The sequence below is a fragment of the Silene latifolia genome, chromosome X (assembly GCF_048544455.1).
Source record: "Silene latifolia isolate original U9 population chromosome X, ASM4854445v1, whole genome shotgun sequence".
In the NCBI taxonomy this organism is placed as follows: domain Eukaryota; kingdom Viridiplantae; phylum Streptophyta; class Magnoliopsida; order Caryophyllales; family Caryophyllaceae; genus Silene; species Silene latifolia.
In genome coordinates this window covers 259,025,696-259,097,784 of record NC_133537.1, presented here as the reverse complement: position 1 = coordinate 259,097,784, position 72,089 = coordinate 259,025,696, and the positions used below count along the sequence as shown (strand labels likewise).

The 72,089-nt window shown below is 37.0% G+C and overlaps 4 protein-coding genes and 1 long non-coding RNA gene across 5 annotated transcripts in view; 2 read left to right on the top strand and 3 right to left on the bottom strand.

The window, feature by feature from the left end:
• The window catches only part of LOC141619999 (uncharacterized), a 1,094-nt gene extending 652 nt beyond the window's left edge, over nucleotides 1-442 (top strand). The window contains exon 2 of the mRNA XM_074436986.1: nucleotides 1-442. This exon is cut by the window's left edge and continues 210 nt beyond it. Within this exon, the coding sequence (XP_074293087.1) occupies nucleotides 1-442 (442 nt within the window).
• Nucleotides 443-24,004: 23,562 nt separating this feature from the next.
• LOC141623932 (putative serine/threonine-protein kinase PBL7) lies at nucleotides 24,005-29,043 on the top strand. Its single transcript, XM_074440088.1, has 5 exons — nucleotides 24,005-24,566; nucleotides 25,372-25,565; nucleotides 26,157-26,346; nucleotides 27,171-27,562; nucleotides 28,347-29,043. Exons 1-5 carry the CDS (start codon nucleotides 24,461-24,463, stop codon nucleotides 28,611-28,613), a joined length of 1,149 nt encoding a protein of 382 aa, XP_074296189.1. The 5' UTR covers nucleotides 24,005-24,460; the 3' UTR covers nucleotides 28,614-29,043.
• An 825-nt stretch (nucleotides 29,044-29,868) lies between these two features.
• On the bottom strand, nucleotides 29,869-36,467 carry LOC141623931 (CDP-diacylglycerol--glycerol-3-phosphate 3-phosphatidyltransferase 2-like). Its single transcript, XM_074440087.1, has 7 exons — nucleotides 35,852-36,467; nucleotides 34,828-34,925; nucleotides 34,695-34,745; nucleotides 34,450-34,563; nucleotides 31,324-31,380; nucleotides 31,136-31,221; nucleotides 29,869-30,509 (listed from the first exon to the last, which is right to left on the bottom strand). Exons 1-7 carry the CDS (start codon nucleotides 36,333-36,335, stop codon nucleotides 30,389-30,391), a joined length of 1,011 nt encoding a protein of 336 aa, XP_074296188.1. The 5' UTR covers nucleotides 36,336-36,467; the 3' UTR covers nucleotides 29,869-30,388.
• A 1,844-nt stretch (nucleotides 36,468-38,311) lies between these two features.
• Nucleotides 38,312-40,650, bottom strand: LOC141621782 (uncharacterized). Its single transcript, XM_074438012.1, has 3 exons — nucleotides 40,552-40,650; nucleotides 39,132-39,432; nucleotides 38,312-39,040 (listed from the first exon to the last, which is right to left on the bottom strand). The coding sequence occupies exons 2-3, from the start codon at nucleotides 39,423-39,425 to the stop codon at nucleotides 38,432-38,434; spliced, it is 903 nt and encodes a 300-aa protein (XP_074294113.1). The 5' UTR covers nucleotides 39,426-39,432; nucleotides 40,552-40,650; the 3' UTR covers nucleotides 38,312-38,431.
• Nucleotides 40,651-56,216: 15,566 nt separating this feature from the next.
• Nucleotides 56,217-62,202, bottom strand: LOC141623930 (uncharacterized). Its single transcript, XR_012533734.1, has 2 exons — nucleotides 61,876-62,202; nucleotides 56,217-56,588 (listed from the first exon to the last, which is right to left on the bottom strand). It is a non-coding gene; the product is annotated as an uncharacterized LOC141623930 (long non-coding RNA).
• Nucleotides 62,203-72,089: the final 9,887 nt, after the last annotated feature.

Genomic DNA, 72,089 nt, shown 5'->3' with positions numbered 1-72,089 from the left:
TCATAAATATTGGGGCCCCACCAGAAATGATGGCCCTAGACGTGGACGAGGACGAGGAAATTATCGAGGTGGTAGAGGTGGAAAATTTAAAAAGTCATATTCTCACCAAAAGGATGGTCCATATGAGAAAAATGAAAAAGGCGTTGAAAATTTATGTCACCGTTGTGGTAGTATAGGTCATTGGGCTCGTACCTGTCATACGCCTAAACATCTTGTGGATCTCTACCAACAGTCTCAAGAAAATAATAAAGGGAAGAATATAGAAGCAAATTTTACTGATAAGCATGACAATTTTGAGACAAATTATGCCGATGGTGATAATTATCTATCTCCCAAATCTGGTGAATATTTGGATTTGGACGATTCAGATTTCTTAACTTATGACACTAGTGGAGAAATTGGCCCTGTGATTGGAGATGAAAGTGTCCATAAGTTGGACTAAATTTTATTCGTATTAATGATTAAGTTATTAGTTTTTCATTCAATTTAGCTATTAGTTTGTTTTCGGATTTTATTACGTATGTTTGTTAAGTTTATTTTATGGATATTATTAATAATTTTATTTATGATGGATTGAATTTTATGTTTAAAGAGAATGTTACAGCTTCCACGCTTGGTCTAACCTAATAAACATGCTAGTCTCATTGCACATGGGTAATTTATAGTCGTAGATTCCGTATGATATACCAATGGTTAGCATTTGATTTGACAATCTTGTTACAATTTATTCACGTGTAAGAATTTAGCTTGCCTTACTAGTTCCATTATTTTTAATTTGGTACGAAACAACTAGTTACGTACATTCACCATGCATTTTAAGTTAATAACGGATTATAGCTATTTACATTCTTACGTCCATTATTTATATCATATATACGTATACAAATTTGTTTAATGATAAACTTAGTTCATACATGTATTTTACGTACACAAATTTGTTTAGTTTAATGGTAACTTATCTATTAATGTTGTTAATTAGCAGTAATATATTTAGTGTTTGATTTATGAATGTACGAAATTATTTTTATATCGTTGTATGCATATATCTTATTACATGTAATTTATTTTATGCACTAGTAAACCAGAAGTTTACAATAAATGAACTTTATTGTTTGGCATGACCGGTGTAGCCATCCCGGATCATTAATGATGCGAAAAATCATTGAAAATTAATTTGGGCATTTAATGGAGAACCAGAAGATTCTTCAAACTAATGGTTTTTCATGTGCTACTTGTTATGAAGGCAAGTTAATTATTAGACCATCACTTACAAAGATAGGGAATGAATCCCTTACATTTGTGAAAAGGATACAAGGTATATATCCGCAGTGGACCGTTCAGATATTTTATGATTTTAATTGATGCATCACTAAATGATCACATATTTCTTTGTTGATAACTCGCAACCTGGCGTTTGCGAGAATACAAGGTCTAAATTGCCTATTTGAGCATGGGGCATGTAATCTATATCTATATATAAAAAAAGAGTTTTTTCAAGCGATTCTAGAGCGTCCACATCATCAAAAATTAATTTAGGAAAGTTTCATAAATAATATTTTTTCACATAAAAAATAAAGTGGAGAATCTTTTAATTATTATAATATCTATATTTCCTATTTTATATTCATGATAAGTTTCTAATACATTGACATTTCATTTGGCAAAAAAAATATCGTTATAAAAATTATGAAGATAATATAATTAGATTCGTGGTAAAAAAATATTTTCATTAGAGTATAGATGGTGTACTTCTTAATATGTTATATGTCCCACATTGAAAAATAATGTTAGTGTGGTGATTATAATACGTATAAATTATAAAATTGTCCCACATCGAAAGATTAACATAAGGTGGGTGATCCTATGATTATAAATAGGAGTCATCGTTGGAACCTATATAGTATATACCAATTAAAAACCTTTTGAGTCTCTTAAATATTGTTTTGGAGAGCTCTTAAGAGTTTATATCATTATCTTCAGAGTATGATATGTATATATATTTTTTCTATATTATGTATTATATTCAAGTGATGTTTATAATCTTTATATAAAAACTTATACGTCTCATTTGCCAAAAAATTATTATGAAAAAAATTATGAAAATTATGTTATAATTGATTCTTGGTAAAAGAAATGCTAGCGTTAAAATATAGTATCATATTATTTGCATATATTTTTAATTATGATAAAAAATTAAAAACAAACGTACGAATATTAATAAATAGTATAGTATTTGCTTATTATTATTAAACTGAGTTAGATGTCGAATTAGGTGCGAAAAAGATGGTGTTTTTCTAAGTATATTGTTTGTCCCACATTGAAAAATAATATAGATGTGGTAAATGTAACACCCCCTCATACCAAGGTACCTTACCAAGGACTACTCTAGCATGAAAGGCTGTTACCATCTCGGTTTCCCGAGGTTAGTATATCAAAAGCAACAATCCAAAACGCATTTATTAAAGTACGAAAGATTTAAAGTTTACATAATCTCAAAATCCGACATCAAAGTACTATCATAAATCCAACAACTACAAAAGACAACTAAGACTCTTGATAGTGGAAGCTAAGCTTGCGTGATGACTTCCCATGACTGCCCCAAAGCTAAAAGACTGCATCACCTGTCACAATCTGCTCACCATCCCCGAATGGATCACCACAGATTTAACAAAACAACAACGGGGTCAGTTACTAAATAATTAAAATAAGACAGGTACAATAAGCAACCAGCTGATCATCCTCCTCCTTCGGTCTCCCGATCTCACATAGTAACCGACTACACACCGAAGTGTGTAGCCCTGCCAGATTACCCATCGCAACAGGTAATCCTCGCCGCCAGTGGGGGACCGCAGCCAATCCCCACCTAAATCCCGCTCATCAACGAGCGATATTCCTGTCCCTTAATGTGCACATCCCCTCCCGTGACGGGTTCCACGGAGGGCGAACTAGGGTGTGAAGCCACTCCCGCAAGTGACTCCACCACAATCATCCCAACACCAACACTATCACCACACCAACACCGCACCAACACTCCAACGATGATCAACAGACAAACAATCGTACGCAAAACAACATAATCTCAAATCAATTAAACAGGAACTGAGTAGGGAAACCCTACCTTAGCACAACTGCAAGAAACACAAGCAAGCGATCTAGAATGACTCCTCTACGAAGTCTCCGCCTAACAACAATCACATAACAACAATCACCAAATGTAAAACCCCATTTTCCCCAAATCATAATTAAAGCCAAACCCTAAACGATTAACCAACGAATTATAGAAACGAGGACTTACCGTCGACGAAACAAAGGAGGAATGCACTTGCTAACGATCACACACACACTAGGGAGAGATTTGGAGAGGATTAGAGCGTCGTTGAGTGATTAGGTTTTGTAAAAGTGTAATTAGAAACTGATTTACGTTTATATATAACTCTAATCATTTCCAAATCAAAACGCGGAAATAACACTCGACGGACCGGGTACTCGGTCGAGTATCCCACAGACTCGGCCGAGTGTTCCTGGGCAGTAGCCAAACAGGATACACGACACACTTTACTCGACCGAGTAGGCCATACTCGCCGAGTACCAACCTAGGAAAACCGTAGTATTACAGTAAACATACTACATATAAATAGTTGAATTGTCCCACATTAGAAGATTATCATGAGGTGAGATATAATATGATTATAAATAGGAGTCATATTTGAAACTTAGGGGTATCAACCCAAAATCTTTTGAATCGCTTAAATATTATCTTAGAGAGTTCTTATAAGAGTTTTTATTAACGGTAAACCTTAGTTACAACAATACCATACAAATATTAATCACATAGATATATATAAAAGCGATTATATATTACTATATTAGTGATATTATAATGTTTATTTTAAGACAATCGATAGTATAATAACTTTATTTAAGACAAAATCATAATTAAAAAATAAAATGGGTGCTAAATATACATAAATTGGTTATTAATGTGTCATATATAATAATAATCTTTGCACTAAAATAGAAAATTTATGAATTATAATACAATCAAGTGTTGCATAAAAAGATCTTGAATCCACAAATAAATCATTAATTAGCTTTTTTAATTGATAAATAGTATAATTAAATCTTTTTTGTAACACCCCCTCATACCAAGGTACCTTACCAGGACTACCCTAGCATCAAAGACTGTTACCATCTCGGTTGCCCGAGGTTAGTACATATCAAAAGCAACTGTCCCAAACACATTTATTAAAGTACGGTAAATGTAAAAGGTTACAATGTTTCCAAAATCCAATAAATGAATATCCAAATGTTAAAGACTACGAAACATAAGCTAAGACTTGCGATGGTGATACTAATCCAGTGTGACGACACTCCCATGAACGCGCCAAAGCTCACCAAAAGCATCACCTATCACAATCTGCTCACCATCCTCGAATGGATCACCACGGATTTTACAAAACAACAACGGGGTCATTACTGCTCAATCAATAAGACAAGTGCACAAAGTAACCAGCTGATCATCCTCCATCCCCGGTCTCCCGATCTCACACAGTAACCGACTACACACCGAAGTGTGTAGCCCTGCCAGACTACCCATTGCAACAGGTAGTCCACGCCGCCAGTGGGGGACCGCAGCCAATCCCCACCAAAATCCCGCTCATCAACGAGCGATAACCATGTCCCTTAATGTGCACATCCCCTCCCGTGGCGGGTTCCACGGAGGGCGAACTAGGGTGTGAAGCCACTCCCGCAAGTGACTCCACCACAATCATCACAACGCCATCATAACCACCACACCACCACAACATCAACACTCCAATGATGATCAGTAGACAACAATCATACACAGTACAACAATATATCTCAAATCAATTAAACAGGAACTGAGTAGGGAAACCCTACCTTAGCACAACAGTAGTGAAAAGAATCAAGCAACTAGAACGGCTCCTCTACGAAGTCTTCGCCTAAACAATAATCACATAACACAATTACTAATTGCAAAACCCCATTTCCCCCAATTCATGATTAAAGACAAACCCAAGAAATAATCACCAACAAACATAGGGATAAAGACTTACCGACGAAGGAATAAAGGATTGAATGCGATTTCTATGATTGTCCACACACACAGAGGAGAGATTCGGAGTGATTAGAGCGTCGTACGATGTTTAGGTTTTGTAAATAGTGTTTAGAAACTGATTAACGAAAATATATAACACCCTAATTACTCCCGAATCAAACCGCTGAAATATTACTCGCCAGACCGGATACTCGGTCGAGTATAGAATATACTCGGCCGAGTATTCTCTACTCGGTCGAGTATTCAGTATACTCGACCGAGTGTTCCTCGGCAGTAGCCAAACAGACTACACAACACACACTACTCGACCGAGTAGGCCATACTCGGTCGAGTACCAGCCTATAAAATCCGTAGTATTATAGTCTTCCCTCCTTAAAAAGAACTTCGTCCCCGAAGTTCACACTCTACCCAAAATAAAACACAACAAAACGACCTCCCGACATAACATACCAACAATGTACTAACATAAAACATCACAAAACCCAACTAACCCGACTCAAACTACCCAAAAACACACATGCGACCATCTCCTACCCCCCTAAAAAGACAATGGTTACGTCCCCGTAACCAGCCATACCTGATAAAAAAGGTTAGGAAAACGCTCTCGCATAGCCTCCTCTGGTTCCCATGTGGCCTCTTCCACATTGTGATTTGACCAAAGTACCTTGAGTAAGACGGTCTCACCATTCCTTGTCTTGCGTACTTTGTGGTCTAGAATCTCCTTAGGGACCTCAGCATAGGACAAGGAATCATCAAGCTCGATATTCTCAACCTCAAGTACATATGACGGGTCACTCATATACTTCCGAAGCTGTGAAACATGAAAGACATTGTGGACTCTATCCAAAGCTGGTGGCAAAGCTAACCTGTAGACTACCTCGCCTATGCGATCCAAAATCTCATAAGGACCTATAAACTTCTGTCTCAACTTGCTGTTCTTTCCAAATCTCATCACTCCTCGCATAGGTGACACTTTCAAAAGGACCTTGTCACCTACTGCAAACTTTATGTCTCTGACGTGCAAGTCGGCATAACTCTTCTGACGATCTTGAGCTGCTTTCATCTTTTGACGAATTAACTGAACCTGCTCAACCATATAATGCACCAGTTGTGGTCCTAAAACCACTGCCTCTGAACTGTCGTCCCGATAAACTGGACTTCGGCACTTTCGACCATACAAAGCCTCAAAAGGTGCCATCCCGATACTAGTATGGTAACTGTTGTTATACGGAAACTCGATCAAATCAAGCCTGTCCTCCCAGCTTCCCCCAAACTCTATGGCACATGCTCTCAACATGTCCTCCAAGGTCTTGATAGTCCTCTCAGTCTGACCATCAGTTGCAGGATGAAAAGCGGTGCTCATCTTTAAGGTAGTACCCATCAAATCCTGCAGTTCTTGCCAAAACTTGGATATAAACCTCGCATCACGATCAGACACTATATCCTTAGGTATACCATGTAACCGAACCACATGTCTCCTATAACCCAAGGCCAGCTGCATCTTGGACCAGGTATCCTTCATAGGAATAAAATGAGCTGACTTTGTCAACCGATCAACAATTACCCAGATCATGTTATTACCTTGCTGTGACCTAGGTAACCCAACAACAAAGTCCATAGAGGTCGACTCCCACTTCCACTCAGGTACCTCCAAGGATTGAATCTTACCTTGTGGTCTCTGCTGCTCAACCTTGACCCTCTAACAGGTCAAACACCTAGCCATGAGTTCAGCTACATCCCTCTTTATGTTTGGCCACCAGAAATTCTTCTTAAGGTCTTTATACAGCTTATCACCACCTGGGTGAACCGAATAAGGAGTGCAATGAGCCTCTGTCAGGATCATTCTCCTCAAATCTGAATCATCAGGAACACACCATCTCCTATCAAAACGAACACTCCCATCTGTGTGGATAGAAAACCTGGAAACTATGCCACTCTCCACTCTAGACTTCCACTCTTGGATATTAGGATCAAGCTCTTGCTTACCCTTGATGTTCTCATACAAATCCAGCTCGATCGTCAAATCCCCGATGGCATCCCCTTTCCTTATCATAAAGATCCCCATCTTGGACATCTCAACCCTCGGCTTTAGCAAAGACATAGCTGTACTTAGCGAATGAACGCTCTTCCTACTCAGAGCATCTGCAACAACATTAGCCTTACCCTTGTGATAGATGATATCCATGTCGTAGTCCCCGATCAACTCCATCCATCGTCTATGTCGCATATTAAGCTCCTTCTGAGTGTAGATATACTTCAGACTCTTATGATCTGAAAAAACCTTAAAGGTTGCCCCGTAAAGTTAGTGCCTCCAAATCTTAAGAGCAAAAACCACTGCACCTAGTTCTAGATCATGAGTAGGTTAGTTCTCCTCATATGGCTTCAACTGCCTCAAAGCATAAGCTATAACCTTTCCTTCCTGCATCAACACACAACCTAGACCATTCTTTGAAGTATCGGTATATACTTCAAAGTTCTCACATCCTTCTGGCAAAGCTCGAATAGGAGTTGTGGCCAAACGCTCCTTTAAGGTCTGGAACGCCGACTCACAACTCTAATCCCAAACAAATCTGGTCTCTTTCTGTTAGGTTCATATACCTATTATTAGACTCTTCTAATAGTGAACTAATTAACTTCTTAATTTGTGTTCTTTAGATCTAGTGCATGCATAACAAAATAAGATATTTATAAAAAAAAAAAAAACAATGTCCCTTACATTGTTGGTTGGTTCGAAAATATGGGCACAAGTAAGGTCACCTTCCTTCACTTGTTCTTGAGCTTAATATGTTGGATGATCCTTCAAAAATCCCAAAGTAGAGATCCTCCTTTGATTGCACCCAAGACTTATCCATTAAACTAGTATACTAATTAACTAGATTAATACACTAGTATCCTTAAAATGTATTCTAATATTTTTATTATTACTACACTAGCAACCTTGTTGATATTAGAATTTATGAACAATTTATAAGGTTTCTAAAAGCTTGTTTTAGAGAGATATGAGAGAATAGAGCTAGCTTTGCATGTAGTGTTGTATGAATGAATGATAGATGAAAAATGAGAACAAAAGTTTTCATAAGAGGAGCATGCAACCGGTGGAGGCAAGGAGAACAAGCCAAAAATGGAATCTCCTTTATGCTTTTACTCTTATCAACATATTAGGTATGTAAGGCTAGTGTGTGTAGGAATGATTATATACTAGTTTATCTCATAAAATAATTAACCACACACACCACCATGACTCCCTCCATTTCGGTCCAACCTTAAAATGGACTACCATTTTATTTTGTCAATTTGTCATTTGTCACACAATATGTCACATATAGTATTTTACATGTTATTAATTAATTTAATGCATATTTATCACATAAATATCATTTTACAAATTAATTAAATTACATACAACAAATTGACTAGTGATACTTGATCACATAAATAAAATGGGTCATATAATTATAATTCCCAACATCTTGTAATTATAATTAACCATTCATTCTTATCTCTATTGTTTCTCAAACAATAAACAATTTTAGTAATAAAGTATTTCAATTACTAAAATTAATCTTATTTAATCTCATTACAATAAGATATCAATATCCTCTCTCACAAATGAATTGTTCAATTTTAAGGAATTGATCACCATGTATCATCATACAATTAATCAATTTATCTATTAAGGGATTTGTCCTTTAGGTGTGACCTTAAGGGATCAACTGATCACCACCGTCATACGACAGTAATGTCAAACTTTACTTAGCCAATCATTACCAATTAATGACGATCAGTTGACTATATAATGAATCATCCCTTACGTATTCTTAATATGAGATTTAAACATGTGATCGCACTATTGTTGAGGACACATACTCCAACAATCTCCCACTTGTCCGAGACAAGTGTGCGTCACCAATTCTCTTGTCCTATTACAATCTCCCACTCAATGCAAGGTGTCTCACATGTCGTACTTGCACTTGATCATATCTTGAGTGGTCTCCTCGATCTGGAGAGTAACTGTCTGACCGGAATTATCTACCGTAGATACCTTCCGAGCGTGGCCACGCATTTCCAGTTCATTACTCCTCGAGTGGCCTTGAGATTTCAAATAACCCTGACAAGGGGGTGGACAATTCCTATCGTACTATTCCCTTCATTCAGCCACAGTTCATCATAACCCAAAATATACCCATTTGACCTCATTTACGACAGTCGTAGAGCATAAATCAAAGCTAATCAGAAATTTGTGCCAACTTGGGCGAATAGTCTCAAGTCAAAAGAATTGACTCATAAGAATACTATAGCAGCTCTTGCCACGACCAGGCTTCATGAATTACCAGAACTCTATAAGCGGTCACTGCCCGACAGAGTGTCCCATACAGTCTGCCTATCTGATCGACTAGTCATCCTATATGACTCTATGGCACTTGAACTTGCCATCAATCGCATCACACTCTAGTCACTTCGAGACGTCACCTCATATAAGTAACTAGGGGCGAATACCATGTCAATCCAGTTCACTTTAATGGGGTTCAATTTGTCTCTACAACCCATTTGGATATAACAAGGTAACGGGTGAGTTTAATAAAACTCAAACGATAAATGCGATTATCACATATGAATAGTCAATATACTATTACTACTTCATATCTTATAATCTTTAGTGTACCTTTTACACTAGTCGAAATGCAATAAAAGCTTGGCAAGTGGATATACCCTATATCCATATATTCCAACTTTGTCAATTGCTTCCCTTCATTTCAATGTTATTTCTAATAACTTGAATTTATCTCCAAGTATTTGTCTAGTCTTCTTACCAGACTTGGGCTCTTTAACTTGAAAGATGCTCCCACTGCTATCGCATAACATGTGACAAAGCCATTTGTAGATGGATTCACCCTTAATTCCTACGTTGACCATTTTATCACAATTTACTTAGATTCCTTTTGTAGAATTTGCAATGCACGAAACTAAAACACTTTTCTAGTCTCTTACTCCTAAGTCAATAAGACATCCTAGGATTTCATCAAATCCTTTTCAGTTTGGAAAATAAAGTTTGTGCAACCCTTCAACACTTAACTTAGTTTATCATCCAAACATATGAACGAATCCTTAATTCTTCTCAAAAATCTCCAGGATGTCTTTAAGGCTTTCACAAATCATATCACGGGAATTATCTTATTATTGACTTATCTTGCCCTAGGCATATATCACATCATGGCATGTGCGTCTGTTGGCATACATGATCATTCTAATGGCGGAAACATTAGAAATCGATTTCTTGTAATCAACAACTTAATAGGTTCAGTGAGCGACTATGACTCCATCATAGTAATTCCACTTCCATCAACATGAATAACCTATTCAACCTTGTTGATGTTTAAACAGATACGAAAGATCTTATCCTCATAAGACTCTCAACTCTATGCCAATATTCTCTCACATAGATTCAAAATCTAGAATACTTTGCATCCTTTTCCAAGTCTCTAATCACTCTTTCACAGAAGAGAGCATTGATACATTATTCTCAATAAGTAATATGTCATCAACATATAAGACATAGAAAAACAATTCTAGCTCCCACTTAACTTCATGTATAATCATGATTCTTCAATCATGTGAATGAAATCATTCACTATTATCACATAAACGAAAAGTATAATCCTTTGATGCTTGCTTAAGACCATTCTAGGATCACTTAAGAAAGCCACGCTTAAGATGTTAGGATTCTTAGATCTTTATCTAAGGTTTTGTGTTCAAAACACATCCTTCTCTAAATTCCCATTTTAGAAAAGCGAATTTTTAATATCAGTTGCCATCCTTCATCAAAATGAAATGTGGCGATTCCTAACATAATTTATCTTGACCAACATCTTTATGTCAATCTTATGCATTTGAGTACTCTAAAGCTCTACTTACTTTTAAAGAGACCCTCGCTTTAAAGTAAATCTACTCTTGAGTAATAATTTTCGGATTGTAATGCTATGGCTCGTATGTAACAAGGTCATAATACTATCACTTTCACAAAGTAATATTTTAACCAATAATACATGTGCGATAAACTCCCACTGAACTATGCTCCTACTCTATCTTTATAGATTATAGTTCAACTATACTCCCACTCTATAGTTCCATTACTTTCACAAAGTAACACTATAAGACATGTTTGTAACGATCCAATCTACTCCCACTCTACCTCTCAGAAATACATCTATCTTCTTGAGAGATAGTTTTGTGAGTTACAAACATATATATGGTGGAGTATTAGGAGTTTTTGTAGACTATGCATTAGCTTTCAAAAGGCCATCTCTATCATGGCGCAAATGATTCATGTAATATCTTGAGTCGATCCACGTCATTTGTTAAATAGATTCTCTATTTTAGGTATCTCCTGGTTGACCATCCGTTTAGAATAATGTGTCCGTTTTGTATCAAAAATTCCCTACTTAATGAGTTTAATAGCTCATCATAACTTTATAATTGATCTTACATTAGTAAGTTGTTACTTTAAGTAACAATGGCATAAGAAGAATCAAATTCATAGCTTATGGACTTATAATGATCCAATCATTATATTTGTCTACTTGATCAATTTAAGTTGATAATCTTATGATTCACGATGCAAGTAGTGTATGATGAAAATCTTAGAACAAACGGTACGATAAAGCAAGTGACTTGGGTTGCAAACCAAGTCACCAATATCCAAAATACAACCCGTGTTTAAAGGATACAAACAAATTTCCAAGTTACACAAGGAAATCAAAATAGTTCTAAAATTTCAAAATACACCATGAAATTGAAGACAAAGCAAATTGAAGCCAAGCTTCCATAGATCCATCACCACGGTCGGCTACTTCTAGCTTCCCTCATTATCCTTTAAGCTTGCTTTTCCTTGCCTTTGTCCTTGCTTGGATACCCTATTTACAATAAAAAGGGTAATCATCACAACTTGTATCATCATACCAAAGTTGAGATCGAAACATAAAAGATAAGGATAGTTATATACCTACTGGAATAACCTTTCCAGCTTTAATGTCGCCAAGGTATTTTGAACAGTTTTTCTTCCAATGCCCAACACCACAACAATAGTGGCACTTGTCCCCGGAGGAGGCATTGTACTTGGGCTTGGAGGAACTAGCTTCACAAGCTTTACCTTTCTTCCTGTTGGGAGTTTGCTTCTTTCCCTTGTTCCCACTTTTCTTGAAAGTTCCCTTGCTCTTATGATTGACATTGAGCACATCTTTGGTGGAGCTAACACTTAGCCCCATATCCCTTTCGGCTTGCACAAGCATTTTGTGCAACTCATAAAGGGAAACCTTCTTATCTTGCATATTAAAATTCACCCGGAATTGAACATATGCTTTGATTTTGTTGAGGGAATGAAGAATTCGATCAATCACGAGTTCCTCGGGAATCTCCACCTTATGCATTTTCAAGGTCTCAACATGCTCCATCAACTTGAGCACATGAGGGCTAACTTTTTGGCCCTCCTTAATGTTGAGATCAAAGAATGCGGAAGCCGCCTCATATTGTATGATCCGTGGAGCTCATGAAAACATGTTCACAAGTTTCATGTAGATCTCATGAGCGGTGCTAATCTTTATAGCACTTCTTTGGAGTTCGGCCTCCATTGCAAAGATCAACTAATTTTTGATCGCGGCCGACTCCTTTTGGTAAACTCATAGCCTTGCCTAGCGGCGGCGGTGGACCTAGCATTAGGTTCGGTGGGAGATGTCTCGGTAAGGTAACGAAGCTTGTCGTCACCCTCCGCGGCCAAGCGAAGTTGCGCGTCCCAATCGGCGAAATTGGACCCATTCTTTTCTAACTTACATCGATCTATGAAGGATCGGAGCCATGACACATTGGTGAGCGTGTTGGTGCTAGTGGTTGCGGATGAAATTGGAGTTGCCATTGCAATTGTGAAAATGATTTTGACTACAAAATAGGAAGTGAAGGAATTAATAAACATCTATCGTTTTAATAATACTTGTAAACATTTTAAACAAGTTTTAACATTTATATAGTGACCTCTACCCAACTATTATAAATGATCCCGAGATCCAAATTCATATTAATTCGGGCACGGTGAGCCGATTCATCCCTTATTAATATAACTCGGTGGATTAACCCCTTAATCGATCCTACTTCTAGAACTCTTGGTCGATAAAAATTACTTTAATATTTATCTTTAGCCCGGAACACATGCGACTACTGTCACGAATACTTCTGTTGAGCTCAATCCAAATTTCGATGTAATAACATTTTTATTACCCACTTACCCAACGTAACAAGTTTAGTACCCCGGTGAGCCGAGCCTACTTCCTCACGAAATTGGGATTCATGGTTTCTACTATTTGGTAAGGCTAATTCTCAATTATTATAAGTGAGAGGTCTTGTCAATTTATTATCTATCACGTTTTAAGTGAACTAAAGCGGTGAACTACGATAATTATAATTGACACGGTCGATGACTCGATATAAAATGCATGTGTTCTTATGGCGATTTGGCAATTCATGTAACATATTAAAAGAAATGCAAAGCAATAATAAAATTCCTAGTATGGTCTTCCTAAAATAGAAAATCAAATAATCTATTACATATTCTAAAACCAACTCCTTTGGTCCCTTGAATCTTCAATTGGCACGCCTTCCAAGAACACCGTCTTCGTCGGATCATCTTTCCGAATGGCACCATCTTTGAAGATACTCCGTAATTACAAATAATAATAAAAATACAATGCTATTCCTATTATACATTTTTACTATTAAAAACTAGTAAAAATAAAAGTGATGCGAGATCACACTAAATTACAACCGAATCAATATTCCCTTTCATTACGGGTAATATCGATTAAAACTAAGGCCATACTAAGATAAAATTGCATAATTTAAAATTATATAAATAAAAACATTTAACAATTGAAATATGCAGCATTATAATATGTATCTATCATGCCAAATTATGTGCCAAATCGCCCTATTTAACTTATATCGTATATATAACCCGGTTTTATGGAAATGCGTGATAATAACTTCTTAAAATCACAAATTGACACTTAAATCACATCTAAGCTCAAGTTAATTATCCTAAAACTCTTAGGACTCAAAAATTAGTCATCACTCAATTTTTGACAATAATTAAACTTGATTTAATTTTTATGCTCATTTTTTACCTTAAAATCATAATATTTATGAAATAAATCCAAATTAAATTACAATAATTTCAAAATTTGAATTTTAAATTTTTGAACATTCTGGAATATTTCCTTGACACTCATAACGTCAAAAATCATGGTTAAAATTTCCGAATTAATTTTGAGAAAATATACTTACATTTTATCAGTTTTATCTCATAAAACATCTAAATTATCCAAAAATCAATCCAATCAATTTACAACCTTAGATATGATAGGTGGGATATTTATGCAACCTAAAATAATTTTCTCATGATTCGATTTAGCTATTTATGCTAAAATAGTCACTATTTATGCCATTTTTACACTAAAAATTCATAAATCATGCTAAGTGAGATCATTTAATCTCCAAATTTATATACACTCTGTAAATTATGTATGTGACAACATATAAACGTTTCATGGCCTAATTCGAAATTTAACTATTTTTAACCATTTTACCTCTTTTAATCCATTTTTATCTCATAAAAATCATAAATCATGCAATATTAATCCAATTAATACGAGATTTTACACACAACTTTTAAAATTTGTATGCGAGGTGATATAAAATTTTCAAGGTCGGAGAGTAAGTTTAACCATTTTTAGTCATTTTAACCTCCATTTATGCCATTTTTACACTAAAAATTCATAAATCATGAAATATTAATCACATTAATATGATATTTTACATGCAATACATAAAATATTCATGTGAGGTCATACTAAAATACCACGGCCAGTAGTGAAGGTTAACTTATTTTAGTGAATAAAAGTTCATTTTACTCATAAAAATGTAATAAAATCATTAAAATGAGCAATAAATTTCCATAAATCATAAAAATGAACTAAAAACATTTTAGGACCAGAATCTATAACATGCATAATTATTTCGTGACCTACTCTTATAAATCACAAATTTTTAGTTTTATATGTTAACATTTTAACTCGGAAAAACAATAACCGATTATGCATGCAACATCCTATGCTCTGATACCACTTGTTAGGTTCATATACCTATTATTAGACTCTTATAATAGTGAACTAATTAACTTCTTAATTTGTGTTCTTTAGATCTAGTGCATGCATAACAAAATAAGATATTTATAAGAAAAACAATGTCCCTTGCATTGTTGGTTGGTTCGAAAATATGGACACAAGTAAGGTCACCTTCCTTCACTTGTTCTTGAGCTTAATATGTTGGATGATCCTTCAAAAATCCCAAAGTAGAGATCCTCCTTTGATTGCACCCAAGACTTATCCCTTAAACTACTATACTAATTAACTAGATTAATACACTAGTATCCTTAAAATGTATTCTAATATTGTTATTATTACTACACTAGCAACCTTGTTGATATTAGAATTTATGAACAATTTATAAGGTTTCTAAAAGCTTGTTTTAGAGAGATATGAGAGAATAGAGCTAGCTTTGCATGTAGTGTTGTATGAATGAATGATAGATGAAAAATGAGAACAAAAGTTCTCATAAGAGGAGCATGCAACCAGTGGAGGCAAGGAGAATAAGCCAAAAATGGAATCTCCTTTATGCTTTTACTCTTATCAACATATTAGGTGTGTAAGGCTAGTGTGTGTAGGAATGATTATATACTAGTTTATCTCATAAAATAATTAACCACACACACCACCATGACTCCCTCCATTTCGGTCCAATCTTAAAATGGACTACCATTTTATTTTGTCAATTTGTCATTTGTCACACAATATGTCACATATAGTATTTTATATGTTATTAATTAATTTAATGCATATTTATCACATAAATATCATTTTACAAATTAATTAAATTACATACAACAAATTGACTAGTGATACTTGATCACATAAATAAAATGGGTCATATAATTATAATTCCCAACATCTTGTAATTATAATTAACCATTCATTCTTATCGCTATTGTTTCTCAAACAATAAACAATTTTAGTAACAAAGTATTTCAATTACTAAAATTAATCTTATGTAATCCCATTACAATAAGATATCAATATCCTCTCTCACAAATGAATTGTTCAATTTTAAGGAATTGATCACCATGTATCGTCATACAATTAATCAATTTATCTATTAAGGGAATTGTCCTTTACGTGTGACCTTAAGGGATCAACTGATCACCACCGTCATACGACAGTAATGTCAAACTCTAGTTAGCCAATCATTACCGATTAATGACGATCAGTTGACTATATAATGAATCATCCCTTACGTATTCTTAATATGAGATTTAAACATGTGATCGCATTATTGTTGAGGACACATACTCCAACACTTTCCTCATCAAAGCAGTCATAGGCCGTGCTATAGTGGAAAAGTCTTTCACGAACCTCCTGTAGTAGCCAGCAAGGCCCAAGAAACTTCGAACCTCAACAACACTCTTTGGTGATTCCCACTTGGTCACGGCCTCAATCTTGCTTGGATCTACGGATACTCCCTTCTTAGATATCACATGACCCAGAAAAGCCACCTCCTCTAGCCAGAACTCACACTTAGATAGCTTGGCATAAAGCTGATTCTCTCTCAGAGTCTGCAAAACTATCCTTAGGTGCTCCTCATGTTCTTCCTTAGTCTTAGAGTAGACTAAGATGTCATCAATGAAGACAACCACGAACTTATCCAAAAACGGACTGAAAATCCGATTCATCAGATCCATGAAAGCTGCTGGTGCATTGGTCAAACCAAAAGGCATTACCACATACTCATAGTGGCCATAACGGGACCGGAAAGCTATCTTTGGAATATCTTCATCAGCTATCCTCAATTGGTGATAACCTGACCTCAAATCAATCTTAGAGAACAAACCTGCTCCACTCAGCTGATCAAACAAGTCATCAATCCAAGGCAAAGGATACTTGTTCTTTACTATGACACGGTCAAGCTCCCTGTAGTCGATACATAGCCTCATGCTTCCATCTTTCTTCTTCACAAACAAAACTGGAGCTCCCCATGGCGACACACTTGGACGGATATACCCCTTGTCTAACAGCTCATGTAACTGTTTCTTCAACTCTGCTAGTTCCTTAGGTGCCATACAATATGTTGCTTTAGATATAGGACCTGTTCCCGGTTTTAGCTCCACGTTGAAGTCAACATCTCTCTTTGGCGGCTACTCCGGTATCTCCTCAGGAAAGACATCATCAAACTCTCCTACAACAGGTATATCAGCAGCTGTCTGTGGCTCTACTCGACGATCTCTCACTTGACATAGAATCAAGGGACACTTCTTCCTAAAGCACGACTTTAAGGTCATAACCGCTATGAACTTATACTTAGGCCTCACAACAAACCCCTTATATGACACTCTTACACCCTTGGGACCCTTTAAAGAAACTTCTTTTGCCGACAATCTATCTTGGCATCATACTTACCCAGACAATCTATCCCAACAATTACCTCAAACCCATCCCTAGGAAACTCTAGTAAGTCTACCGGTAAATCTACCCCTCCAACCAACATAGACACTCCCTTGTATAACTTAACACATGACACTGACTCCCCAGAAGGTATAAACATATCATCCTTCACAAGTTCAAACTCCCCCAAGCCCATAGACAAAGCATGACTCCTAGACACAAAAGAGTGTGTTGCCCCCGAGTCAAACAGAACAAAAGACGGTATGTTACGAAAAAGGAAGGTACCGGTAACTACATGTGCATCGTTCTGAGCTTCTTGCTTATCCCATCATTAATAGCTTCCCACTGCTCTTCTGGCCTCCCCCTTGAACCGAAGGATTATAAGTACTCGGCTTGGCTGCCGAATCCTGGGTGACACTGTTGTTCTGGCGCTGATATGATCCTCCACTGTTGCGGTTAAAACCGCCATTGTTGCTATGTCCACCACGGTTACCCCATGATCCACCCTGCCGATTACTATCAAAACTCTGACTCGGACCCTATGAGAAGTTCCCCTGAAAAGTTCTCGAGCCTACTCCAGTCTTGGCACTCGTGCAGTCTCGTCTCTTGTGACCTATGCCACCACAGTTCTAGCATGACAAGTTGGAGTTGTCACTCACACTCCGACCACCACCTCTACCCCATCCTTGGGATCCTCCAGAGAAACCAGCCCCACCAGAAAAAGCCTTGGCCTGGTTGAAGTTGCCCTTCTTGTTACCCGACTGGTTGTTGCTCCCACTATCAGCTTTTCTCTTTTCAGCAGAAGATCTTTCTGTAGCTTCCCTTGCGAGATCTGCCATTCTCTGAGCTTGACCAGCCCTCAGATATGCATCCTTAAGATCAGTGATGACTCCAGCTGGTAAACGGTTCATGATCTTAGCTGACAAACCCATCTCAAAGCGAAGAGCCAAACCCCTCTGCCCAAGCTGCATGTCCTCCACATAATGAGACAACTCAAGGAACCGGTGATAGTACTCGTGACGGTCATATCATCGGTCATAGTGAAGGAATCGAACTCATCTCAACTTGTGACGGATATGCTCCGGCACAAACTGCTCTCTCATAGCACTCTTCAGTCCCGACCATGGTATAGCCCCTAGGCCTTCAGCCTGGTAGTAAGCTCTGGCGTCCTCTTTGACATTTTGCCACCAAACAGCGGCCTCGCCCCTCAGGTAGTACACTACCTGCTCAACTATCATATCTTGTGGACACTTAACAACTTCTATGAGACTTTCCATCTCACGGTGCCAGGTTTCGAGCAACTTAGGTTCCCCAACACCCTCATAGGTAGGTGGGTTAAAGCGGGCGATGATGATGTTAAGTTGGGTAGCATCCACAGGTTTCTCCGCCCCCTTTCCCACGTTCTTGAGAGCCTCAAGAAGAGCCGCTTGTTGCTCGATCATACGAGCAATCTCATCTATAGTCATCTCAGAAGCTTGAATTTGCGCGGCAGTTCTTTTTGGCGGCATTTTGAGCTGATAAGAAGTAAAGAAACGTAAGCACAAAAGCCTACGGCTCAGAATGTGGATGACCCTCCGCCAAAGAAGCACTCGGCCGAGTATATAACAATACTCGGTCGAGTAAGGACTACTCGGTCGAGTATCGCTGATACTCGGTCGAGTAATCGACTCCAGTAGCCAACGTCAAATTCAAAAGAAACATACTCGGTCGAGTATAAACAACACTCGGCCGAGTATGCCCTACTCGGTCGAGTACACCTACATAATCGGTCGAGTAAACACATCCAGTAGCTGATGCTACTCACTGCCAAACAACACTCGGTCGAGTGCCTCGTTACTCGGCCGAGTACCCCCTACTCGGTCGAGTACCCGCCCTGCTCGGCCGAGTCATGCCAAAATGAGCTACAAACAGTACAAAAATGCATCCTATCATGCTTTCTACCCAAAATCAAGCACATTACGTCATGAATCTGAAAGCCACATAGTAAACACGTAACATGCCAATCCTTTTTCATGTCAAAACCGTTCCAATTGATTTCACATAATAATTTCATCATGCCTTTCTACAAATTCTCAATGCCCTTCTCAAATTTCACACATTACACTTTCTGCCACATGTTCCAAGCATTCAACTTCGACACACCACACATATATATATTAAATAAACACACAACACATTCCCCCTCGTGGCCGGCTTGAGTTCGTGAGGACCATAATGCGACTCCGGGACGTCTCCCGAGTCCTTGTGGTAGCTCCAAACACCTCTCCCCGGGTTCATTTTATTTAGACTCCCTAAGTTCATTGGGTTCATTTGTTTTAGGTGCCGGAATCGTCGTCTATGATACCACTTTGTAACACCCCCTCATACCAAGGTACCTTACCAGGACTACCCTAGCATAAAAGACTGTTACCATCTCGGTTGCCCAAGGTTAGTACATATCAAAAGCAACTATCCCAAACACATTTATTAAAGTACGGTAAATGTAAAAGGTTACAATGTTTCCAAAATCCAATAAATGAATATCCAAATGTTAAAGACTACGAAACAGAATCTAAGACTCGCGATGGTGATACTAATCCAGTGTGACGACTCTCCCATGAACGCCCCAAAGCTCACCAAAAGCATCACCTGTCACAATCTGCACACCATCCCCGAATGGATCACCACAGATTTTTCAAAACAACAATGGGGTCAGTACTGCTCAATCAAAATAAGACAAGTGCACAAAGTAACCAGCTGATCATCCTCCATCCCCGGTCACCCGATCTCACACAGTAACCGACTACACACCGAAGTGTGTAGCCCCGCTGCACTACCCATCGCAATGGTAGTCCACGCGCCGATGGGGGACCGCAGCCAATCCCCACCAAAATCCCGCTCATCAACGAGCGATAACCCTGTCCCTTAATGTGCACATCCCCTCCCGTGGCGGGTTCCACGGAGGGCGAACTAGGGTGTGAAACCACTTCCGCAAGTGACTCCACCACAATCATCACAACGCCATCACAACCACCACACCAACACTCCAATGATGATCAGTAGACAACAATCATACACAGTACAACAATATATCTCAAATCAATTAAACAGGAACTGAGTAGGGAAACCCTACCTTAGCACAACAGTAGTGAAACGAATCAAGCAACTAGAACGGCTCCTCTACGAAGTCTTTGCCTAAACAATAATCACATAACACAATTACTAATTGCAAAACCCCATTTCGCCTAATTCATGATTAAAGACAAACCCTAGAAATAATCACCAACAAACATGGGGATAAAGACTTACCGACGAAGGAATAAAGGGTTGAATGCGATTGCTATGATTGTCCACACACAGAGGAGAGATTCGGAGTGATTAGAGCGTCGTACGATGTTTAGGTTTTGTAAATAGTGTTTAGAAACTGATTAACAAAAATATATAACGCCCTAATTACTCCCGAATCAAACCGCTGAAATATTACTCGCCAGACCGGATACTCGGTCGAGTATAGAATATACTCGGCCGAGTATCCTCTACTTGGTCGAGTATTCAGTATACTCGGCCGAGTGTTCCTCGGCAGTAGCCAAACAGACTACACAACACACACTACTCGACCGAGTAGGCCATACTCGGTCGAGTACCAGCCTATAAAATCCGTAATATTACATTTTTAACTTTCAAATATAGGTAATTATTATGCCTCATTACATTTGAGTAACTAAAACACATCATAATTTTTAACCATTAATCAAAATCGCACCAGAAAAATAAAATTTTGCATTTGTTTATACATTTTATTGCTCCCTCAATTACATCTTGAAAGTTATGTTAGGAAAAAAAATGTAATTTAAATCATATCATTTGTACGTACATATTTTAATTATGACAAAAAATGGAAAAAAAACGTACGAATATAAATAGATAGTATAGTATTTTCTCATTATTAAATCGGGTTGGATATCGAAATAGGTGCAAAAAAGATGGTGTACTTTTTCGTGTGTTATTTGTCCTACATTGAAAAATAATGTTGGTGTGGTAAATATACTACATATAAATAGTTGAATTGTCCCACATCAGAAAATTATCATAAGGTGGGGTGATCCTAAAAATTAATTTAGGAAAATATCATAAATAATATTTTTTGATGTAAAAAATAAAGTGGAGAATCTTTAATTATTATAATATTTATTTCCTATATTATATTCAAGTGATGTTTCTAATTTTTATATAAAAATTTTTACATTTCATTTGGCAAAAAAAATATCGTTTAGAAAATTATGAAAATAAAATAATTTGATTCGTGGTAAAAATGCTATCATTAGCGTATAGATTTTATATAATTTGTACATATATAAAATTGTGTACTTCTTAGTATGTTATATATCCCACATTGAAAATTAATGCAGGATTATATAAAAATAATAGAATAGAATTGTCCCACATCGAAAGATTAACATAAGATGTGATTGTCTTATGATTATAAATATGAGGCATCCTTGGAACTTAGGTATCAACCCAACATATTTTGTGTCTCTTAAATAAGATGTTTTGACTTTTGATCATATCTAAATAAATGATTAGACATAAGATGTAAATATTAAGACCTTATAACCATTTTTTTGTTACTAAGTTAATTACCCCGTTGCAACGCACGGGCATCCAAACTAGTTTTACATAATGTTAACATTATTTTGCATCAGGCCAACAAGTTATTTACTACAGGAGATTTATTTACAGTCATTTTGACGAGTCAATCTTCCCAACATTAGGGGGAGAAAATAAACAACTGGTTAAAGAGATAAGTTGGAATGAATTATCATTATCTCAGTTAGATGCCTTCACTGATCTAAAAGGCGTGGTAAAATCCCATATACTAGTTGTAAATGCTCCAGCAAAATTTAATGTCCCTGAAGGACTTTTACTTGCAAATGAGTCTAAGGAAAAACAATCCTCGAATACAAAAAGGAGCAAAAGTTTATGATGGCAATATTGAGGATAAGATAGCTTTTTAAAAGCCCCTTGAAAAGATTGGAGACTTGACTAATGATATTAATCTAAAAGAGATTCGGGTACCTGAAAATAATGATTGTGAAGAGATCTCGATAAATAGTGTCATGTTAAGACAAATATGGAACCAAAAATAAAATCGACGTCAATAAGTGGTGTTTTAGTATTTAATATAGCGCTTGATATCATGCATGAAAGAAAAATGAGGATCATGAACCAAAGTCTGTTGATCAGTGCAGACATAAAAATTGATTGGCCAAAAATGAAAAGATGCTATTTAAGCAGAATTTAAATCATTCCTAAGCGGGAAGTGTTTAGGCAAGTAATTAATACGCACACTTAGTGGAGTAAAGCCTCTGAGGTAAAAATGGGTATTTGTACGGTAAAAGAAATGAAAATGGTGAAATAGTTAGATATAATACTCGTTTAGTTGCACAAGTATACCCGATATATTATTTCTATTAATCTTTTAACAGGATATAGTTTTGTCCCACCCAGAGGCATTGGAATTTACCGCTATATTTTCAAGGTACGTATAATATGGGTTTATATTATTTTATTAAATGCAGAACATAGTTAGCTGGTTTTGCAGATACAGAGTTATTGACAATTCACGGAGTTGATCCGAAGTGTGTATAATTGTTATTCACCATGCGATCTACCTCAAAGAAATAAGTCACCTACTATTTTACGTGAAGACAATACAGCTTACATTGCTCAGCTTAAAGCAGGATTCATCAAGGACATTTTACCAAGGCACTTCCAAGCAAAACATTTCAGAAGCTAATCAATCAACTTGGGTTACGTCGTCTCAAGGATGTCAAACGATGTTTTGATGAGGAGGAGTAAATACGTGTTGCACTCTTTTTTCCCTTAGCCATGGTTTTGTCCCACAGGGTTTTCCAGGCAAGGTTTTTTTAACAAGGCAACACCTAGTGCGTATTACAGAGATTGTTGTACTATTTTTCCTTTATTAGATTTTTGTCCCATAGGGTTTTTCTAGTAGAGGTTTTAACGAGACATTTTCTCCGATGATGAACATCCAAGGGGGAGTGTTACGAAATATCTTTAGATATTATATGAATGTCCATATATTTCCATATCTTTAGGAGATATTCTCTTACCATATTACGATGTACTCTTATACTATATATATAATATACTCATTCCTAATGAATGAAGCAATACACTCTTTCTGGTCCCTATATTCTCTCTATAACTCTCTATTATTCATGATAATCAATAAATTCTTATTTATCACATATATTTTATCATAAAATGATACATTTCCTCCATGACAATCTTGTGACCATGTTAAATGAATTTGAGAATTTGTGTATGCGCCAAAAAAAACAGACGAGAATTTGTTTTAGCCCAAAGTTAGGAGTCCGATTACTACACGACACAATCAAAACTCAAAAGTGATGAGGAGTTTAATCCCAGAATTGACTAGGAAGTAAAGAGCATCACTTTGACGCTTAACTAAAGTGAAGCTGTATTTGGTAGCCATGGCAGATAAGTAGCAAATTTGTCAACCAACTACCCATTTAAGTTGACACAAATTCTCATTATAGACGGACACTATCCGTCTATAAGTATAGACGAATACCATTTCCCCTCACAAAATACCCATTTGCCATAAAGTGGGAAGTACATGGGGGTGCCCCACCTTGTCCCCCCTACCCATTTTATTAGAGGTCTTTACCCGTCTGTTCGCCCCACCCGTCTATACCAAGACCTATTGTTAAGTTGATTACTCGTATATATTTATAATCTCCCACTTTTCAATGCCCAACGTCGTGTTTTTTGGGTACACACACTAAACAAAGAAACAAACAAAAAATAAGCAGGGAAAATGGGTTGGTTTCTCTGCAGTGGGTCTGGAAAATCAAATGAAAAAATCAAGAAAAAATGCAGTAAAAATGGCAGTATACAATGCCAGATCAAATTATCAACTTCAGGTATTTGCTTTTTCAATTACCCAGTTGTTGCTGGATGCTGGTTGAGTTTTTTTTATTTGTTTAATCCCAGTTTTCATGCTGCAACATTTTTATTTTTCCTGCAATTTTGTTTTATTTTTTTAGGGTTTATTTATTACTGTATATCTTGCTGGTTTTGTTCTCTAAGTTTGATTGTGAGTTTTTGAGTTTAATAGAAAGATTGCTCATAATGCTCAAAGATTGAGCCTTGGGGAATGAATATTTCTGCATTATAAGTTTGATTGTGGGTTAATTAGTACACTATTTGGTAAGATAACAGTGTAGCATTTGCATTGTTTGGTGATATTTGAGCTTCTGTTTGTGCCTCATTGCGTAGATACAACGGTCTTACTCCACCATAGGAGGAAGCCTTTGAGGCTCAGGCTCAAAGTTAGTGCTCTTGTTGGCAGTGGTGAAGCGAGGGGCGGGGGGCTAGCAGCCTAGCAGGGGCGTTTTGAAAATTTCGAAATTTCTAGTTAAAATTTCCCGATTTTTCCGAGGTTGCCTTATACTATAACCCCTTCGCCCCGCTGGCCTAAAATCCTGGCTCCACCACTGGTACTTGTTGGGTTCATGAGCATTTCTGATTTTCTAAAAGATCATAACTTTTTCTTTCCTTGATTCTGTTGTTGATGCATATTTTTGGGTTTACCCTACTATTGTTTCAATCATATCTATTACTCAGTATTTCATTGGGGACACTTTTGTTTCTAATTGGTGTGTAAGTGTTGGTTCACCAATTCATTATTAACCTTTTTTAGTATCCTTTTTCCTTCTTGCTGAGCAGATGAGTTTAAGGTGAGCGGTCGATTATGTGAGCAAAAAGAGGGTCTCAAGAATGGGAAACCAGATAAAATTTCTGTCAAGCCATTTACATTTCAAGAATTAGCAGCTGTGACTAGGAACTTTCGAGCGGATCATTTGCTTGGTGAAGGAGGCTTCGGCCGTGTCTACAAAGGTCGATTGGAAAGTGCATGCCAGGTTTGATGAATGATGACTATCAGTTCAGACACTAGTTGATAATTTGTCACTACATTCTTACTGGAAGAGGATAATATGTTTGAACTATGCTTTAATGTCCTTTTTGGATATGGAGGTCATTTAATCCTATGAATGCCATTTATAAGCCGTATCTGTTGGTTTTGTTAGAAGTCCACATTTTTATGAGGCTTGTTGCTTTTAATAGTTGGATCCTTAAAAGGTAGTACAACAAATTGGTATTTTCTCAAATTTTGTGTATGGAAACTTGTTGATGTATGAAATGTAGTTAAAACCTTAATGTACTCTTAACGAGTTAACGTGATGAAATACAGCAAAATGACTCACTAATCTTTATAACGAGTCTACAAAAATAGTCTCTTTGTGTTTACAACACATAGGGGAGGCTATGCATTTGACACCCTCACATGCAAAAGTCTTTGAGGCGCTTGGGTAATCTTGTATTTGTATTATACTTTTAACATGATGCGTTTTTTTATAAAGAACTGCGTTTCTGGACTGTGTTTGTTCTGTGGTCTGAGACATCAAGTATATGTTGTGGTTTGAATAAAGAACATGATGAACTTGTTGTAGGTTGTTGCTATCAAACAACTTGACCATAATGGCTTTCAAGGCAATAGGGAGTTCCTTGTCGAAGTATTGATGCTCAGCCTACTTCACCATCCGAACCTTGTTAATTTAATTGGGTATTGTGCGGATGGAGATCAGAGGCTTCTTGTGTACGAATACATGTCACTAGGATCACTGGAAGACCATCTACATGGTAACAAATTTTAATATGAACATAATTGAATGGCTTCTTATGTTATTTAACTATCAATTTCTTCTTCTTCTTGTTTTTTTTTTTTTTAATGTAACGTGAGAAGAATTGTGCTTCTTTTTCAAGTTTAAATTACGGTAGCAGAATGAAAGTAAGAACAAGAGTGTACAGTAACTGGCCTAACACTTCAGAAGTATAAGTAGAAGATTAAAAAAAAAATCTTAAGAGTAGGTGACACTTGAATTATGTATTATTTCCAATAGTTGGAACATTTCCAAACTTAGTAACCAGCTGTAGATTGAATTTCACAACTTCAATTTCGGAAAATTACGTATTATAGGCTTATTTTACATCAATAGAGCAACTCTTCTAGACATGGTGTTGCCTAGGTGACACAGTGCTTACCTTTTTGAGAAGAATAAGAAGCTAGTACTCTTTTTGTTCCTGCACAAAAGTTTGCTTTTGGATCAGTTGTTTATGTAAACACACGTAAGTGGGCTGTGGAGTCCCACTATTCAATTTCAACCACATACGACATGTGTACTAAGAAAGCGTTAACTATTGGCTGACACGGTCTAAAATTTACTCTGCAGTGTACTCCGACGACAAATTCTGGAAAATCTAATGGCTCAATTGTATGTGTAATGCTTTAAATTTTCTTTTGAAGGAGCCGTGTTTATGAACTAAATCATGTACACCGTGTATGAAGAAGTGATGCATTATATTTTTTGCTTAATTAAGTCTTTTCTGCATCTTATACTCTAAGATCTTGTTTGCCTGGTATTCTGAACTTTATGCATTGCCCGAGCTTCATTTTCTCCTTTCAGACCTTCCTCCCAATAAAAGCCGACTTGATTGGATTACCAGAATGAAAATAGCTGCGGGTGCTGCCAGAGGCTTGGAGTATTTGCATGATAAAGCAAACCCCCCTGTCATATATCGTGATTTGAAATGTTCAAACATATTACTAGATGAAATGTACAACCCAAAGTTATCCGACTTTGGTTTGGCCAAATTGGGGCCAATTGGAGATAAGACTCATGTTTCAACCAGAGTAATGGGAACTTATGGATACTGTGCGCCAGAATATGCAATGACGGGTCAGCTCACCATAAAATCTGATGTCTACAGCTTTGGGGTGGTTCTATTAGAGATTGTTACTGGGAGAAAAGCTATTGACCATTCAAAAACTACTGGCGAGCAGAATCTGGTGGCATGGGTAATAATGCTCTATCCCTATTTGACTTTCTTCCTTGAATAGAAATGGGTGACTCGTACGATATTTTAAAAATTAATATTGATAAATGATGATTGAAGTTTATTTTTACAAGTACATTATATGAAGTATAAAGAAAGTGATTATGAATTAGCTAATTATAAATTTATGATGTAAAAATTAAAGCAAATTTGTTTAGAAGACATTAATTGACCCGTATTTTGGCCCTAACTCGATTTGGAACCCGTATAAACCCGACCTGTATGGACTTGTATTCTCCAAACCCAAAATGCATTGTACGTGTATTAGACCTGTATCCAAAATTTACCGGCCATAACCCGCACTCGTCCTGATTTGACAGCTCTAGTTGAACCTGCCTCAAATGACCCTTGCCGCCTTGTGTATGATCCAAAATGACTTATTTGCCAAGTGTAGTTGAGTGCCTTTGCATGTGATGGTGATTATTTAGCGTATCAGCCAGCCAATAATATGAATGTGGTATTGTATTTGGCCCGTCTTTAGTTATAGACGGATATGTGCCGTCTATAATGAGATTTTGTGTAATATGTGACGCTACCTCTCCTTAATTGTGGATTTATAGGCATTTAGAACTGTGGACTATTGCTTCTGGGCAAAAAGAAATTAGCAGCTGCTAATCTTGATCATATGTAATATCTCCATCAAGTCTTACTAGTCGTTATTCTTGAGAATTTCGTGGATGAACACACTTTCGAAAAAGAATCATCACATTTGTCTATTCCAATACATGTTTTTTGTATTATTGCAGGCACGACCCCTACTGAAGGACAGAAGAAAGTTTTATCAGATGGCTGATCCCGTGCTGCAAGGCGGGTACCCAGAGAGGGGACTGTATCAAGCGCTGACAATTGCTTCAACCTGCCTTCACGACCAACCCAATATAAGACCCATTATGGCGGATGTAGTCACAGCTCTAACTTATCTTGCTAACCAGAAATACGACCCCGAAAGTCAGCCTGCTCGCAATTCTCACTCCTCTACTTCCACCCCTGGCCGCAGATCACGGGGATTTTGAGGTCGGGTGTGTTGGGAAAATGTTTTGGTCTGGTGAATTCATTGTTTCAAAGAGCTGTATTCATTAACAAGTCGGTTTTAAGTTGACACAAAATATTCGATTGTAAATTCTTCTACTAGGAATCTAGGATCTACACTAGGGAGTTTTTCTTAACCAGCAAGAGGGAAAGATAAGAACAAGATAATAGAAATATCAGTTAGTCTTGCTGAAGACGGGTCGGAGCAAGTGACGGGTAATGCCACTCACAAAACGGATAGGGGGAACAAGGTGGGGGCACCCCCATGTGCTTCCCTCTCTCCTCTATTTGGGTCATTTGTGAGAGGAAATGGTATCCGTCACTCCAAAGTGATGGATACGTGCCGTCATCAATGAGATTTTGTGTAGAAATATTCATTTTCACTTCTCCATATTCATTTTTACCAAGCTACGATTATGAAGTTTCCCCTGATAAATGTTTTATACGGGTCGGGTCGGTTATGGGTCGGGTCATATCGGGCTCGGGTTATGTCGGGTAAGTGATGTGTTTGGGTCGGTTTGGTTCATGTTGGATCATCTATAGGTCGGATCATCTTCGAGTAGCAAGTCGGGTCGGATCATCTACGAGTCGGGTTGGGTCAGCTTTGCCCAACCCTACTAAAAGAGGTATATAAAGCTAAAATGTCCTCAATAACTACAAATAAATAGTGAACCGACATCCCCTACGTTGCAACTTGTAGTGGTGGGCAATCGGGTCAGTCGGGTCGAGCTTGGGTCTGGTCAAATGTGGGTCGGGTCATATCAGGTTCGGGTTATATCGGGTTAATTTGCCTTTTCGGGTCGGATTCAGGTCATCATCGGGCTGGGTCGGTTTCGGGGTTCTCTCGAGTTGGGTTTGCTCGGGTTCGGGTCAGATCAAACTCGCCAGCTCTAGTTGGAAAGCAGAAGTGTGTGTATTCCCTTATTTTCTTTTATTTCATCTACCTAGGACTTGAGGTGTAGCGGTGTTGGTGAGGGTGGAAGCAATCTGTAAGTCAGTGAATCAGTCATCTGTTCAATTTGTAGGATGTGGATGTGTGAGATTAGGTTCACTGCATGTTTAGCACTTTGTTCAGAATTCCGAAAAAGAGTTTTCAGATACAGATGAAATCCACATTCAGAGTATATTGAATACGGAGTATCAGATCTCATGGACAACCTAAACAAAAGACCGTTTGGTTCTCATGAAAAACATAACCATTGCAAATTATTTGCGTGACAAAAAAAACACTAATCGTCCGACAAACAGTTTTCAAGAAGTCATGCTTTATGAGAAAACATTATGGCCTTGTACTTGAAATTTTCAATTCCATAGAAGATATTTAGAATTCTGCATCAAAATCATGAATAGGTGCAGTAAAAGTAAAAGTAAAAGTTACATTCCGTGAAGTTCACAAACATAAGAAACAAATCCCTGCATGCTCTTTGCTATAGGGCGGGCTGACAAGCTTGCAGCCAGAGCCAGATGCAGTCTAGTGCGACAATCTACCGAGATCATGCCTCTATTTCTCGGACCCAATAATCAGGAAATTAACCCGGAAAGGTCTTCCAAAAACTCTACTAGTATGAACACCATCCTCGTAAAATACACTATCGATTACTTTTCTGCAGTAGAATGCTAGAGTGTTCAGGAAACACTTCTCTTTCATTCTCAAAGGAATCAGAAGGAGATAGGATCCATCATCTAAGTCTGACAATGACAAAATTCAGATCCTCATGAATAACTGTGGAGAATTTGACCAAGAGGCGCCAGCTAATAATTATTTTGATAACACCTTCCATATTTTCCTCATATACACAGCAAGTGACCATAAGGCAAGCCCTGCTGAAACATAGAGCAGAGCAACACCAGAAGTCGCCAGAGTAGCCGAACCAGCAAGACTGTAATTTTTGTAGACAAAGTCAGCTCATGAAAATCTAGTGACAAATGCATTCTTAATCAACTAATGTTAAAAAGGAAGTAGCACCAGAAATTTTCCACTTCCAATGGAGCCAAAGGTCCGTTATCCTTTTTAACAACATGAATCAGTGCTCTAAAGGCTCCCAAAAACGGCGAGGCGTGGGTGGCGGATTCGGAAGTACACAATCTTACCATGCGTTAACAAAACACATAAGCTCTTCCCGGATTACCCATAATGAAAGTAGTGCGGAGAATTGTATAAAACAATTGCAATTTCACAAATAGAAAGAAGCGCAACAAATTTTGTGAGCCAAATGAATTAGAGCAATATAGGTTGCTCCCTGTCCTTTGGAATATGACATAATAAAAACAAAGTGACTCACTACTCTTTGTGCACTTTTGGAATAAAGTAAAAACGGCTAATTAAGCAATTCGTGAGACTATTTTCATTGTGGGTCATCCTCAAAGTCAAACCAGCCTCTCTGTGTAAAAACACCAACGGGGACAAGGCTGTGTACATCCAAACTCCATCACGTCGACATGGGCTGGAGCCTTTCAAAGCACAGAGATAATGTTGTTATAGCATCAGAAAAAAGAAAGGCAAGACCTGCTGTCACGAGTAGCCACAAGAATAGTAAGTGCAGTCATCTGTGTTGCAGTCTTCCACTTGCCTAAATTATTAACAGCAACAGCCTGTGGAAATTGATCATCCGATAAGCCATTTACATCGTACGAATATAAGGTATGTAGTCAATCATTCAGCAGTTTCAAACAAGGTCCAAAGAAGCACCAAACCTGCAGAAGCTTTGTATCTTGGGAAGCAGCCCATTCTCTTACAGCAGACATGGTTATCTACATAAGAGTTCAACATATAGATATTTATACATTTCAGATTCACCAAATGAAACGACAGTAGACAACAGGGTTGCCGAATTCATAATACACAATTCGAATTCACAATTCGCTCAAAATAGGGAATTGAATACGCAAAGTATTACAAAAAAAGCAATTCGCGAATTCATAATTACTAATACGCTTCATTTACTTGATGATAATAACAAAAAAACAAAAGGTTCATTGCATAAAGCCATAAAGATCAGCAATTCAGCATTACAAAGTGACGGACCCACCAAAATAAGTCTACTGATCATATTTTTCTGGTTTCTTAAGTAAACACAAAGTGACGAAACCAGACAAAACACCAAAATAAGATTAAGTTGCTAACCTACTGATACATCTTCTCCTCTCCCTTTGATGATCTTTGAAGTTGATCATATTATATTGAATTTTTAGTTTTTAATACACGAATTGAACTTGTAAAATTCGCTAATTTTTATATATAATTCGCGAATTAGTGCGAATTAATACATGAATTAAACTTTTAGAATTCGCTAGTTTTTATATATAATTCGCGAATTAGTGCGAATTAATTCGAAAACATATTGCGAATTGATACGCGCGTATTAATTCGCAATACGCACCCTATGTTAGCGAATTAGGTAACCCTGGTAGACACTAATAGACACTAATACACAGTAAAGGTTATCCACATGACAAGACTACACTGGATTCTAAACCAAAGAATGCCTTCAGAATTCGCCGCACTTCTAAGTGTTTCATATATAGCTTCCTACTGAAAACTTGGAAACGAAAAGATCATCCGCATAGTCATGCTCATGGTTACCGAATTCGCTATGAATACGTCCTCACCAATTCGCGATTCGCTCTTATAGAATGTGTGTTATATGTATTTTCAGTAAGCAACATGATGGAATTTGCTTTTAACAATTCGCGATTCGTAGGGCACCGAGCGAATTCGGTAACCATGGTACTCATGCTATTGAAGACCGCCCCAGCACCCCAACGGGACCAAGAAATACATGTCCTGAAAAATAGAGCGAGTGCACAACCACATCTTGGGGAATATCACGCCACATGTGTAACACCTGAGATGAGGCTGCACTGACTAATTCTGGGAACAAGTCTAACACTAAATTCAACCATGCATTCATGATCATAGTTAAAGATGATTTAAAAAATTTATTGAGACCAATCAAAGTGGACATATAAGGCAAAGAGAGAACTGAAAGATTATGAGTAGCAGCATTTTATCAAAGTTGCATGTTGAGAAGATGATTATAGCTTCACCTAAAAATTCCATTCAATAACTGGATTAATTTTTCCCTCCTTATATAATATTTATCTTTACAAGAATGAAGGGCATGAAAGGGGGCACAAATCTACTTCCATTTAAAATCGACATAGTTTAATTTCTCATATTCAAATCTTTTTTTCACTCAAAACTTTACCTTTGGTGCATCTTTCATATCTTAAATAAAAATGTTATCATTCACACTTGCAGAAGGTGAGTGCGAGAAAACTTTAGGCTCGTACATGCTAGATACCTCAGTAGATTAAAGAATGGAATGAGAAATTCTCATTATCACCAAATGATGTGTCAAGGAACCAGTTTTACATACATATTAGCTTTGCAAAATCTAGAAACATTAAAATAATGGCAAATGATTGAAGTTGACCATGAGCCATTTGATTTTTCGGTACATAATGAGCCATTTGATATACCCATAGTGAGGAATGAAGATGACAAAAAAAAAAAGTTGCGAACAATAACAATAGGGTTTCAATATGTATGATCCATTAGCCCCACCTACTTGCATAAATCGGAAGAATATATAATAATACATGTACAAAGTGGCCACCCTATAAGTCAAGATCTGGAGCAATTTCATTTGAAGTCTTTTATTGGGAGGACAAATGAAAAATTGACACAGCAAATCCACTGAGTTCTGAGCAAATTACAACACCTAAAGCCAAAAATCTCAAGGTTTTGGCAGCCATTCTCTATAAGCCAGCCCCAAGCAGAAGTAGTTAGAGCTTAACAAACAATGAGCTTAACCCAGCCTGTTGAGGGAATTATGAGTCAAGCCGAATCAGACAAGAGCGGCCCCAATTCTGGCACTTTTACCCTAATCATGGTTGAAACGTTTACAGAATCCAAGAAGTAAATTTAATGGACCAGCGCTAAGGCAGATCAAATCTTACTTAGAAGTGGAAGCATTAACTGATGAGTATGATTCATGACAACACATATAGATCCATCTTTATACAGGTGCACATAACATCTCTTTTTGCTGGGTAAATGTAGTTGATTTATACTTTTTGGTATACATTGATACATAAGTCTGCAAAAATCTATATTCCATTTCACTCATGATGTAAGCATAGTCACATTAGGCTCTTTGTTTGAATACAATAAGAGGGTAGGGAAAAGGAGGGAGAGGGAGAATGGAGCAATGTTGTTTTCCTCCCTCCATTTTTCTCCAACTCAATTTATCCTTGTCAAGTATTAAAATAAAAGTCCGTGAAATCAATATTCCTTTGCAATCATGATGTAACCACTCTAAGCAGAATCATTAGTATTTTGAACGTATACAAGAAGAGCAACGCAGGGTATGGAGGGGAGGGAAAGTGAGGGAGAGCGAGCACTGAACCATGTTATTCTGCTCCCCTCCATTTTCTTCCCACGCCATTTTGCTAACCAAACAAAGGAAACTGTTTCCTTGCATTTCCCTCCTAATCTCTTCATCCAAACAAAGGGTTAAGTTATGTTGGATCAACTACGAAATTCCTAATAAGGTACTCTTGTAAAATCCATGGGTATAATTAGCCAATATTAGAATCAGTTCACTTGAACATCTCAACTGCCTAAAAAAGGAATACATGAGTCAAAACCTAAGCACAGTATTCAAGAAACAACGATATACCACACTTTCAAGAACCAACTGGCCCTTACAAATATGATGCAAATGTAGAGTTGTAGAAGATATAAACTTAATGAAGCAAAGTATAAGGAAAGCAAAAGCAAAATATGCTAAAAGAGTAAGTGTTTATTGAAGGAACCTCTCTTCCAATAATGGCAATTGCTGGAACTGGAAACAGCCATGGCACATCTCCGAGGAGAGGAATTTCGGGCGGTCTGCTACACAATAAAACCAAAGTGGCAGCAACCATAAGCTGCACATGTGAAGCATAAGAAACAAATTTAGAGGGTACATAGCGTTCAGGTCAGTCAATAGAAATGACTACAACAACATCAGAGCCCTAATCCTAAAATGATTTGGGATCGGCTGACGCAAGAAGCATACCTTATCAGCTACAGGATCTAGAAAAGCACCAAATACAGTACCGAGACGCATCTGCAAGGAGGTGTCAACAAAAGGAATCAAGTCTCAGGATGCAAAGAAGAACAGGTTGAAAGAACAGTTTTCTGATAGGTACCTTTCTGGCAAGGTAGCCATCAAGCCAATCTGTGATTGCTGCAGCAACAAATATGCTAGTTGTGGCAGATGTTCCCCACCAGCTATTCACATAAAATGCTGGACAAGAAATGCATAGATTCAAATATTTGCATTAGAACATATTCGGCCTTTTATGAGTTGCCAGCCAATTAAATGAAGAAGCAAACTAACAATGTGTCATTAGTGATCATGTACGAGTAGGTCTCCTGAGAGACGGTCTCTTAATAAGCTTTGTTGAGAGACCATTGTACAATTTTAAGAAAAAGTGGTACTAAAGGTAATAAAATAGGTACAAATCATGATTAATAATAAAATGGGTACATTTACTATGTAAATAGGTACGAAATTACTATGACACGATCAATAATAAAAAGGGTACGAAATACAAATAAAAGGGTACGAAAGATTGGTCTCTCAATAACTTAGTGAGAGACCGTCTCTCCCAAGTTTTAGTGTAGTAACTTGAATATTTAGAAATTACAAACATAATCACAAAACACTAGTCACAAGTCACAACGTAGAGATGTCTCACCAAGCCCACACCTCAAGTTGAGCTTTGATAACACTGAACAAACTATATGAAACAAACACCTTGTTTTAATATTAAGAAACTCCCAAAATCCTAATTTCCGTCAGCATTAAGTAAAGCACCACAATTCAACCTCAAAAGATCAAGGTTTATAAACTACTAACAAACCCAATTAACACCAAAATCAAAGTATAGTAGCAACAAGCCGTCGAGTTATTATTTTAAGCCGCTTACAAGAGTCAAATTTTCAATGAGGCATACTAAACAATAATGACAATTATATAAGCGTTGAAAGTTGAGCAAACCCATAAAAGCCATGAAAATGATTGAAAACATTAGCAACAACATAATGACATAGCATTAATTAATAAGCATAGAATAAATTGAATCTCCCAAACCCAGGGAAAAAAAAAAGGCATGAACTTACGACAGATAAAATCAGACATAATTAAAGGGATCAAAATTAGCAACATACTTGCGATAAAAAGAGGGATAGCGGCGACACGAGATAGGGTTAATACAGTGGGCAAAGTAAGCAATTTGGTAGACTGATCTTGTTGATCTTTGTTTTGGATGGGATTTTGGGCGTAACCCATTTCGGAAGAAGATGAAACCCTAATTGACTTGTGGTCAATATTATCTCGGTCTCGTTCCCCAACCGAATGCGGAAGATGTGAAGACGAGGATGAAGACGATGATAATGAAGAAGAGGAGAATTTGGGGGCGAGAATATATAGTTCTCTCTTCCTCCTCCTTGAGGTTGGGATATTATTATAATTAAAATAATTAAAATTATTATTGTTGATGTTGTTGGATACGAGGAGGATATTTTTGCTAACGTGCACACTGGGGACACTTACTAAACGTGCGCCCAACCTCCCTTTTCGTATTAGGGTACCTGCAAGTTTTGCGCAGCCTAAGGTTGATGATGGAAAATGAACTCCTCCAACCATTATCATTGAGTAATAACTCAAAAGGGGAGAGAGGAAAAGTGAGGGAGAAGATGAGTTAAAACGACGAATATTGGCCTGGATTGAAACTAATTCAACCTATACGCTGCGTTTTCATTGAAACATTCTCAACTGATTGATAGTCGCAATACTTGATTCTTGCCCATTTATTCATTTCTGTCCATATACCACTTTTAAAAGTTTTTTTTGACTTAATTTCGATTTAGTGCGATTCGATTCGATTTAGTTAATTCGATTGATTGATTGATTGATTCGATTGATTGATTCGATTCGATCGATTCAATTGATTGATTGATTCATTTATATTATTGTAATTATTATTAGTATTGTGTTATTATTATTATTATTATTATTATTATTATTATTATTATTATTATTATTATTATCGTCGTCATCGGCTGGTTCTTTGAAATATATATAAATAGACAGCAGTGTGTAATAACGAAATTTTTAGTTCAGAAATAGGAGTCATGATAAAATAAAAATCAAAATTATTAATGTCAATACATCAAATGCTTGCAATCATCTACTTCCATATGTTCTTCTTCGTTGTCATTTTGCGACACTCCATCTTCATGCTCTTCGGGATTGTTATCTTTCCAAATAGCTTTAGCTATATCCATTCTCACTTTAGACATAAGGCTCATTCGATCTTTATCATCCAAATTTGTATCTGTTCTCCCAGTAACTGCATCATGTTGTACAATTGGGATACCAAGCTTATGCATTCGTATGAAATTATGAAGTGTGAAAAATGAAACGATAATTGACATCTGATACTTTGGTAACATCTAGGGCATAGTTTTCAGCACCTTCCACCTTTTCTTCAATTGACCAAACGCACATTCAACTTTCATTCTTAATGAAGAATGTCGGTAATTGAAATGTTCTAACATTCCTATAGGTGCTCCGTGCTTAAATTCCTAAAATGGGATCCGACGTTGGGATCGCAAATAGGAGACAAATATCCAATAGTATTAAGATATCTGGAGTCCACCAAATAGTACTTACCTACAAAGTAAAATAAAAATTGCGTGAGAATCGCAAAATAATGAGCTATAAACAAATAAAGAAAATTAGTTAATACTTACCTTCAGGTGGATGAGGAAAAACATATTTTGAGGCAGTTAGAGAATCTCGTCATACTGTAAGATCATGGGCACTCCCTTCCCAACCCACGTTGATAAATGTAAAAATCCTATCAAATGAACAACAACCCAACATATTCCAGGTCTTACGACCATTGCGATTTCGAAATGGTGTACCAGTACGATCACTAATAAGTGCTTCTATATGCGTTCCATCTATGGCACCAATAGCATCCTAAATAATAGTAGTAATAGAGATGTTAAAACTCAAAGACATAAGGTAGTAAAAAAAATATAAAAAAATAGCTAAATGCACGAGGTACAATATTACCTTGAAATAAGGCCAATAAAGTGAGTTATTTTCTACCTCCGGAGGCACCTCAAGTAGATCGCGGTGTGGTCTAATGATATCATGTGACAATATAACCAAGGCATCCAACACTTTTTTAAAATACACACATATTGTAGATATGGAATGCTTGAATCTATCAGCAACATCACGATAGGAAGAGCCTTTGGTCAATATGTATAAACAAATTCCTATTTGTTCGTCCACTTTTATATACTTACCATCAACTAACAAATTCCTTTCAATCATCAAATCTACAAGTTGTAGAAACATTACCCTATCAAGTCATAGTTGTTCAAAACATGATGTAGTGTTTTCATTCAACAACCTGTGAATGTATTCAGCTCCACTTTCCCCTTTTTCTCTTCTAGGCCGCCTACTTGATGATGTTCGTTGTATACTAGCATCACTTGGTACAAGTGATCTTCGTAATTCTTCTAATGCAATAATTATAGATGCACGTCTAACATTATCCATTCTACACTAGAACAAGTAAAACACAATTATATCAAGTTCAATTATTTTGATATTAAAGTTCAAATATCTTAACCACAAAGTTCAAACATATGAAAATGAAAAGTTCAAACACCTGAAAATGAAAGGTTCAAACACACAAACTTGAAACTACAAAGTGCTTCTAAAACAAACTAGTAAAGGCGAGTGAACAAGGGATCTACGTCCATCACTCTTAGATAGATCCACTTTTGATTATCATTTTTAAGGGATAGGAATATCTTGGCACGTGTTTCATCACTTAAATATCTGACAGCGGAGACAAAGTACGCGTCACCCGATTCTTCTGCAACTTTCATTCTAGTCAATTCATCACTAACCATCTCAGCTGTAGAAGGCTGCTTACTTGAAGAACCAACACCAGTTCCCGACAATAGTGCGATAACTCTATCAAAACTAGTTTCCCTTCTCTTGCGTTCTTCTGGACTAATGGGTTCTTCAACCTTTCGTTTACGTGAGGTTCCCACAAAAACTTTTTGGTCAACTAAAGTTGGTGGAGCTTTATGCTCATCATCAAACATGGTTTCTTTAAATTCATCATCACCTGAAACTTCATTGTCTTGAGATGTTTCATCATTAGTAAGATCCTCAATTTGCCTACTCAAGTAAGATGGCCATTTTGCCATTGCCGGAGAAAAACAACCACCCACCCCATACGCAAATTTTCCATCAAATAGTTTGCTCATTTCATCAATGTTAGCCAATTCTCCTCTGATTATTTTTAGCCCATACTTTCCATTCCGCTGTATAAAACAAATTATAACTTAAATTTAGATTTAACTAATAATATAGCAAATTGGAGGTAATTTTAAGATGAGTTAATAATAATTTTACCTCTATGAATGCGTTATATCTGTCCAAAGACTTCTCATCTACAACAACTTTTTTAGTAATAGGATTGAATGATATGCCAGATAAACCTTGCAATTCCTCCCAGCCCTTGTATCTTTCTTTCAAATCTGAATACTGATTTTGCACTTGTTTTCCAGTCACATTACATTCTTTTTGTGCATTAAATTTCTTGGCAATGTTTCCCCAATTAAATTTGCTAACTCCTCTGTTTTTCTCCTCATTTAGAATGTTGAGCAAAATTCTTGAATTTTCATCGGGCCAAGAAGTTCTTCCCATTACGTTACTTCAAATAAATCGACACAAATTCATTAAAATATTATCGATACGAAGATTATATATAAAAGGCATGGTTAAGAATGATCAAAAGTAACAACTACTTTGGTAAAACACATATGACAAACACGTTTAAGATAAAAAAATAAAATAAAACAACACACTTTGGCAATTGCGGAGTTAGTGTGAATTTCAATTGATCATTATGTTGAATTTATTTGAATATTGTAGGCTGGTGATTGAGCTGCCTTCGGTGCCGTTGCCGTGGTTGATTATTAAGGCGGGAAGTGATTGGGAGGATTGGGCGCGAGTTCAATTGATGTCTGCTAGTTCTGATTTGTCCGCGAAATTCGAGCATTTACAGGTACTTGAAGAAAATTTTGCAAGATTATACCTGAATTTTTTGCGGATTTTGCCAATTGTAGCTTTTTTCAGTCTTATTTGAACTGTACAGTGAATGCAGTTATCTGTACTGTATATAGTATATGCCAGTATGCCACTATATAGTGATTAATGAAAAAGCTATATTAGTACGCTTTTGGAGGAGCAGAGTATTATGAACTAGGTTTTTTGCGATTTAAATAGCGAGTCTTTTGGAAGTCAAAATATACAAGGAGGATCAGAAATTACAAATAAGCTGTAAAAAAGTTCATAAAGAAATTGCAGTCAGTTTTTCAGAATTATACCAGTGGCTGAAATAGTTGGCTTTGTATCATTGAGGCTCACTTAGAATCACAGAATTATACTCCTCTGACATCTCTCGCTAACAACAACAATGGTAATTACTTCCAATCTCTCTACCTTCCTTCATTTCTTTCAATCACTTTATTTATGTTTTTTATTTATGTTGTTTTAATTGATTTACATAAACTTGGGTAAGTAAATGGTACGATCTTAGTCTAGAAACATAGGAGTATAGGACACAGTAAAAATTCTGGGTTTCAAAGTTATAAACAGTAAACATAGGAGTATAGGACAAATGAATACATTGGCAAAATAAATTGCAGGGTAATACCAAACACACAAAAGAATTAAAGGGTAATATCAACATTCAAACTCAAAAAGATAAATTTAACAATATAACGAATATGATAGAATCATGTCAGCAAAATTAGAAACAAGTGAGTACCTTGGAGCGATCGGGCGTGTTGCGTCGAGGTAGGAGTTTCTTTGACGAACAAGTTCTATGGCGAAGGGTTGAGGCACATAACGTTTTTATTGTCAAAAATAGTCAGTCGTAGGGTTAATGGTAGGGTTTATTATTATTATTATAAAAAATTCAATTCGATTCAGTCCATTCATTCACTTGATTCGATTCGATTCAGTCCATTAAGTTCGATTCGATTCATTCAATTGATTCAGTCCATTAAGTTGATTCGATTCGATTCGATTCGATTGATTCGATTGACGGATTCGATCAAAAGAACAGGGCCTTAGACCCACTTTCAAAATCTTAATATTTCAAAATCAGATAATTAAACCTAAAGATATTAGCTGAATTATTAATACGAATATCTTTTTTGTGTGAAAAAAAAGCGGAAAACAAGCCCAACATAATAAAAGACACAAGATAAAACAAACGACGCTACACTACTCCACAAACCATAAACTAAACCGCATACGACGGCACGATACAACGCCACGAAACCCCTGCCACATCCTGTTGCGCCAATCTGAAAACCTGGCTTGGCACATTCGAAAGGTCGAAACGAGTCAGCTGCTGCAACTGATGCACCCCATAATTTGCCAAGCAATAGGCACATGCACCTCTCGATAAGTGTGATGGATTTCCACCCTCCAAGAGGAATCCTTAATAAAGGATTGACAAATTTTAATGATATGCATATGCGCCGTCGGAATATTAAGCTCGGATTCCATGAAATCAGTAAGGACCTTCGAATCCGTTTGCATAATAAGACGGGTGTGGACACGGGCCACCTGCGACGCCCAGCCGATCTGTGGGACATGGCAGCGGTCTTTTGAAAGCCACGCTCGGCGGCGTAAAAATGCTTTCGACCGGATCGTTTTAGATCAGTCGGTTTCGTCTCGGCAAGGGTCTCGAAACGATGCAAGAGATGTTCGGAGTCGCCACCAAGCATTTGTGGGATGCTTGGAACCCGTTCGAATCCACTTTATACCTAGGTTAACCAAGGCAAAAAGCGGTGTTTGACTTAGGTACTAAAGATAAGGAATCGTCCCTCTTTAGCATCCTATCTCTAGAATGACTCTCGTACGCCCGCCCTGGATAAGGTCGTTCACTATCCAAAGTTTCTGAGTAAGAGGTGAAGGTACATATTGAGAAGCCCTTTAATCGGACACCCAATCCCGCCCGCGGTAGCGGCCTCTACTGATCGATCTTGGTTGGTTAAATGCAAAAGTTGATAAAACGGGTAAATGCATGAATGTGCATCCACAAGTTTGAACCTAACATGTGAGCTTTCTATGTCGGTTGTTTAATCCAAGTGATGCGTGCATATTATATAGACTTTTGCGGTCTCTTTTGGCACGCATTTCTATGTATTTGAGTGATATTATGTCGCTTTATACCCCGAATAGGTTACTTTGTGCTTTTATTGCTATTTTGCAGATTTGTAGCGGAAACCAACCTTTTGTGGCCTCGAGATAACATCTCTGGAAGATGGACGGAAAAGAGGACGAAGGACTCATGCATGGGGAAGCGTGAAGACGAAAGTTAACCAAATTAAGCAAGTCAGGACTACTACGGAAGCTGAGAAGTGACTGAAGATCTCGATCGACCACATTTGGTCTGTCGATCGAGAACACGAGGAACACAAGCCCTCGATCGAGTATCTTGTGCTCGATCGAATCGTCAAGCCCTCGATCGAGTTGCCTGTGCTCGATCGAGAGTCATCTGTGCTCGATCGAGAGCCTTAACCTCTCGATCGAGAGGTTCTCCTTTACGTGGGCTATTAAAGCCCGTAGGTTAATAAAACTACTCGTGAAGTTTTGTTATAAAAACAAAAAGACGAGTTACTAGGTTAATATCTTTTACCTATCATTCATTTTCCCATATACATTTTTACTGCGTTTACTGTTCACTGTTTGGAATTTTACGATCTAGGATTTGGTTGTTCTTTACGCCGGATTTGCTACTATAGTATAATTCCTTCCCTTAATCTCTTCTCTTGTTTATGTTTTATATTTGCTCTTTTAGTTCATTATTAATTTCGGCCCTAATCTCGTTATTGCTTTATACTATTGTCACATCATGTTTTCCGTTAGCATTTCGTTATTAGTTGTGTTAGTTAATATAATTAGCATGCGTAGCTAATTTATTTATATGCCGGGATGAGGGAAACCGTGTTAGAAGCATGTTAGGACGACTACTAAGGTAGTTATCCGGTAGGAATCAGATCTAAGCAATTTATTTGTAGATCGGTTAAATGAGTGCACGCAGGAGACCGTCTGTTTAGTTAACCCCCACCTGGATCGAAAGATTGGAAGGGTAGACTTGTTTAGTTCTGATAATTGACTCCTATGAGGGCGAAAGTCAAGTAGGATGACCTTAGGGCGACTTTAGACCGAAAGGTATAGTCGGGTTTGAGACCGAAAGGAGATAACCTAACCCTTCCTACTAATAAACTTGCCGACCTAGTTATCCCGATAGCGCGTAGAACACGGCGTACCGAAATCCTGGCATATCTCTCTTTATCTGATAGTTTATTTACATTTCTCCCTATTTTCTCTTATACCCTTATTTTCTCTTCCCCTTAAACTTTAGTAGTTAGAACATCAAATTCAAAACCCCCAGTTTGTGACCGAGAGATTAGACTACAGTTAATAGAAAAGCCTCTCTGTGGATTCGACCCGACTTCCCTAGCTATTTATAGTATAGGCTTGTTGGCATTTATTTTTGGTGTTGAACGACACGCATCAAATTTTGGCGCCGTTGTCGGGGAGGCAATTTTCATTTTTATCTGTGTTGTTTATTTCTGTCTTGTCTTAAGGAATTTTATTTCCTTAAGGCTGCTCTTATTTATTTCCTTTTAGCTGTGTATGCGCGGTCTCGTAGGGGTGAATTAGTTGAGGCCGATCCGAATCCGAAAGATCCTTTTTACGCAGAAAGAGGGAGTTAGAAAGAGTTCGTCGGGAGGAAGTCTTGAGTACTTCTGACAGTTCGGTTATTGAGGAAACTTCTATTCGTGAGACTATTATTCCAGTCAAAATGCCTAATATCGCGAGTCATTCGGAGCCTACTGCTGACTATATTCCGAAGGGGTTCAAATTGTCTACCGATGAGGACGGCAATACCTTCGACATTCGGCCGTCCTACATCAATTTGGTCGAACGGAATTTGTATCGGGGGGTCCCGGGCGAGGATCCTAGGAAACATATGGAAATATTTGCTGATTATTGTTCATCCATCCCTACATCCAAGGGAGTGACCCAAGACAAGATAAAGGAAGTTCTCTTTCCTTTCTCTCTGACCGATAATGCGAGGGAATGGTTGACGGACCTGGATAGAGAAGCAGCAGGTATCACGGATTGGACTACTTTAGCTCTAGCCTTCTATAAGAAGTACTTTCCTCCGCAGAGGACCAATGCATTGAGGGCCCAGATTACTAATTTCAAGCACACGGGTTCTGAAAATCTGTTTGAAGCATGGTGCCGCTTTAAGAAAGCTGTGAGATCGGTACCCCATCATGGATTCCAACAGTGGTTTTTATGCAACCAATTCTATAATGGGTCGTATGATGATCATAGAGCCATTTTAGATCTTTGACTAATGGTAGATTCAGTAGCGAGGTTGATGATGATAAGGGCTGGAAGCTTATTGAGGAGATGGCTAATCACACTCGAGAATATGGGAATCCGCGGAGTGGTACACGGACGATAGCTAATGTCGAATGTGAGGATATGGATGCTAAGTTCGAAAGGCTTAATGCTAGGTTTGACCAATTGGAGATGCGATCTCCGAGGAGTCAACAAACGGTTCACATGCTAAAGAAAGACGATATGAATCTTTGTGAGAGATGCGGTGAGTCAAGCACGTTGCTATTGATCAATTGTTTTTCTTGATAGAGAGCAAGTCTTTTCTTTCCAGCAGTACCGTCAAGGGTATAATTCGGGGTATGTCCATCCAAATCTGCGTTGGTCGAGTCAAAATGTCCTAAATCCTACTCCTCCACCGCAGCAACAAGCTTATGTGCCACCGCATAAGCAAAGTTATCAAAAACCCCCGCAATTTCCAAATCCGCAGCAAGGAAGTTCTTCATCTGGAGGAATTTAGAAGTGGGAGAGCTAAAATCCATGATTCAAGCTCTCGCTACACAAGTGAATAGGTCGGACCAAGCAACCAATACTACTATCAAATTGCTTGAGTCCCAAATAGCTCAAGTTGCCGCAAATCAATCCACGAGGCAACCCGGACAGCTGCCTTCTCAATCTGAAAAGAGGAAAGAAACGCTGAATATGATAACATTGAGAAGCGGGTGACTTATTCTAATGCGATATTCTTACCGATGTTGTTTAAGCACGAATTCCAATGCTACTGCTGACAAGATCGATCGACTCTCGATCGAGAGGTTTGTGTTCCTCGATCGAGAGAAAATGGAGAGATGGAGCTCGATCGAGAGGCTGCTATAGCTCAATCGAGCACTGCTATTGGTGAAGTCTCTCGATCGAGTGAAAGTTGTGATCGATCGAGAGATTCTGATGATGAAAGTGGTCGATCGAGGCCAATGAGCAAGCGTATGATTAATAACGCTTTGATTCGTGACACGCATAACGGAGCTCCTATTGAAGATGCTCCATATCCAGGGCGCTTGAAGAGGGTCAAGAAGACGAGTTCTGAGTTCGCACGTTTCGGTGAACTTGTGCGAGGATTGAACGTAAGTGTTCCGTTTATCGAGTTGCTAAAAAGGTACCTTCATATCTAAAATTTATGCGAGAAGTATTAATGCGTAAAAGGACCATAGATGATGTTGAGACAGTAGCTTTGACGGAGGGGTGTTCTGCACACCTCCAAAATAGGACCCCACCTAAGCTTGCTGACCTTGGAAGTTTTTCGATACCGTGTCACATTGGAATTTAATTAATTGATAATGCGTTGTGTGATTTAGGAGCAAGTGTTAGCGTGTTACCCTTGTCTTTGGCCAAACGGTTAGGATTCACTAAATTCCATTGCACCAACATGACGGTCCAGATGGCTGATCGGACCTTGTCACGACCTTTAGGAGTACTGCAAGATATTCCTGTGCAAATAGGAAGATTTCTTATTCCTGTCGATTTTGTCGTGTTAGATATACCCGAAGATAATCACACTCCAATTATTCTGGGAAGACCGTTCTTGCACACTGCGCAAGCGGTTATAGATGTCGGGTTGCGCACTCTTACGTTTAATGTCGGTGGTGAGGAATTGGTTTTTGCTAAACCCGCTACTCATAGGGGTTCTATGCGTGTTTTGGAGTGTCATGCTATTCCTGCGGTTGGTGTTGTTATGCCACCCATGATTGAGTCACCTTCCATCCCCGTTGTTGATGTTGAGCCCCCTCGTGTTGTTACTTTACCTGCTACACTCACACCTCCGCCTCAGAATGAGAGCGATAAGGAGGACCGTGTTATTCTTTGTTACTTGTACAGACTGGATGGGGAGCTTTGGCGCTTGACCAAGGCGAAATGAGTTCCAATGTTGGAATGGGAGAGGGCGATGGTGGCAATATGACACGCATTCAGCGGAAGAAATAAAGTTGGGACATTCGTCGGAAAGTGGTACTTATGTTTGGAGAAGAAAGTTGGAAGTTACCGCACCGAGGGTAACTCCGTTAGCCGAGGCCTAGCGAGGCCCGAAGGACTTAATTGAGCATTAGCCGGGTTTGCAACCCCGTGCAAATTGTAATAGACAATAGATTTTTGAATTTCTTTTATTGTTTTTAAACTTCTTTATTTGCGTTAGACACTTAGACTATAGACAATTTTAGCATAGAAGACAATTGTGGACTGTAGACAATTTGCTGGTAGTTTGGGATATTTTTACTGTCAATTTTCCAGGTACAGAAAGCCGCACTCAAAAGATAATACATTAAAATGCGTGCCAGCAGGAAAAGCTCTCGATCGAGAGGATTTTTGAAGAAAAAGAGCTCGATCGAGGGAGTCCGTTCTCGATCGAGTAAGAGGAAGATCAAGGGACAGCCACCTCTCGATCGAGAGGTATGAATTAACTCGATCGAGAGGATCTGAGAGCTAAAGCTCTCGATCGAGAAACTTGTATCTCGATCGAGAAGCTTAACGGGTATATAAAGGGAGTTCTCTTCTCAATCGTCTTCTTTATTTTCTCGACCCCAATTCCTTCATTCCTGCATTTTTCAATCGATTAATTACCTTGCAAAATTGGTTTTCTTGCCCAAAATCTTTCTACAATAAATTACCCATATAATTACCATTCCTAATTAATCAAAAGCCCTCTCCCAAACTCCATCTTTTTCGATTAATTAGAGTTTTCGGGTTTTTAGGGTTTATCAATTTGAATTTTTCGAATTTGTGCTTATTGTTTCGATTAATTAAGCTTGTGTGGGTATTCTAGCATCAAGTAAGTCCGACCTTACTCTTCTCTTTCAATTAGTTGCAATCCCCATTCCCTTTTTTGTGATTTAGGGTTTATGTGGTTGTTTAGGACGAATTTTTCAATTAAAATTGTAATTTAATTATTAGTCTTGATGCTATTGTAGTTATGGATTCCAGTAAAGAAACCCCCGTCACTGAGACCGTACCTGAGACCGTTGCTAATGCTCAGACGGCTGCTTCTTCTGTTGGTGTTGTTACTCCGGTGGTTACCACCACTGCAGCTTCGGCTGCTGCTTCTACCCCAGTGACGGAGAAACCCACAGCCGCCACCGAGGTCACAAAAGCCAAGGTTGTGGGAGAGGTGACACCTGCTGCCCCTGCCCCTACCAGGCCCTTTTCTATGCTGGATCGAGGAGTCACGCCTCGATTCCCGACACCTGGTATGCTGCCACCTAAGCCGAGTCAGCAGGCTAGTTAGCTAGTCACTACTTCCAGCTCTTCTGGGGCTGCAGTTGCGAGAGAGGCCACTCTTACTCCTTTACCGGAGTTGCCCACGGTTCGTTTCGTTTCCACGGATCACCGGGCTCGGTTATCCGCTTTACTTCGTTGCCCTCTCTCCTCCACCCGTTTCATTGCGCGGACTGACCTAGAGACCTTAGAAATTTATGAGGAGGTCTGTAGTTTTTTGAACGGGACGGGAATGTCGGGTCTGATTACCTTGCAGGAGGCTGCTATTCGTATCCCTACATACGCGTTTTTTAGCTCCTACTCTTTTGACACCGACTCTTACGCTTCCAACCACTCTAGTCCTTGCATTCACTTTCGACTCCGCAATGAGTCACACCATTGGACTTTGGCCAGGTTTGGGGAGGTTCTAGGCCTAGTTAGTGACGGCCCCATCGAGCCGCCTCGGGATATCCTTCAGCCGCTTTGGGCTGCACTTTCTCACACTCTTTACCCCACACGGAGAGGAGCCCACGTACACTTACCTGCTCCCCGTTACTTCTTGCGACTTATGGGAGAGACCATCTTTGGGCGACCTGAGCCCAATAACGTGAGCAACACTAAGCTAGCGATTCTCGCGGGGTACCTCAACATTGACTACGGTACCCCGTTTGTTCTAAACATTGCTTATTTGGTAGCTCAGCATTGGAACGGAATTGGGAAGAAGGTCAAGACCTCTGTTGTCTGTGGCGGGCTAGTGACTAGGATTGCCCGCCATCTTTACCCCTCTGAGCCTGGACTTACCGCGCCTCATAAGCAGGCTTACCTTGACTTGGCTGCCATGGTTGATTTTGCCTGGTTCCCAAAGAAGAAGGGCATGAGGACGTGGAAGATTTGTGGTTCCACGTCTGTTACCTTACCGTGCCCTACCCTTCCTCCACTTTTACCGCTCCCGACTGCTGCTGAGGGAGCGAGGCTACCTCCACCCACCTACCACCTTACTTTCACCCCTGCATCCTCCTCTTCCAAGAAGAGGAAGCGGGAGGCCGGAGCAACTTCTTGCTCTCAGGCTCAGACTCAGGCTGGACCGACGCCCGCGTCCACGCCCCCACTTACCCCTCCTCCTTCTGGATCGGCCCTGCCGGCCAATTTTGTTTGCCCTCCTGCTTTAGGGGCGCCCGAGGTCATGGACCAAGGGCGTCGTGATGCCTTGCTTTTGGATATGTGCAGGTACCTTTCCGAGATGAGACGGGATCAGGCTCTTGCCTTATTCCCGATCTACGAGTTCCACATCCGAGCACGGCGACCGATTCCAGAGGGGTGGCCGCATCCCTCCTTCTACCGATATCCAGAGGGTGGGTACCCTCCACTCCCTTCTGACTCAGAGGACGAGGTGGAGGAGACACCGGTAGCACGAGAGTTGCGGTTGCGAGCTGAGCAGGCGGCACAGCGGGCTGCCCGAGAGGAGGCGAGGAACCCCCCATATACGCCAGGTGCGGAGGAGGTAGCTGGAGACGACGATTAGAGGTTCCCCTAGTTTGTTGCTGGTTTGGGGAAGCCGTCTTGTGAGTACCGTCTTCCTTTCTTTTTCATCTTTGTATTTATTTATTGTATTTTAGGAGCATGTATTAGGTTTGCGTACCCCATCTCCCATTTTGCTGTTGTTAGTTAGTTGTGAAGACAATGAGGACATTGTCTGTTTTGGTTTGGGGAGGGTATATGCATCCTTTTGCGTCTGCATTTGCATTTTGTTTTGCATTCACGTTTACTGCTTTATGCTTTTGTTTTTCATACAAACATCAAAAAAAAAAACATCAAAACATAAAAAAAAATATATAACATAGCATGTTTACTTTTGCATATAGCAGAGTCGGATTGGAGTTCCTTAATGATGACTTTGCACTGCTAGTCGTTTATATGCCATTCCTTGCCTTTCATAACTGCCTTGTAAGAAAATTAAAAGTGATTTCTCAAATTTTGTTGTGGAATTTACTACGGATTATTAGACTTGACTCGTAATTTTGGCAAACTACCTATATATTCGAGATATAGAGCCATAATCGGTGACATTCACGACCGCTTTTCCTAGGAATTGAGAGTAGTTACTCCCCGCACTTCATTGTATTGCATGTATATGAGTTTTGATTTCCTTTTGCCTGCACGCATGGGTTTGTGGTCGGTATTACGTGTTTTGAGAACTATTGCATATTCCCCTTTCTCATTTTATCCCATGAGCTCCACATTAGCCAAATCCGCTTGATTTGCCTCAAAACTACAACCTATATTTAGCCTACCCTTGCTGAGCTAGTTAGTAGTTTTGTGGAATATATTGTTATGTATCGGATTTTGGCTCGTATATCTTATCTTGGAGTATGTTTTAATGAGAAAAGAAAAAAAAAAAGAAAAAAAAGAAAAAAAAATCAGCCAAAGAAAGAAAAAAAACCGTGTAAAAAGAAAAGAGAAAAAAAAAGGGAAAAAGAAAAAAAAATGGCTGAAAATCATTTTATACCTCTCGTGCTTATTTATACTTTACGAGGTACATTCATTATGGATTCTTGTGTTGTATATGCCAAATTATAAGGCATTGAGTTATTTATATGATTGGAAGAGTGGGATGTATTTTATTATGGTCTTGGTTAGGTTCTAGCTCGGCTTTTACCTTCACATTTCCATATTTGTTTTGCCTCTTCTTACCAATTGAGCCTCACATATCCATATTATGCAATTGTTCGGCACGTGATAGTCCTTGAACGGTGGTTTTGCGTGTGTACGGTGACTGAATCATTACTCATGTTAGTTAGCGTTACATGTTGTGTTGGTCGCAGTCTAGGTGAGAGTCTGCAATTTCTTCTTTCTCTGCACACATATTCTTACTTACCATTTGTTTTGCTTAGAGAAGAGTGAACCGGGAGAGTCCAAATTTATGAGTCTTGCAAGGTCGAACATCCAATGTAATTCCATGATATGCATAAATTTGTTCACCTGCTTTGAGCTTGGCAGTAGTTGACTTTGTGCATTAAAGCGGTTTGGCATTGACTAGTAGTTAGCTCTGAAAGTTACTCCTTTCCATTAGGTCTTTAGTTGCATTTAGTTTGCTTGGGGACAAGCAAAGGTTTGGTTTAGGGAAGTTTGATGCGTGCATATTATATAGACTTTTGCGGTCTCTTTTGGCACGCATTTCTATGTATTTGAGTGATATTATGTCGCTTTATACCCCGAATAGGCTACTTTGTGCTTTTATTGCTATTTTGCAGATTTGTAGCGGAAACCAACCTTTTGTGGCCTCGAGATAGCATCTCTGGAAGATGGACGGAAAAGAGGACGAAGGACTCATGCATGGGGAAGCGTGAAGACGAAAGTTAACCAAATTAAGCAAGTCAGGACTACTACGGAAGGCGAGAAGTGATCAAGATCTCGATCGATCACATTTGGCTGTCGATCGAGAACACAGAGGAACACAAGCCCTCGATCGAGCTGTCCTGTGCTCGATCGAACTGTCAAGCCCTCGATCGAGTTGCCCTGTGCTCGATCGAGCTGTCATGTGCTCGATCGAGAGCCTTAACCTCTCGATCGAGAGGTTCTCCTTTACGTGGGCTATTAAAGCCCGTAGATTAATAAAACTACTCGTGAAGTTTTGTTATAAAAACAAAAAGACGGGTTACTAGGTTAATATCTTTTACCTATCATTCATTTTCCCATATACATTTTTACTGCGTTTACTGTTCACTGTTTGGAATTTTACGATCTAGGATTTGGTTGTTCTTTACGCCGGATTTGCTACTATAGTATAATTCCTTCCCTTAATCTCTTCTCTTGTTTATGTTTTATATTTGCTCTTTTAGTTCATTATTAATTTCGGCCCTAATCTCGTTATTGCTTTATACTATTGTCACATCATGTTTTCCGTTAGCATTTCGTTATTAGTTGTGTTAGTTAATATAATTAGCATGCGTAGCTAATTTCTTTATATGCCGGGATGAGGGAAACCGTGTTAGAAGCATGTTAGGACGACTACTAAGGTAGTTATGCGGTAGGAATCAGATCTAAGCAATTTATTTGTAGATCGGTTAAATGAGTGCACGCAGGAGACCGTCTGTTTAGTTAACCCCCGACCTGGATCGAAAGATTGGAAGGGTAGACTTGTTTAGTTCTGATAATTGACTCCTATGAGGGCGAAAGTCAAGTAGGATGACCTTAGGGCGACTTTAGACCGAAAGGTATAGTCGGGTTTGAGACCGAAAGGAGATAACCTAGCCCTTCCTACTAATAAACTTGCCGACCTAGTTATCCCGATAGCGCGTAGAACACGACGTACCGAAATCCCGGCATATCTCTCTTTATCTGATAGTTTATTTACATTTCTCCCTATTTTCTCTTATACCCTTATTTTCTCTTCCCCTTAAACTTTAGTAGTTAGAACATCAAATTCAAAACCCCCAGTTTGTGACCGACAGATTAGACTACATTTAATAGAAAAGCCTCTCTGTGGATTCGACCCGACTTCCCTAGCTATTTATAGTATAGGCTTGTTGGCATTTATTTTTGGTGTTGAACGACACGCATCACCAAGTATCAAGTATTTGATGTCGAGTTAGATTTAAAGTTGATTTGCATGCAAGACGGAAATTAAACACCCATTTACCGAGTTAGGTCTATGGTGCATAACGTGATCCATTTGTCTTAGTAAGGCGTTTTGCTAATACGATGTAAAATGGGCAGATTCGTCATTTGATCCGTCATGTATTCGGGTTAACCGAAGTCGGGATCGTCCTAGACAAGTGCTGGAAGAAAAGAGGGTCTGCATCAGGCAGCCTATATAGGCGCGAGCCATCAGGCGATGCAAACATGCCTGTTCTGGTTTGAAATTTGGAAAATGAGTGGCCTGTTTAGGCGCGGGTCAACAGACGATTGAAGGGTCATCTTCTGACAATTAAAAGGTTTGTAAAATGGTTTAAAAAGAGGGTTTTTGAACCCGTCTTGATTTGAAAAGGTCGCTTAGACCGCTTTTGTGTTGATATGAAGAACGAGACTTGAATAATTATCATTATTTTGACAATATTGGATGTCGGGTTCGGTTTTGCAAGCTTGACATGAATAGTTTTGAAAATGATTATGAACTAATTGTTTTAAGTCCATTTGTTTGTGATTAGCCAATGTTTATCATCGTACTCGGGTTAAAATCCGACATGGTATGTAGAACCAAGGATGATTTTGTATTTATGGCTAATGCATTTGTTTTGAAAATGTAAAGAAATGAAATAAAAGGTTTTAAAATACCTTTTAAAATGTTTTTAACCAAATATTATCACCGAAACACGGATTAAACCGTCATGGTATTAGGAATCAAGGGTGAAAAATATTTTATGGTTAAAAGTTTATCATAAAAATGATTTGAAATATTTGAAATGATAAAACCGATTACAAATAAGAAATGAAATAAAGAGGAAGAAGAAACCAAACACGGCTGGATTAAGGCCTGAGAGGGGCTTTAGGCGCGATCTCTGCTGCTATTCAAGCAGCCCCGGTCTCCGGCCAAAATCCGGTTTTGGCTCATTTATCCCATATTTGAATCATGTTATGCATGTTTTAGCATGTTATAGTCATAAAACAGATGAAAAACATGATAGAAGAGGATTTTTACACCCTCAAACTTACATGCTAGGCTTGAGACGAGAAATCGACGAAAGTGTATCAACTTGTTTGGTCGGAAAACTCAGTTTGAAAACCGTTTTAGCAATGTAAATAGAGTGTTTTAAGTTTAGTTATGGTGTAGTTGGTCGAGATGGTCGGTCAAGTGATTTAATGCACGATGACGGTACCAAACAATGTGTAAGGCTTGTGTTTTCGATCGGTAGGTCGAAAACACGTGTCGGTTTGTGACTTAAGAAGTCGAGTCTAGAATTTTAAGGGAGAAATGAGGGGGCAGACACTCGCGTAAGGTATTATGGTGTGTGAAGGTGGGTATTTATAAAGAAATGGGTGGTTGTGTGCGTTTTGAGCGACGTGGCCGCATGGGCTGTTCTAAGAGGCGCGAGCCAATTCGCGGGTCTTCGAGGTGTCTTGTGTTGGAGTATGTGTCATCAACAATAGTGCGATCACATGTTTAAATTTCATATTAAGAATACGTAAGGGATGATTCATTTATATAGTCAACTGATCAACATTAATCAGTAATGATCAGCTAACTAGAGTTAGACGTTACTGTCGTTTGACGGTGATGATCAGTTGATCCCTTAAGGTCACAACTAAAGGACAATTCCCCTAATAGACAAATTGATTAATTGTATGACGATACAAGTTAATCAATTCCTTAAAATTGAACAATTCAATCGTGAGAGAGAATATTTATATCTTATTGTAATTGGATTAAATAAGATTTATTTTAGTAATTGAAATACTTTATTACTAAAATTGATTATTGTTTGTGAAACAATTGAGAAAAGAATGAATGGTTAATTATAATTACAATATGTTGTGAATTATAATTATATGACCCATTTTATTTATGTGATCAAGTATCACTAGTCAATTTATTATATGTAATTTAATTAATGTATATAATGATATTTATTTGATAAGTATGCATTAAATTAATTAATAACATGTAACATACTACATGTGACATATTGTGTGATAAGTGACAAATTGACAAAATAAAATAAAGATCTATTTTACACAAATGACCGAAAAATGGAGGGATTATAGTGGGTTGTGGGTGATATTATTTTATGTGATAAAATACATATTATCATGGCTATTCCTTACTAGCCTTACACGCCTACTCTAATTAGTCTTACACATCCTATTTCTTGTGAAGACCAAAAGTAAAAGGAAGATGCCATCTTTTGGCATTTTGCCTACACCCCACCGGTTCCCCCTCTTTCTTTTTAAGAGAATTCATTCAATATACATGCATTCTTGCTCATCTCTCTCACAATCTCTCTAAACTTGTTTTAGAAAATACAATAAATTGTTCATCATAAATTATAATCATAATATAAGATTACTAGTGTAGTAATAAGTATATTATTAGAATTAATTTAAGGATACTACTATATTAATCTAGTTAATTAATATAATAGTTTAAGGGACTTGTCTTGGGTGCAATCAAAGGAGGATCTCTACATTGGAATTTTGGAGGATCATCCATTATATTTTAGCTCAAGAACAAATAAGGAAGGTGACCTTATTTGTGCCCTTTTTCGAGCCATATAACAATGTAAGGAACATTGTTTTTCTTATTAATCTTTTATTTAGTTATGCATGCACTAGATCTTAAGAACATATATTAAAAGGTTAATTAGTTCACTATTAGAAGAGTCTAATAATAGGTATATGAACCTAACAATTGGTATCAGAGCATAGGATGTTGCATGCATAATCAGTTATTGTTTTTCCGAGTTAAAATGTTAACATATAAAACTAAAAATTTGTGATTTATTAGATAAAGCCACGAAATATTGATGCATGTTATATATTATGGTCCTAAAATATTTTTAGGTCATTTTTATGATTTATGATATTTTATTGCTCATTTTAATGATTTTTAGTGAAATAATTACATTTTTATGAGTAAAATGAACTTTTATTAACTAAGAATAGTTAAACTTCACTACTAGTTGTGATTTTTTTAGTATGACCTCAAATGAAAATTTTGTATATTGTATGTAAAATTTCGTATTAATGTTTTTTTTTTTTTTTGGTGAAGAAATTTCGTATTAATGTGATTAATATTTCATGATTTATGATTTTTATGTGGCTAAAATGGTATAAATGGAGGTTAAATAACTAAAAATGGTTAAATTTAGTTTCTGACCTTGAAAACTTTATATGACCTCACATGCATATTTTACTTATTGTATGTAAAATTTCATATTAATTCGATTAATATTGCATGATTTATGATTTTTATGGGATAAAATTGGATTAAAAGGAGGTAAAATGGTTAAATATAGTTAAACTTCGAAATGGGCCATGAGATTTTAATATGTTGTCACATGCATGATTTACACACTTTATGTAAATTTTGAGATGAAATGGTTTCATTTAGCATGATTTATGAATTTTTGGTGTAAAATGACATAAATAGTGACTATTTTAACATAAATGGCTAAAACGAATTACATGGCATGAGAAAATTATTTCAGGTTGCATTTATATTCCACTTATCAGATCTAAAGTTTTAAAATTGATTGGATTAATTTTTGTATACTTTGGATGTTTTATTTGATAAAACCGATAAATCGTAACTATATTTTCTCAAAATAAATTCGAAAATTTTAACCATGATTTTTGACGTTATGAGTGTCATGGATATATTCCAGAATGTTCAAAAATTTAAAATTCAAATTTTGAAATTATTGAAATTTAATTTGATTTATTTCATAAATGTTATGATTTTAAGGTCAAAATGAGCATAAAATTATACCAAGTTGAATTATTGTCAAAAATTGAGTGATGACTAATTTTTGAGTCCTAAGAGTGTTAGGATAATTAACTTGAGCTTAAATTTGATTTAAGTATTGATTAGTGATTTTAATAAGTTATTATCACGCATTTCCATAAAACCGGGTTATATAATCGATATAAGTTAAATAGGGCGATTTGGCACATAATTTGGCATGATAGATACATATTATAATGTTGCATATTTCAATTGTTGAATGTCTTTTATTTATATATAATTTTGAATTATGTAATTTTATCTTAGTATGACCTTATTTTTAATCGATATTACCCGTAATGAAAGGGAATATTGATTCGGTTGTAATTTGATGTGATCTCGCATAACTTTTATTTTTACTAGTTTTTTACAGTACAAATGTATAATAGGAATAACATTGTATTATTATTATTATTATTAGGGTTATTTCATGAGAATAATCCAACCTATGCCTCTCTTTCTTATATTAATCCAACCTATGTTTTAACTCATATTAATCTGACCTATACACTCATTTATCTCACAATACACCAAGTAACCGGCTACTTGTTTGTCAGGTCACACATAAAGGAAAAAAAAATCATTTAAGCAACAATAATCCGCTTCATCCTTTTCAATCTCCATTCTCTTGTTTCCTCCATCACCAATCTTCAAACAGCAAACACCAAAAACCATCGCCACTTAACAGCACCATAAATCTGCACCACCTCCACTGAACCGCATCAAATGAGAGTTTTTAGACAGATTGTGTTACCCTATCAATCAAAATGCACAACTAAAACCAATTATAAACAAGATGTGCAAATCCCAAATCTTAATATTAATCACAAACCTTAAATCTCAAAATTAATCACAATATTTATCTATCAAAAAGTATAACTACTACAACTCTAAATAATTGAAATATATATAAATTCACAAAATCAGAAAGGGTGAAATCAAAAGGATAAAACTTAGCTTGATTGTAAAATGCATCACCTTTATAGGAGGCAGGCTTATTCATCTATTTTGGTTGTAGTTTTGTAATTGATCAACTGTTACTTCATAGTTCTTGAACAGTGCGAGATACTTGTTATTTGGATGTTCTCTTGTCTCTTTTGTAGCACAATCACTACAACGTAATCAATCCCATTAGCTTCTGGAGTTGAAAATTCATAATGTTTCATATGCGAATCTGGTTATGCGTTGTTAATTGATTGGTTTAGAAGAAATTATTGGAGAATGATAATGAAGAAGTAAGAAGAAGAAATGAATGAAGAGGAAGAAATAGATTCAGGAAGAAGAAGTAAGAAGAAGAATAAGAATACGATAAAAGGGGATGTGAAACTCGAATGGATAAATAGATGGTTCAATATATGGGGTGTTTGGGCGGATGGCGGAGGAGTGAGAGAGGTGCGGTGGTTGTGAGCAGTAAGATAGAGGATGTTAGAGATTTTAGGAATTCTGGGTTGTGTTTTTAATTTGGGAGAAGTTGAAGAAAGAGGATGAGTTAACTCAGTGAGGAAGAACAAAAAAAAATAGGGCTTATAGCTTTATGACCGGGAACTTTACAGGTTATAAGAGGTAAAATTAAGCTAAGTTCAATGAGAGATAAATGAGTGCATAGGTCAGATTAATATGAGTTAAAACATAGGTTGGATTAATATAAGAAGAGGAGGCATAGGTTGGATTATTCTCATGAAATATCCCTTATTATTATTATTATTATTGTAATCATGGAGTTTCTTCAAGACGGTGCCATTCGGAAAGGCGTTCTGTAACACCCCTCATTTTCGGCTAATTAAAAACTTATATTTATATACAATATTGAGCCAAACTAGAGAGGTATTATAATCAATATACAAAGTCTCTTATTATAAATCCTTTTCAAAATGAAAGAATACAAAATGGAACCAAAACTTTATAAATTCTTTAATAAAAATCTTCTTTTGAAATAAAATCCTTTTGAACTGCAGCGGAAGTAACCTGAAATAAAATCAGAAGACAGAAAGGAACTACCCCAATAAGTAACCAATCTCAATCCATACTGTCAAAGGTACAAAGTACCCTGCCCAATCCCATAAATATCACAACCTCAAAACCAATGTGAAACTTAATATTCTTAAAATCTTTCTTCTGTCAAATATAAATAATCAGCCTTCTAACAACATCTTGACACCAACTTAATTCATAGCGTGTTCTCCTGCACTCACATTCACTTAGTTAATACTCCTTAAATCTCCACATACATGGCCTCCTTATCATAAATAACATACCTCTAGCTATAGCAAAATTACATTAGCTATCTCTATTTATTTATAAATAATATTAGAGTGAGGATAATTCACCTTAGGACATAAATAAACAAAGTAGGCAACAATTATATAGTAAGAACTTTACTTCCTTGAGACTAAGAGTTTAACAAGAAACGACTGGCCATAGACTTAATGTGCACACCTCTACACCAGGTTGTGGACATGGGCCACGGGGGCGCTTGGGAACAAGCGTTTGCATTTGTGGAGTCGCCACCAATTTATTGTGGAAAATTGGAAACCATTCGAATACCTCGTGCCATGTCAAGACACAAAGTAGTGACATGAACACCAAGAACTCGTTACCCTTAGCATTCTATGTCTAGAATGACTCTCGTGGATGCCAATGAATACGGATGTTTACAGAGATCTGGAGTAAGGGGTGAGGGTACGTATTAGGAAGCTCTTTTGATCGAACACCTAATCCCGCCCGCCTCGATAGCGGCCTCTACTAAATTGTCGATTATATGCATGCAATGCAACATCCATTAGATTAATCCTAGCATGTAAAGAATTAGACTAAGTCGGTGAACAAGTAATTAACACATAAATTGGGTCGAAGTGAATGTTAGATTAATTACATGTGAATGCCAAGTAAATAAATCATACATAATAAATACGAATACGAAATAAAGAAATAAATTACAATTGATAAACTTGAATGTATGTCACAAATATGCCCAAAAGAGTTTTAGAAATAAAATAAAAGAATAAATGAAAATTAGAAAATTGGAAAAAATAAGGGAATTGGAAATTGATTTAAATTAGGAAAATTGGAAAATAAGGAAATTTGAAGAAAAGGAAAATTTGGAAAATATGGAAATTTGGAAAATAAGGAAAATATGGAAAATATGGAAATTTGGAAAATATGGAAAATATGGAAATATGGAAAATATGGAAATTATGGTGATAAAAAAATAATGGTTAATTAAAATCCTAATTAGAAACCTTACATCAGAACGAGAAGAGTTCAGAGGCAGAAACCACCTCAGAACAGGCGCAGCATCTGCCGCGTCCTCTGGAAGAGGCGCAACACTTCCTGCGTCTGTTCTTGAGTTGGGTTCTGACTGTGAAAGTCAGACTCGCGGTTTTTTAACGTTCGTTGGTTAATTTACATTGATTTATTGATTGGTAACTCGAGTAGAAGTGATTAATTGATTTACATGCATCTGGGATCGTCATGAAGTGAAAGAAAACAATTTAAAATGAATTATTATAAGTTAAATATTATTTACGATGTTGGAATTGATTTATTTACAAACTTGAAGTTAATGGTGGAAACAAAGGATTACGAATTGATGAAGAAAACAGATTTAAAACATGTATCAAAGACGAAATCAACGGACTTGATATGAACGAATCGAGTCTCTAAAATCCGAGTTTGAATTTGTGACGAAAACCCACAAATATTAATTATAAGGGATTTAAGTCGAAAATTATTGAAATGGATTCATAAAAACTAATTTGAAAATTACTAGGTGAAATAAGGGAAAGAACGAAGAAAGAAAAATAAAAAACGAAAGGAACAAAAACCCGAGGAAGAAGAAGAAGTGCATCAACTGAAAGCAGCCCCTGGAAGAGGCGCAGCATCCAGTAGGTGCATCAGTTGATGCGATTCTTCCCCATGTCAGATTTGTGTTACTTCCGTTAAAAGGGTTTTAAAAAAGGTGATTTTAAAAGACGGTTTCGAGCATGCTTATGGCATAAATTCTTGCATTAATTATGATACAGAAAATAAATACATTAAATAAAATACATTAAATAAAATTGGGATTTTACACCCTCAGACTTACATGTTAGCGTCGCGAGATTTAATTAAATCGGTTTTTAGTGGTAACTCGACTCGATCTATAATGCAAATATGAAAGTGCCCTTGAAAAAGGATTTAAAAGAAAATTGAATTGATTAATTGATTATGGTGTAGTGGAGTTGGTCAAATTGGTCGGTCATGTAAAACGAGGCTGGTACTCGGAAGGATCCGAGCTTACGTGGTCGTAAGTTCAAGCACGTAGGCACCAAAAAGTAAGAGCGTGGTCTAGAATGCAAAGGGAGAAGAGAAGGGCGGACACTCGCGTGAGAAATATGTGAGACCGAAGGTCTCTATTTATACTAATCACACGAAGGAATTATGGAAAGAGTTGGATACGGAAGGAAAGATCCGGAAACAACCGACTTAGGTTAAACACGGAAACTTGGACAAAAATAAAACCTTGAGGAAAAGGCGCAGCAAGTGCTGCGTCCCTTGGAAGAGGCGCAACACTTGATGCGTCCTTTCCTTAGCGGGTTCCTCCTGCGCAAGAAAGCGCGTTTGACAGCCTGTCGTATTTTAGGCATAACTTTCTCTAGAAGAATCGAAATAAGGTGATTTCGGTGTCGTTGGATAGCTAAGAAAGATATCTAGAACTTTCTGTGAAATAGGCCTGACCCAAAAAAGTCGTTATCACCTAGTAAAACGGGCCTAAAGGTCGGGTTATCATTTTAGCTAAATGAAATGCACATTTTGTAATGTAAACTTTTAGTTTAGCATAATGAAATGACATGAGACTCAAAATGAGATATAATATCAACATTTTATGACATGCTAACCTTAGGTAGACAAGCACATTGCTTTGACACGGGATTTGACGATTTTAGGAAATGAAGACGGTTTTTGACCCGGACTTCAAATGTACTCTAATTACTGCCAAAACGACCGTAATGACACCTAGACGACGACCATGAGGTAGACACAAGTGTTTGAGTTACCTTTTATTAACCGATTTACGAAACATCATAAAATCGCGACATATGCTAAACATGCGGCCCAATCATCACTGGGTGTTTGGCGGGAGATGCAGAAACAAGGTGTCTACACAGGTCTGCGACTGGATACGAGCATCTAATGGAGGAAGTGGAGATCAATCCACTCCATACAACTACTAAGGCATTATTTCATGCCGGGCTTGCCACTGCGGGTTGTGAGCCAAACTATAATCCTGGGCATTTTTGTATGCCGGCTCGCCACTGCGGGTTGTGAGCCAAACTATAATCCTCGGCATTTTTATATGCCCGGCTCGCCACTGCGGGTTATGAGCCACACTATAATCTTCTAAAGGCATTGTACAATGCCCGGCTCTAAGGCCAAAGTCCCAACTTTATATCTAGGTACAACTTTAATCCAAGTATAGAGTAAACTCATCTCATCATCAAATTAATACACCGTATAACTAAAATGAATGTATTCATATCTCATAATAATCAAATCAGAATCGCTAACGTAATCCAGTATCAAATTAACTTCTTTCGTTTAGAGACTCCTTGATTTTCACTCCCTTAACAACTTAGCTAACACATAATTTTATATTGTCACCCTTAATTAATCGTTAGCTATAACACTATGCCCATGACCATGTGAAATTGTGAACCAATGACAAAGGACCTCCGCTTCCGCATTAATCCGTTCCCCAATATGTAACCTCTATATGCTACCTCTCTGTGAACTACTGCAATCGACCAAACTCTTAATCCTCATTCCATATAGCAATTAATCCATGTAAACAATCAACCTATCTCAAATACACTTATATTTATCCCATATCCCAACTGTTAACTTAACAACATAAAATAAAATAGCTCTATTATACATAAAACTATAAACGATTTATCACATACTACCTTCAGTAATCAACTTATTAGATGAAACATGTACAAGCATATAATCATATAACCCAAAAAAATATTAATAATATTACGATCGGTAGAATCGTATTACCTTCAACGGAAGGTCAATTCATGCGGCTGACTCGAGAATAGCGATGATTATGAAATTCGGCAAACAGAAATCGGGAAGGTAAAGAATCGGAATATCGTTGCTCGTGAGATTGTGGGCATCTCTACTCTTAGCCAAATATGGGAAATTGATAGACAAAACATAGCAGCAAGCCTTTGTAGCAAATGAAGAATTGGTTATTTGAAGAGGTTTTTCCCTCTGAAGATAATCATGAAGACAGCCCTCTCACAACTCCAATGTGATAAGTGTCATAAGAAAACAAAAGGGACCGCTTAAAATGGATGACCACGTTTTAGTTCACAATTCACGATTTTTTTTTTAATTAAAGTATTAAAATGAGTATTATAATTTTTAATTAAAGTATTAAAATGAGTATTATAATATTTTGTTGTTACACGTTCCGACAAATACGGTGTTCTTGGGAGGTGTGCCACTTGAAGATTCAAGGGACCAAAGGAGTTGGTTTCCGAATATCTAATAGATTATTTGATTTTCTATTTTAGGAAAGCCATACTAGGAATTTACTGTTATTGCTTTGCATTTATTTTAATATGTTGCATGCATTGCCAAATCGCCATAACAACACATGCATTTCATATCGAGTCATCGACCGTGTCAATTATAATTATCGTAGTTCACCACTTTAGTTCACTTAAAACGTGATAGATAATAAATTGACAAGACCTCTCACTACATAATAATTGAGAATTAGCCTTACCAAATAGTAGAAATCATGAGTCCCAATTTCATAAGGAAGTAGGCTCGGCTCACCGGGGTGCTAAACTTGTTACATTTTTGGGTAAGTGGGTAATAAAATGTTATTACATCGAAATTTGGATTGAGCTCAACGAAAGTATTCGTGACCGTAGTCGCATGTGTTCCGGGCTAAAGATAAATATTAAAGTAATTTTATCGACTGAGAGTTCTATAAGTAGAATCGATTAAAGAGTTAATCCACCGAGTTATATTGATAAGGGATGAATCGGCTCACCGTGCCCGAATTGATATGAATTTGGATCTCGGGATCGTTTATAATAGTTGGGTAGAGGTCATTATATAAATGCTTAAAACTTGTTTAAAACGTTTACAATTATTATCAAGACGATAAATGTTTATTAATTCCTTCACTTCCTATTTTGTAGTCAAAATTGTTTTTTCAATTGCAATGGCAACTCCAATTTCATCCGCAACCACTAGCTCGAATACTCTTACACCAATCACCATTAATTCATGGCTCCAATCATTCGATGAAAAGTGCTCCGAGTATGACAGTGATACGATTAGAGAATTACGCTTTGGCATTGGTCAGGATGGAAATCTTTGCTACTTTACCCCTTCCACACCTCCCACTCCAATATTAATGCCCGCCACTTTGGTAAGAAAATCTTGCGAAGAAATTCTCACTAATCCGAAGGCATCCTTGTTTGTAGAAACAAGGATAAATATTAAATTCAGTAGGAGTTCAAGCAAGAATGTTCTTGCAACTGAAAGGAGTAATGGTATTATTAAAGGAAAGGCAAAGATGGGTAAGAAACCCAAACCTGTTAATGAATTGGAAATGGATAGTGAGACTACCACAACCAAAACCAATAAGGATGCCCAATCTTACGAAGAATGTCATTATTGTAATGTCATGGGCCATTGGAAGCGAAATTGCCCGAAGTATTTAGGAGATATCAAAGCTGGACTTGTCATTCCAGTTAGGGTTAAGGAGTGTGGAAGCATTTAGCAAGGGAACCATGGATCTCCAATTCGCAAATGGAACTAGAGTAGCCGGCATTTCAAAAGGAACCCTTGTGATTGCCTTAGCTAAGTGATTTTAAATTGCATCTACATAATGGTGATTATGTACCCATTTTTGTCTAAAACATTATTTCCATTTCTATGTTAGACATGCAAAACCAATCGTTGTATTTTGTTTGAAAATTGACATGGCTGGGAGCCAAGTCACTTCTCTTAATGGTATTCATGTTTTAGACACTTCCAACTCAACTAAAGATATCTATAACATACAACAAAAGTGTTGGAATATGTGTCCTCCGACAATAATGCGATCACAACTGTCGATCATGATGATCACATGTTTAAATCTCATTTTAAGAATACACGTGGGATGTAATATTTTACAGTCAACTGGTCCACACATATCGGTAATGATTGGATGATTAGAGTTTGACATTACTGTCGTGCGACGGTGGTGATCAGTTGATCCCCTTAGGTCATACCCAAAGGGTAACACTCTTAATTGATTATTTAATTGATCGTATGTCGATACGGGTTAATTAAATTGCTTAAAATTGACGGACGATTTTGTGAGTATTATTGACGTATCTTATTGTAATTCAATTAAATAAGATACGGTCTAAGTAATCAAATTGTTTTATTACTTAGATAAAATTATTGTTTACGAAATGATTGAAACTGAATGAATAATTCATTATAAATACAAGACGTTGTGATTTTATAATTGATAAACCGTTTTGGTACAAGTAATTATGAATTACTAAGTCGATTTTGTACATGACGTATTTTTATTAATACGTTGATTTTTAATATGTTAAAAATACATGACAATTTCACATGACTAGTAACATGTGACAATTGACAAATATAAAATGGACCTCCCATTTTATGTAAGTGCCGAAAGTTGGAGGGAGTATTAGGTTTAAATTGTGTTAATTATGTTTAAGTGGAAAGCATGATGATTGCAACCTAATATAGCCAGGCATACCTATTCTTTCTTGGGTAGAATAACAAGCTCATGCATTGGCTCTACTCTCCCTATGCCAACCGGTTTTTGGAGGTCTAAAATGCCAATTGTTTTTCCTCTAATCATTCACTTATACACAACATAATTTATAGTGTAAGAAATTATAAAAACTCTCTCTATCTCTTATGAAAATTAGAGAAATAAAATCTCCAAAAATCCTAACTCTTGGCCGAAATTACAAGAGACAAAAACAAATGTTTTGGGTCAATTTTTAGTAAGATTAATATTGTTCTAGTTCTAATAATATTAGTCTTTTAAGAGGTTACCTTAGGTATTCACTTTTGGGAGGGATTCTTCTTTGGATCCTTTGTTCATCCATATAAGGAAAGCTCAAGAATAAGTGAGAAGAAGAACTCATTTGTGCCCAAAATCCGAAACTCCCTTAGTAAGAAAGATGATTTCTTCTCTATTCTTATTCAAGTTTGCATGCATAAGATCTAGTTTTAATTTTATGACTAAATTAAAATGTCACATATATGAATATGTTAAATAATGTGATTTAATATTAAACTAACAAGCGGTATCAAGAGCCTTAGGTTGTTTGCATGTAAATCGGTTTATAGTTTTTCCGAGTTATATGATTAACATACAAAACAAATTAAATTGGTTTTATGAAGATAAACCTTAAAATAAATTTGCATGTTAAAAGTTTCTGGTCCTAAGTGATTTTTAGGACATTTTGGTTTGTTTATGGATTTTATTGTTCATTTTATATAATATTGGCATTAAAATGTGATTTTTATGATAAAAATGTCATTTTGGACGAAAAATAGCTAAACTTCGATTTTTTCAGTGGTTTTTGGATATGTTTTCACATATATTATCTACTGATGGCCTGTAAAGTTTCATGATCAAATGAGTTGTATTGCTCGAAATATGGATTTTTCAAGTTAAAATCGTATTTAAATGGGTAAATAGGTTTATATGAGTTATATTTCGAATCTGGTCATGGAAATTTAGTATATTGTCACATGCAATTTTACAAGATGTGTGTAAAATATTTGGCTATAATGAAGTCTTTATGCATGATTTATGAATTTTTGATGAAAAATCACATAAATAGTGACTAAAATTAGTAATAATGCTAAAACATACTTCATGACTTAAGGAAAAATGTCACATGTTGCATTTTATCATATATTTCAGATCTAAAAGTGAAAAGTTCATAAAAATAATTTTTCTCATATTTTTATGGTCATATTTGTTAAAACCGATAAACCGCAACATTGTTTTTCTCGATAAATTTTCGAAATTTTTAGCCTAAGTTTTTGAACATTATGAGTGTCATGGTATTTTTCTAGAATGTTCACGAGTTTAAATTTCAAATTTTGAAATTATTTGAAATTTTTATGATTTAATTTGAAGTTTATAGCATAATTTTGTTATTTAGGTCCATTTATGAACAATATTTAGAAAACAAGTTTAATTATTGTCAAAATGTTAGTGGAGACTAATTTTGAGTCCTAAGATGGTTAGGGTAATTAACTTGTACATAAATATGAATTTATGTAATTATTGTGATTTTTAAAAGGGTTAAATCACGCAAATCCGTAAAAACCGATTAATATACGATATTGGCTCTTTAAAGGCGATTTAGCATAAAATTGAGCATGTTCATACATATTATAATGCTGCATTTTATTTATGATTGTCATATTTTAATTTTATGTAATTTTTGAATTATGTAATTTTACTTAGTATGGCCTTAGTTTTAATTGATATTACACGAAATGTATGGGAATATCGATTCGGTTGTAATTTATTGTGATCTCGTATCACCATTTTGTAATTTAATAGATTTATTTTATTTTAATTACAAATTTTGATAGGAAATTATGTAATTCATTTTGTAATTTAATTATGTAACACCCCCATTTATTTAAGGGCCTGAACTAGGACTCCTCAGATAAATGACGGTGTTACCATCTCGGAAACCCGAGGCAGTAGATAACAAAGGAAAGAAACACAGTACTTTATTAAAATGTTTATAGTGAGATTACAACTGGAATTAAAACAAAGCCTCCAAATATATGACCAAAAGATAAAGTCTGATAAAACTACTAATAAGACTAAGGTGGGCTAGGCACTAAGTCAGTCATCCAAGCTCTCTTCCCGGCCGGCTCCCATCAGTCTCTGAAATACCTGTCAATCTGCTCCCCAATAATTGGATCATCACAAAGCGTACACGAATACACGAGTGGTCACCGCGGTTTGGAGGGGAAAACAATGAAACAATAAAATATGATATGCATGCTCCTCCGTCACCTCCATCTCCATCTCAACTCACATCTCATATCTCATACCCCGGACAACCCAGCCATGCCGATCCCCGGTAGACTATATATATCGACCGTAGCCGATCTCGCCACCAGAACCGAGGACACCAGGCAAGTCCTGCAAACCCGCCGGGCCTTATCACAACTCACATCGTATCTCAACATCGTCACTCCTACACCATCCTCCAACTCCAATGCATATGAAATGCTCAACATAAATTAATGCAACACAATATATATATTAATGAATGAAATCATGCCAGCTACCGAATGTTGTGATAACAAACTCAACACGATCAATTCAGTCAATCACCTTCCCGTATATGAATCATAACGTAAATCAACAACCACGAATCAAGTCAACACAATTCAACAACAACGATAGTAGGTCAAGTGTATTTCCCTACCTCAAAGTGCCAGCAAATCCAATTAAGTAGTTCAAGCAGTCCAGAAAATAAAGCAACGAATCTGATTATCGATCCTTCACGAATCCGTCACCTAAAACAATTATAATATTTATAATTACTAACTACTAAATATAGAAATCTCCCAAAATAGAAGCTTTCCCAAAATACAATCCCGACACCAAACTTATGCCCAACTGATAACTAAAATAACCCGATAAGTATTTGACCCAACTTCCCAAAATAGAAGGTTACTAAAAATAGAATTTCTTCAAATGGAAACTTTCCCGATATAGTAACTTTTCTCTTTTAACAAACCCGACTCAAAACCCGACTTGAATTATTTTAAAAGACTCGGGAATTTAAGTTAAATAACTAATATGATAAATAAAGATTAAACAAATTATACGCTTAAGAAAACCCGAATCAAATATTGAACAACTCAACGACCCGACTTAAACCCGTCTTTAATTATTTAAATAACTCGGAATTAAATTAAATAAATTATTTAGAAGACTCGGGAACTAAATTAATTAATTAAGAATACGACCCATTACGAATTATAACGATTTAAACTATGACAAAACCCGTTTCAAAACTAAAACAACCCGTCCACAACCACCGTCCCTTCACTCGCATCCCCACGCTCACACGCGCCACCTCTCCACCGTGTCAACCACTGCACCCAACACCCACTCTCCGACCCGACCACCAACGACCACCCCCATCAATCGATCGCCGCCGGCGAGTCAAACCAGCGCCGTCGTTTGTCCGTTCACCACCGTGCCTCCCCATACGCCTTTGTTCTCGACTGCGCAACCACCGCAGCTCTCACTCATCCCCCGCCAAACCACCACCTACCGCGCGCGTCACCCCACGAACCTGCACGCCGTGGCACCACTGTTTCGACCTCCCCCGAGTCCACGGTGGTGCTACCCCAACTTAACCATCTAAACCGCCTGAAACACCCCCTGCTAAACCCGTTGCTATCCCCCTGTTGCTGCCGCCTTTCACGGCCACCAACACCACCCAAAACCACCCCAACAACCACCAAGTCACTCGTCTCACACCACTCTACCCCTATACCCCTTCAACATCCGCCATAAACGCCCCTATAAGACACGAAACAACCACCAATAACTCGACAGAAAGATGAAAACAGAGGAAAGGGTTGACTCTTACCTTTTTCCGCCACCACAACCGCCACCAGGGCCACCCACGGCCGTCGACAATAGTCCCTAGCTCTTCCTTGCTTCGCTGTCAACACCCACGGCCACTCTCTCTCCCTCTCTATGCGTGAAATCTGATGTTTGGTGTTGATGAAGGAGGGAGGCGTGAGGGAGGCGGGTTGAGGGAGGGAACTATTAGGGTTAGAGTATACTATTAGGTTTAGGGTTTAGGGTTAAAGGGCTGAACATGTTATTGGGCCAAATCAAATGGGTCGAGGGTAAATGGGTTGGCTCACATTTTGAATTCCGTATAAACCTGTCTCAACTAACTTAGATCGATACAACGCGAGTCAAGTAAAATAATTAACGTAATTATCGACTCAACAATTAACCCGACTTAATAGTAATATAAAATGTATAATAACTAATATATAATAATATTCGTTTAATCGATTATATAAAATACGGGGTATTACAGTCTTTCCCCCTTAAAATGAACTTCGTCCCGAAGTTCGCTCCCGTACTCAAACCTCAGAAGGGTATTGTATATCGTACATACGGACGTCACGCATTTCTAACATAGTTAACACACACTTTTGACACATCAATTAAACATAACAGACACGAAATGTTACATTCTGCCCTCCTAACAATAAACTTCGTCCCGAAGTTTAACTCATCTTCACTTAACTCAACTAACTACAACTAATAACTACCTGGGAATACGAATGTATAACTACAACTAATAACTCAACTAACTCAATAACCATGGTCACACTGGACCGTAAACGTAACTCGGCACAAAGGCCCCACAACTCAATACTAGTGGCCAATCTCAATCTCAATATCAATAGTTTAACTACACTCTCCTTTTACACATCAACCAACTAACAGAAGTAGGAACAAAACATATAGAACTCATTTGCATAGGTACCCCACAACGAAACATCAACTTGATCAAACTACAATTTACAACCAAGTGCAATTTAAGCATTAAGATTTTACAATCCTACCCGACTAGAAACATGGTTACGTCCTCGTAACCTCTTTTCAAATTTCATATACATATGCAACAAAATCATTATCAACCACATGTGACAGGAAAGAACATATGATAAGAGATTGCGCATTAACATTAAGGTCGAAACAAGGTTCTATTATGAAATTAACTGGTTGTCAACAAGTAACATTTATTACTAGCTCATGCCTAACTTAAAAACACAACATCAAACTAAAGAACAACAAGAAAGGAACCAAGGTTTACACGGTTTCACCACTAAACAAATTTGATGATCAATTATAGACTATGAACGAGCGAGAGCAAAATCAACAAAACAATTTAAGAACTTCTCACATTGCAAACATATCACTGAAAATAGATCTACCACTACCATCCATCACACTCACAGGATCTTATTGACATGTCCGTACAACCATTTACTCACCCACTGGTTTAGGTCACGAATTAGGTCGATGAATTTAAGCAATCGACAACAAACTCAAAATTCATATTTTAAATTATAAAAATTGTTTGCACGAGATCAATTCTGAAAACATATTTCCCAAAAAAAAAAAAAAAAGAAATAACAACATATGATCTATGACAACGACAACATTACTTCCATATCCCTCATGTGTTTAACATCTTAGCAACCATATCATTCAATTGTGTCCAGCAACTTAGTATAATTCATTTTCAGCAAAACAAAAGATATTGTATAAATAATTTAAACATATACATTTGCCATCATATACTTTGTAGAACACTAGCTATGATAAAAGATTAATTTGAACAACTTCCCTGATTTGCACGATTTGAATAGTTAGGCAACTCGTGGCTCAATTAAATGTAACCATAATGACTATCATTTAAACCAATGTATATCATGTGAATCATCAAAGGGTTATCCTATTATAATTGTCAACATAGTTATCGTAAACAATCTCTATTAGAATATAATTGATAGTAACGACTCGAGAATATAGATATGTCAAATGTCGTGTTACGATTGTAAGAATCACTTTAGCATTTTATGACAATATAATAACGAACATATCCAATAAGAAATAACTCACTGTTTATTATCATGTTATAGGTTTAGGTTCACTGAAATAATTTAATGTGATGAAGGTAATACATATAACTATTGGCACACAACTCATATGTAAGACATTAGAACTTAGATGCATCTTACATGTGTGAACATTTAGACATACTCATTACTACCATCCATGTGTAAACATTTAGACATAATTATTATAATTATTCATGCGTGTATATTAGAACAATCAATTAACTTTTAACGCCATCAACCTACCAAGATATGACAATATAGTTTTATACTTATATATATATATATATATCCGACCACTATGCAAGTATGATGCACACCCAGAGACATTACAACATGCCAAATGTATATAAAGTATGCAAACAACTGGACTCGTATAAACATTTCACCCTTGATTAAGAATCAAATTAAGCTATCCAATTTCACTCATACTATCATGCCAACAATGTTATCAACTAAGTTTTAATTTTATCACTTGTTAAGATATATAACTACTGAACATGCGTGCTACTATCGTCATATAAAGCATTATAAATTCACATTACTAAAGCTCATGAATTAATCAAACAATTGTATGAAAATTCAACATAGAACGCACATTTAAATGTTTTGATTCACGTTGTAACTTCCAAAAATCACGAATAAACAACCGTTCGATTATAACTCGATTCATATTAATTTTATAAAATACAGAGAGTTAAAAACACATGGGAAAAAGAATTAGGTCTAAGGTACAAGAATTCCATTTTTAAAGAATTTTACACCTCAGTTGGTCCAAACAAACATGTGACAGCAATTGGTCCAAAACTTGGGTCAGCTTGCAAAACCTACCGTTTAATATAGAGACATCAAGAATTTTTCGTGGCTTATCAATTTGAAAACATATGCAAATTTTATGATCGATGGAGTTGGAATTATGCGAAAATTATTAATACAATTTAAATGAGGATTTTTACAAAATCGTTGGTCAAAACATCACTGCACAGAAACTTTCTAACCACAACTCACTAAAATATTTATTACTCCTAATCCGTATATCATATAAGCATGAAACTAACGCCAAATGAACACTAACTCGCGAGGCTATCTCCCATAAAATTTTCATCCATAGGCAATAAACAGAAAAGAAATGACAGTAATGTCAATTAAAGAGTAACATCAAACTAAACGAGTTTCAGCACTATGTCGTTCATTTTCTATGTCCCAATTCTTACAACTATACTATCGATACTAATCCATCCTAACTTAAATCTCACACTGTACAATTCGTAACATCTACCCCATAGAATCCCTTCGTATCTCGACCTACTCCGTATATCTAACTCACGAATGTTATGACTATAAACATGCAATTCGATAGTGTTTCTAATTACTATCACATGACTATACTAGCATGGCTTTGGGATCATATAACCGCATATTACTAGACATAATAGTACTATCAGCACATCATTCAACATCCAACTAGGTAACTATCATCGACTCGCAATTATTTTCATACTCAC

Bases quoted from the DNA above. Each gene is read 5' to 3' on its own strand.
- LOC141623932 (XM_074440088.1), top strand. From the start codon at position 24,461: ATGGGTTGGTTTCTCTGCAGTGGGTCTGGAAAATCAAATGAAAAAATC. The intron at 25,566-26,156 runs GTTTGATGAATG...AACTTGTTGTAG, and splicing joins GATTGGAAAGTGCATGCCAG to GTTGTTGCTATCAAACAACT. The intron at 27,563-28,346 runs GTAATAATGCTC...GTATTATTGCAG, and splicing joins AGCAGAATCTGGTGGCATGG to GCACGACCCCTACTGAAGGA.
- LOC141621782 (XM_074438012.1), bottom strand. From the start codon at position 39,425: ATGGGAAGAACTTCTTGGCCCGATGAAAATTCAAGAATTTTGCTCAAC. The intron at 39,041-39,131 runs GTAAAATTATTA...TGTTTTATACAG, and splicing joins GATATAACGCATTCATAGAG to CGGAATGGAAAGTATGGGCT.
- LOC141623931 (XM_074440087.1), bottom strand. From the start codon at position 36,335: ATGATAATGGTTGGAGGAGTTCATTTTCCATCATCAACCTTAGGCTGC. The intron at 34,926-35,851 runs GTATGTTGCTAA...TTTCTTGTCCAG, and splicing joins TATCCCTCTTTTTATCGCAA to CATTTTATGTGAATAGCTGG. The intron at 30,510-31,135 runs GTCTTGCCTTTC...CAAAAATTACAG, and splicing joins GTGGCTACTCGTGACAGCAG to TCTTGCTGGTTCGGCTACTC.